General features: G+C 33.0%; 1 pseudogene; it reads right to left on the reverse strand.

Annotated features, from left to right (window-relative positions):
* Positions 1–19,081: 19,081 nt before the first annotated feature.
* LOC120149298 lies at positions 19,082–40,091 on the reverse strand (annotated as a pseudogene).
* Positions 40,092–72,089: the final 31,998 nt, after the last annotated feature.

A 72,089-nucleotide genomic window follows, 5' to 3' on the forward strand; every position in this document is an offset into this window, starting at 1 on the left:
GATCCCATTCAAAAAGTCGTCGTAAGTCTGCTTCTGTTCTGATCTTCTTTTCCAATGCTTGGACGAGTGGATCATTTGGAAGAGTTATTACTTCTTCCTTTGATGTGAGCCTTGTGATGCATGTATCATCCTCCCTTTCTTCAAAAAGATTCGACCTCGAATCTGAAACATTAAAGGGAACATTAGAATCGTTTAATGATTCATTCACATTATACTTACCGAATAGATATGCTTTGAATCTTCGAGACTTTGTTCTTCTAATAGGTTCGAGAAGAAACATTTGTCCAAAGAAGCATGTATTATGGACTCTGGTGCATGTATCAGATAATAAGTTGCTCACTTATTCATGCACACATTCATATATATACACTTTTAAAATATGCTTTCAAAACTAGTATGCATAACTTGCAACACATATTCAATACACATGATATATTCACATTTCATTTCATATCACATTACATAACAATCATATGCATCAATATAAGTTCACTTACACTACAGTTCAAGATAAGGGAGTTACTCTAAACTACACCTTCTTCTAACCTTGAACATGTTCACCATCTAAGAATTAAAGTCACCCACCTTTGTTGTCCACTAAGCAAAATTGCTTCCAAACACTTAGAAAACGTTCAACAAAACATGATGAATCAATTTTCCTCAATTATAAACACATTGGAAAGAAGAAAAACACATCAAGATCCCATTTTAAACAAAGTATAATTTTTTGTTTCCAAAATAGAGCGAAAGAATCGAAATTACCGAAAATCTTATCAAAACAACTCTCTAAACCTCTGATCCAATCGACACTACTTCTCCCCAATAAGAGGTTATCAAGAAAAACTTATAACAACTAAACTCAACTAGAAACCTCAAATGACAGTAATCAACACTAATTCTCAAATTTCCAAAAAAAGGTCGAAATCAAGCTTGTTTTAAAGAATTACATAATGAAATCAATTGTGATTGAATAACTGATTTAATATGATAATAATATCATAATAAAAACCTTGATCCTCATAATAAAACCTTTAAAATTTATCAATAAAAATAGTACATCAAATACCTCTGAAAATCAAGTTTATTTCACAAACTCATCTTTAAAAGAAGTGATCAATTAAGATCAACAAAACATTGGATCGTTAATCATTGAAGCAAAAAAGGAACCAAGTAAAGAGAATTACCTTGTTGGAAAAAGATAGAGAAAGAATATGAAGATATGAAGAAGATCAACAATGATGACACCAATAAACAAGAAAAAATGGATGGCACAAAGAAAGAAAATGATGCAATCTTGATTGAATAGAAAATATCTAGATTAAAGGAGTAAAAATCTGCAACAATTGAATAGAAATGGAAGAAATAAGCTTAATACATTAAAAAGAAGCTTTTAGGAGAATTTTGGAGAGAATTTTAATATTATTTGGATGAGAAAATGAAAATAATGATTAAGGAAATTAGAAATGAAAATGAGAAAGAATTTAGGATAATGAATCTAGCTAGGAAAATAGAAAAAGGGAAATGATAATTACGGTTAGAATTGGAAGAAAGATGATACACCACAAGCCTTGGTAAAACTAGCTTCATAGATTTTGACTTTTGATCCTTTTACAATTTAGTCACCAAAATCCAGATTTTTAATTTATTCAATTTAGTCACTTAATAAACATTTATTTTATTATTATTAAAAATCATATTTAATATTCCAAAAAACATTTAAACACTTAATATTAATATTAATAATTTTAAAATCCAAAAATATTATTTTTTATTAGAAATCCCAAAAATTACCCGAACTACTGACCCAAACTTTGAGACGTTACAAAGTAGATCATACCCCTAGTGACATACCTCAGTTGGACCCGACACAACATTAACTTCAACCATTGTTCCATTATTGGAACATAACTCTGAATCAAACTCATAAATACCTCCAACTTCACGTACTTGCAGAAAAACCTCGCTAGTGTTCTCATCCCAAATCATACACCGACAAGCGTGGAACTCGAAGAAGATCGTATTATCTCTAGAAAGTTTAGAAACTAAGGGTCTGTTTGTTTACCATAAAATGATTTATGAAATTGGTTTTCCCCGAAATCCCGTGTTTGTTTCATATAATTCGTTTTCCGGAAAATGTTTTCATGTGTTCCTTTGTGTTTTCTGGAAAATGACTTACGGTATGATTTTCCGTAAGTCATTTTCCGAACTTTTCACTTCAAAGAATAAATACTCAAAATAATTTTATTTTATGAATTTAATATTAATAAAATATTTTAATATCATTTTCATCAAAATATTAATTATTAAAATATTTAAAATATATTTATTAATATTTATAATAATATAATATTATATTTTTAATATTATAATAAAATAATCAATTATATTAGAATAATATAAGATATTATATTTTTATTTTAATAAATATATAATAAATTATTTATATATTTAATATTAATACAATAATCTAACAATATTTTAATAAAGATATTTAAAATATACTAATTAATATTTTTAAAATATAATATAACACCATTGCTTTAATAAACAATTAATATAATTTATAATATTTTTATTTCACTAAAATATACCAATATTAATATTTTAATTAATAAAATTATAAAAATAATATTTAATAATAAATAAATTATTTTAATATTTTAAAATAATAATATTAAGTTTTATGATAAATAATATTATTTATTGTATTTAATATTTGTAATAAATAATTTTTAAAAAACTCATCAACTAGTGGAAAAAAAGTTTAAATAACATCTTCCAAACATCATAAAACGTTTTTCAGAAAAATGTAATTCATTTTACGGAAAACATTTTCCGGAAAACGTTTTACAGAATTCAAATTCCAGTAATTCATTTTCCATAAAACCAATTACAGTCAAACAAACATACCTTAAAATTAAATTTTTAGTGATATGGGGAACATGCTGCAAGTTACTTAACCTCAAAGAAAGAGAAAGTTTACGTAAAGAAGATTGGCCAATCTTAGATATACACAAGGTATTACAATTATCAACCAAGAGCTTATCAGGACCACTATAGTCTACCTCATACGCCAACTCAGTCACACTTGATTTCACATAATGGGTAGGTCTTGAGTCAACAAACCAAGAACTGGAACTACCTTCAACCACATTAGCATGAGGAGCACCATGCTCACGAGCACTAGAGGTTGGAGAAGACGATATAGAATGACCAAAAAACATACACCCACAACCAATCGAACCTGTAGCATAATGGTACATATGTACTGTCGATGGATGTTCTACAACCGACCCTCTATTACTTGTGGTTGAAATACCGGGAAATAATTGGTCAAAGCTATACTAACACCTGTCAACAAGATGACCTTTCTTTCTACTCAATTGACATTAATGGAGTTTGACACGTCCTCATCCACGACCTCTAGAGTAAGATCAAGCAAGATTAGAACAAGGCGAATTAGAAGACTAAACACCATCGTTAAATCGAACACCACCAGTCTCGATGTCCATGGTCGGCTTAACATGCGCAACATTAGCACTAAGTAGTAAAATATCAACATGTTCATAAATTTTCTACTGATTTTCAGCATTAACGAGAATCGACACCACTCTATCAAGAGTCAATGGATAATGGCTCGCCGTAATAACCGTCACCACGGATTTGTATTTAGTTGACAGCCCGTTTAAAATAGTAACAACTTGCTCGAACTCAGAAATGGGGCTACCAGAAGCTGCAAGAGCATCACATATGCTTTTTACATTACAAATATACGCATGCATCCCCAAATCCCCTTTCTAAATAGACTTTAGCTGGTATCGTAAGATCATAATCCCCAAGATAGATCTGTTCACAAAGAATGCAGTAATCGTGGACCAAACCTAAGCAGCAGTGTCCGCACAAACCAGATGTGGCAACAAAGATGTACTGATCGTAGATAGCAACCACGAAGTCAGCGCGCTATCTTAAGCAGCAAACATCTCGTACGCTTTATTATCAACAACTTCCTTATAGTATCATCTAACTGTCGTGTGTGGTGAAGCAATCGAGCCAGTGAGAAGCTCCTTGCGATGACTTCCAACGGCCAAAAGAACCTGTTGCTTCCATAGCAAAAAGTTTATCTTATCCAAAACAACACTCAGTAGTTTGTTGGTGAACACCTTTTGAGAGATCATAGAAACAGACTCAAGGTCAGCCACCATAGAGCCAGCAAAGGGAAGCATCAGAGAAGATGGCATAAAAGCCTACAAACAAGCCTACAAACCATAAGCAAACTATAAAATCACAGGATCCCAAGCATCTGATATCATGTTAGTTTTCCACGAAGTCACTTCATTCACTAAAGGTTACCCTCGAAGGGTTACAACACAACCATTTATAGAACAATGAATGCACTTATTACAAAGAGGATCTAATAAGAAACCCAATGACGTCATCATAGCAACTCCTAACAAACTCATAACTCCCCATGCAGCTCACACTCACACTCACACTCACACTCACACAGCTATGCTGAGCACTGTTCAAGTTCAAGGTTCATAAGCCACTATCAGAATAAAATGAAGTTTTCAATGAGATGTAAGAATTATTACTGATATTTCCTTTATTTCAAATTAGATATAGAATTCACTCGATGTCCACAACCAAAAATTCCATCTCCCACTACATCTGTTTCATCAAAGCGACAATAAAAGTTGATATCTAGGGGTGAGCAAAACTCGACCCGATTTGAAATGACACACCCTACTTTAGGGGCTAAATTTTATTAGTTTTAAAGTATCAAATTGAAGTTGTAATAAGGTAAATTTTAGTACCAAATTGTAAGTTTGTAAAATGTTTGGGCTAGTTTTAAAAATCTATGAAGTTCAGGGACTTAGCCCTAAATTTTCCCAATTTTTTGGATAATTAATATTTCCCCCTCCCCTCTCGAGAGCAAAATCCCTAATAGATAACTTATCGAAACCCTAAACCCTACCTCATCCGCCTCTTTTTGCCTCGATTCAGTGTCGTCCGACCATCTCTTACCGCCGCCACGCCCCCATTCGACTCCTTTTCGGTCGGCGACGAAAACCCAGTGATCGATCGTTAAGATTACCGCCGATCATCGTGGAGAGCCTCGTGAAATATCGTCGGAAAAATTCCAATACCCGTCATTGTTTTCGTGATTTTCGATCGATCCCGGTGTTTGTTTGTCTCACAACCATCACCTTTGTACTCTATGACATATCGCGACCAAAAATTCAACCGGTGGGTTGCTTCACCGTCGCTATTTTCATCGGTTAAAGTTGGGTAAGTTTTCATGAACTTTTTCGATTGTTTTCACGGTGTTTTGGTTGGGTTTTTTTTTTATATGTTTTTGGTTAATATTGGTGACTCCTTAAACAGAGAATAATTGGCCGACCACCCCGACCTCCGTCACCGCCGCACGTGCCGACAGTGCGCGTGGAGCTTGTTTTCCTGCTCTGGTTTCTTCTAAAACCGGTCCAGCCGATCTGGATCGGTCTGAACCGAGTCAACCCGACCCGAACTGAGTTAACCCGACTCGTTGACTTTGACTGATTTGACCATTAACTTTGACTTTAACCAAAAAAGTAAAATTTTCTGAAAAAATCCCATTTATGTTTTTCGACGTCATGAGTTCAAATCTGATGTCTATTTTTTCAAATTCGCACTCGGCAAGCTTTTTTCAGTGTTTTATCTTCGGATTCAAGTTGGTTTCTAATTTAATTTTAGTTTCTGACATAAATTCATTTTCTATGTATCCAAGAAATTATTGGACGACAGATTAAAGTTTGAGGGCGATCGAATGGAGTTTAAATGGTCGATTGATATGGCACGAAAACTGAGGTAATACTCTACTATCTTTTGTATGCTTTTCGAAACTCGTTGATAAATGGTAAATGCATAAATGGAAACAATTAGCCTATTAGGTGTATTTAACAATCACTGGACTCAGAAGAAAATTGGAATAAATACATAACATTGTATAAGACTCTGACGGCTCAAAAAAGAAATTGGTAGACTGATCGGAAACAAATCTCAATTCAATGATTTAATTAGTAAATCAATCAATCTCAGAACGTGTAAATTCTGATTAATCTCTCCAAAGGTTAAATGTTGGGAATATTTGGATAAGAAATTAAAAAAAATAGCACTCTGAGGTAAAATTATGAAAATGCCCTTGTACTGTAAAAGGACCAAGACTTCCCCTAGTGGTAAAATAACCTCTAGTGATTAAATGAACAAAGTACTCTGAACTCTAAAGGAACTATAATACTTTCAAGCCTAAGTTATCAGAATGTAATGTCAGTGACAGAATTGAATGAAATGACTATATTATATGACAAAGTTCAACTGAATGGAAGTACTGTACGTATTCGAATTGTTAAAACGATATAATTACTCTGGAAACTTCTAAGTGATCGGGATAAACTTGAATACTAATTGATTTAAGTACCCAATGACCTTGAATTAAGCGAATAACTTTGATAAGTCTGGAAACACTGATGATCTTATATGTTGTACCGTCCATAAGGGTTTTGAACCACGAATCAAGTATTTCGACATTTCCTAATATCGTTGCAATGCAAAAATGAAATAAAGACGTTGGAGTACTTGTTCGTCTCCCTAATATCCATTCAACGATGAATCTAAAGATGATCAATTGACAAGAGTTGTCTATATTAAAGAGTGAATACCCTTGAAGTTCAAAGATTTGATCGGTTGACAGGTATTAGTGCTGGGATTTGTTCAATTCGAGTTAACTCGATATCCCGATAGATCGACACAAATTTAAATGCTCTTAGTCTTTGTTTCTCCCTTATTAGATCAAATCACTCCTGTCATATCTGAGAACACGAGTTACTCTGATGCAAAGAATTTTGAATACCTGTCTGATTACATAGTGCCTCCGAAAAATATCCGAATACTATATGATCCTGATGAATCATGTTCTGAATAACTAATGATTTTTTTAGCTATCATACCCTTTTATAGGGTTCATCTCTGAATTTAATCAATTTATATAAGTTTTATGACCATCTATCTGATAAATACTAATCACCCTCGAATAATATCTAGAACCTCTAGTGTCTTCCCTGATCACACGGATGTTTTCTCTGATTTTAAAAGTATGTCTCTGTTATCTGAAATACAATTTGACCTCTGATTTCTGTCCTGAATTTTGATATTTGTTTTGATATCTGATTTTTGTTATGATCTTTGATTTCTGCTCTGATTTTTGATATCTCCATTTACTGACTGAAATTATTTTTATACGGGGTGCTCTAGGACTCTGGTATGACTGAAGACTTTGTCAGGTTCAATCGCTACTGGTAATTCCTTGTATAGGTTCAGAATCGACTGGTAATTTCTTATGGACCTAAGGCGACTCTTGGGTGGGCTCCTAGGCCTAATGGGCCTAGTGGTAAGACCTTATAGACCCTAAGGCACTCCGTTTGGGTGGCTCATTTGCTGTGTGCATTGGGTAATTCTTTATAAACCTGAGGGCACTCCCTTCAGGTGGGCACCTACGCTTCGGCTAGGGTAAGACCTTATGGACCCAAGGTGCTCCCTTAGGTTGGCACCAACCCCTTTGGGCCTAGGGTAAGTCCTTTTGGATGCAATTCTGGGAAACTGCATATTGGCGTTTGGTTGGAGGGTTTTACTATGGCTTTTGAAAAATACGTTTTAAACTGGTACTTTTTAAAAAGATATGTACATTTTCATTTGTTTTGTGGGAACATACAAGACACCCTATTCTGATCTCTTGAACCTAGTCCTCCGAACATTTACTCTGAACTGAAAGCTTCCTGTGTTTTATTATCTGAGATATCAGTGGGACCTTCGCTTAGCATTAAAATCTATAAATGTCAGAACCAATAAGAAAAATTTTACTTACCTATTATCTGCATATCCTTTAGCATCACTTGGTAGTTCTGTATTACTGGGCTTCCCAAAGCTAACTCTGTTACTCACTATTTCATGTTAAATTGATCCAGTTCAGCTATCGACATCAGTATAGAAATTCCACCGATGTTGCTCACAAAGTACGGTGCATGTGATTAGGGGTTTGTATGATGTATTTTGTTTTATAAACGAGTCTGAAATCTATTTTATTTCTAAATATTGGTAAATTTTACTTTTGCATTTATAAATTGTTTTATGATTTTAAGTGTTTTAACAAAAATTTTAATTTTATATGATTTTTACAATGGGTCGCTCTGGTGGCCCTAATGTGACACCTCAGATTGGATCGGGTCACTCGTATCGGTCTGTGGGTGTTACATTTAGTAGAATCATAGCTTAGGTTGAGTCAAGTGTTCTGGGTAGACCGACTGGTCGAATGTCATAGGATGTCTGGTTAGTACATACCCCTAGAGTACAACCGTACTTCTCTAAGATGGAACTATAAAGTCGAGCTCTTCCCTATAGTAAGCTAACCTAAATTTTCTATCCGTCAGGGATCGACCTATGCATAAAGGAATACAGTAACGTTTGTCTAAACTCTGTAAAGTGCCAATCGAGTAGTGTGAGAGTTACTCATCCGAGAAATTCTGATCCGGCTTCATAAATGAAATTGGGATATATTATCACTCTATGAACCTAACCTCGCAACCAATGTTGAATTGATTCCAGAAGGATAATTTTGTTTAGATTCTTTTATTGGGAATAAGGGAGAGTTTGGACGATAATGTACATTCAGCTGGTTAAGGACTAGTAAAGGATTAATACTTATGTAAAAACTACCTGAAGATAATGAAGAATTTATGAAAGCTTCATTTATGCATTTCTGTGACTTTAGTGAATTTCGAGGACGAAATTCTTTTAAGGATGAGAGAATTTTCACACCCTACTTTAGGGGCTAAATGTTATTAGTTTTAAAGTATCGAATTAAAGTTGTAATAAGGGAAACTTTAGGACCAAATTTTAAGTTTCTGAAATTTTTGGGTTAGTTTCAAAAATCTAGAAAGTTCAGGGACTTATCCCTATATTTTCCCCATTTTTGGATAATTAATACTTTCTCCCTCCATCGATTGGGAGTAAAATCCCTAAATCCCTAATTTATCTAAACCTTCAACCCTAGCCCGTCAACCCCTTTTCTCCTCGATTCAGCATCGTCCGGCCATCTATGACTGCCGCCACCACCCCCATTCGACTCTTCATCAACCGACGACCAAAACCCAAGTGATCGATCGTTAAGATTCACCATCGATCGTTATGGAAAGCCTCACGAAATCTCTTCTGAAAAGATCTAAGACCCATCGTCTTTTTTGTGATTTCCGGTCAATCCTGACGTCCATTTGTCTCACCGCCACCGTCTTTGTACTCCCCTGCGTCTCACGACCAAAAATCCAGCCGGTGGGTTGCTTCACTGTCGTTATTTTCACCGGTAGAAATTGGGTAAGTTTTCGAGCACTTTTCCGGTTCTTTTCACACTGTTTTGGTTGGGGTTTTTTATATGTTTTTGGTTGATATTGGTGAGTGCTTCAACAGGGAGTAATCGGTTGACCACCGCAACCTTCATCGCCTCCGCACGCGCCGACAATGCACGTTGGGCTTGTTCCCCCGCTCAGGTTTCTTCTAGAACCAGTTCAGACCAGTCTGAATCGACTCAACCCGACCCGAATCGAGTCAACCCGAACCGACCCGTTGACTGGTATGACTGTTGACTTTGACTTTAACCAAGAAAGTAATTTTTTTTAAAAGTCTTATTTTATGTTTTTCAATGTCCACAGTCCGAATCGGAAGTCTGTTTTGCCAAATTTGTACTCAGTAAGCCATTTTTCAGTGTTTTTATCTTTAGATTCAAGTTGGTTTCTTATTTAAGTCCAGTTTCTGAGGTAAATTCATTTTCTATGTATCCAATAAATTATTGGACGTCGAATTAAAGTTCAAGGGCGATCGAATGGAGTTTAAATGGTATGTCGATATGGCATAAAAACTGAGGTAATACTCTACTATCTTTTGTATGTTTTTTGGAACTCGTTGATAAATGGTAAATGCATAAATGGAAATGATTGGTCCATTAGGTGTATTTAACTATCATTGGACTCAGATGAAAATTGAAATAAAGACAGAACATTGTATAAGACTTTGACGGCTCGAAAAAGAAATTGGTAGATTGATCGGAAACAAATCTCAGTTCAATGATTTAATTAGTAAATCAATCAATCTCAGAACACATAAATTCTGATTAGTCTAGTTAAAGGTTAAATGTTGGGAATATTTGGATAAGAAATTACCAAAAATAGCACTATAGGGTAAAATTATAAAAATGTCCTTGTACTGTAAAAGGACCAAGACTTCCCCTAGTTGTGAGATTAACCCCTAGTGATCAGATGAACAAACTACTATGAACTCTAAAGGAACTAGAATACTTTCAATTCTAAATTATCAGAATGTGATGCCACTGACAGAATTGAATGAAATTACTATATTATATGACAAAGTTGAACAGAAAGAATTACTGTACGTATTCGAATTGTTTAAATTTTTAAATTACTCTGGAAACTCCTAAGTGACGGGGATAAACTTGAATAATATTTGATTTAAGTAGCCCTAATGACCTTGAATTAAGCAAATAACTTTGATAAGTCTGGAAACACTGATGATCTTGTATGTTGTACTGTTTATAAGGGTTTTGAACCATGAATCAAGCACGTCGACATTTCCAGATATCGTTGCAATGCAGAAGTGAAATAAAGACCACTGGAGTACATATTTGTCTCCCTAAGATCCATTCAGTGATGAATCTAAAGATGATCTATTGACAAGAGGTGTTTGTATTGAAGAGTGAATACTCTTGAAGTTCAACGATTTGATCGGTTGACAGGTATCAATGATTGGATTTGTTTAGTTTGAGTAAGACCTTATGGATTCTAAAGAGCTCCCTTAGGGTGGCTTCTCTGCTGTGTGCATTGGGTAAGTTCTTATGGGCCTGAGGGCACTCCCCTCAGGTGGGCACCTACGCTTCGGCTAGGGTAAGACCTTATGGACCCAAGGTGCTCTCTTAGGTTGGCACCTACGCCCTTTGGGACTAAGGTAAGTCCATATGGATGCAGTTCTGAGGAACTGCATATTGGCATTCGGTTGGAGAGTTTTATTATGGCTTTTGAAAAATACATTTTAAACTGCTATTGTTTTAAAAAGATTTGTAAATTTTCACTGGTTTTTTGGGAACACACTAGACACCCTATTCTGATCTCGTGAACCTAGTCCTCTGAACGTTTACTCTGAACTAAAAGCTTCCTATCTTTTACTACCTAAGATATCAGTGGGACCTCCGCTCAACATAAAAATATGTAGATGTCTGAACCAATAAGAAAACTTATGCTTACCTATTATATGCATATCCTTCCGCAGCACTTGGTAGTTATGTATTACTGAGCTTCCCAAAGCTCACTCTGTTACTCACAATTTCAGGTTAAATTGATCCAGTTCATCTATCGACATCAGTATAGAAGTTCCACCAGTGTTGCTTGCGGAGTGTGGTGCATGTGATTAGGGGGCTTGTAGGATGTATTTTGTTTTATATACGAGTTTGAAATCTGTTTTATTTCTGAATATTGGTAAATTTCACTTTTTTTTATTTATAAATAGTTTTATGATTTTAAGTGTTTTACCAAAATTTGTAATTTATGGGATTTTTACGATTGGTCGCTCCGGTGGCCCTAATGTGACACCATAGATCAGATCGGGTCACCCGTATTGGTCTATGGGTGTTACACAAAAAAACCAAATTTTTTGTCTTGATTCGACTTGAATTGACTTCGACTTGTAATTTCATAAACTCGACTCAATAAAATTTCAAATGCAAATCGAGTTGCAACTTGAATAACTAGAATAACTCGAAATTTTTAGCAATTAGTGGATTTATTTTCAAGCTTGAGTCAAGTCCTTGGACTTTATATGATATATGCATATCACAGATGAAAGAAATATGAAGAAATATATTTGTATTGTATATATGGTTATAGAAAGTAACTTAAATTGGAATCAAATAATATTGTAATATTATAAATATTTACAATTAAATTTAAACAAAAACTCGAAAAATCAACTCGACTTGACTTAACAAAAATTCAAATCAAGTCCGAGTTTAAAATAGGACTCGTCAACTCAAATAACTCAAAATTGTTTGACTCGTCTCGACTCGACTCGATCGAATGCTCACCCCTACTGATATCTGCTAAGGAAGAACGCCTTGTTATGAATGAAAAAGCAAATGAGAAAGTTAAGGTTGTTAAAACTGTTGATGCATCTGAGGCTATGCTGGAGTCAACGAGTGTGGAGGAACCTGCTTCACGAGGTAACATAAGGTAGCTTTTATAGAGGTGGGTAATGATTATTTATTTCTTAATTTATTGATTTTTTTGTTATATCAATTTGAAAGAAAAACTATAATAATGTTGGTACTAATCTCCTCTAGAAATTGGCAAGAAAGGACAGTAAAGGAATATACACTTTGGTTAAATAGTGGAAAGAAAATGATTCATTCTATTGACCATTTCCAATTGTATTATAATTTTTATAAAATTTAAAGGGATTAAAAGGTATTTTACATTTTAATATATATATATTAACTATCATTTCCCTAGCTTCCTCAGATTTGGATAAAGCAAGGGATGTTCCACTCCCTTCACTTTTCCTTGCTAATATATATATATATATATCCGAAAAAGGTAAAGGAGTTACTTTCCTTTCCTTAAAACATAGAGTTGGATTCAAAATTGGATTGGAAATGTTTGAAGTTAGGTTATTCTGATCCATGCCTGCCTTAGTACCATTCTTGAAAGGTTATGGCTAAGGCGTCTCTTTTAAAAGAATAGTAGGGGTTCTGGGGAGTTTGGGGGAAAATTGGAAAGTTTTTTATGTTTTAGTGATAAATTTGTACTTTTAAAATTTTAGTAGGAAAAACAAAAATTTACACAAACATTAGTGATTATTTGTGTAATTTACCCTTTTTAATTTTATATATTCACCATGTCACGTCAGTAATCCGTTAAAATTTTAACGGTAGTTAACCCTTAGTGACCGCATCTTAATTAAATAAAAACAAAAGTGATCAAATATTATATTTTTTGAACTTAGTGAGAAAAAATGTACAAAACTTAAACAAAAGTGATCAATCATGTAGTTTGCCCTAATATTTATATAAAACTCAATAATTTTATATCATTATTGATTGGAATTGTCTAACCAATCATGTTAATTAATTAAAATTTTAAGCTCGTGAATTTAGAATTTACAAGAACATGTGATTCAATATCAAACTTGTAAACTTTTGGTTTACTATAATATATGATTCAATTTTATTCAAAAAATTTGTAAACTACTGGATTACAATATACATGCAATACACATAAAATAAGATTAAACAATTTTAAAATACAAAATTTCCTCCAAACTGAAAAAATACATTATCCATCATAAGATTATTCAAAATTCATTTAACTCTTCTGGAGTTTTCAATTCATTTTTTACTAAAAAAAGTTAATATCAATTTACTATGAGAAATATGAAAAATAAATATAAATCATGGTAAGTATACCTGAAGGTTGTTAACAATGTCATCATCATAATTGTTCTCGTATAGACTATTATAAACATTGAAACAACCTTCTTTTCATGATAAAATCATAACCACAAATAAAAATATCTAATCCCATAAATAATAAAAATAAAATTTACTAATTAACCTTTATCATTTGATGATTATTGATCCCAAGATTTTTTGACATACGAGATGTACAAATCGAATGATTTATAATCACATTCATAAACAAAAAAAAAATCTACTTTCATTATTAGATTTTGTCACTTTTATCATTTTATAATCTCACTTCTAGTGGGTGTATGCCTTCTTAAAATGAATACTTTATCTGTGTCCTTGACCATGATCATAACTATGAACACATCCATTACTATAATCACAATGTGACATTTTTTTTTATTAAATCTCATATTCACTTTTAAGAAATGAAATAGAATTAATAGGACGAAATTTATAATTTTTTATTAATAACGAAATCTAAAATAGAAGAACAAACTATAGATTTCACTAAATGTGCACCATTGGCATTATAATACAATACGAGGTTATCGGGTTGCCTTCTAAATCGAGACTTAAGCACACAAAATTCTTTCACTATCATACAGGGCAAATATTTGAGAATTTATATTGTAGTTTCAAAGTGTAAAGATAGAGAACAATAGACAAACTCATATCGATACTATATTATTTTTGTTCATATGGCCCCATAATACATGACAAATGGCCCTAATCATGCATAACAAATTAAAAAGGTAGAATAACTATTATTATTACAAAAGCCTTTGATATACATAGAAAATATATTAATAATAAAATTCAATTACTTCATTTATTTGCTTACAGCAGACAAAGCCTCTATTATGGACATATGTCTTTTTTAATCTTATTCTCGATTAATCTATCTCCTTCTAATAAGAAAATTTTCACCATTAAAAAAATGAATGGGTGAAGATATCAATATTCATGCACTACTTTTTAATTAGATCTCACACATTATAATAAAATATTGAAGAAACTACATGAGTGACCACTTAACTATGGTCAAAAATCATTTTGGTCACCGATGTTATTGATTTAATCAATCAGATAACCCAACTATTTAAATGGTTCAATTAAGCCACTTTTCGTTAAAATTTAACAGAGATAACGATGTGTCAGATAAACATTTTGGTATAATTGGACATTTGGTCCTTATTACTTATACAAAATGATAATTTAATCCTAATTTTAATTAAATTCAATAAATTTAATATTCGAATTAGATTGTGCTATGTTTCAACCTATAATTGGATGATTGAATTTATTTTCTTTTAATCGGATGATGACACATGTCACCTTCTGTTTGCAATAAACAAATTAGACAAGGTGTGGTGTTGAAAGAATTTGAATCATGGGCGCCAAGTTCGACTAGCAAACGAGCAACCACTGAGACAATGGAATTCAATTGTTAATATTATACAACATATAATATATATCTTGTATACTTAATGTTTAAAATTTAATTTAAATTCATATTATTTTATAGATTTTAACTTAGATTTATGTCCTAAGTTTAAAATATATATATTTATTTTTTATTCAACTTATTAAATATATTTTATTTTAATTTTAACTTTAACTTTAAAAATGTATTTTATTCTTTTATTAATTTAAAAATATATATTTTATTAATTTATATTTAAATAATATATTTTATTCTTTTATTAACTTAAAAATATATTTTGTTATATCTTAACTTCAAAATATATATATATATATTATTCTTTTATTAACTTAAAAGATGTATTTGTTATATCTTAACTTCAATATACATTATTCTTTTATTAACTTAAAGATGTATTTTATTATTATCTTAAGTTTAAAAAAAGTAAAATATATTTTTTATATTTTAATTTTTTTTAAATGTTTTAGGTTATGGGGTCCGTCCATCTTATGTAGGCCCAACCCTAAATATGTCCTAGTAAACACTATCACTAAATTAAATAAATAATTGAAAAAAATAGATTTCATGATCGACCGATCCTTTAGATATATATAGATCCACCGCTTGCTGCAGGGGATGGGGCTCGTATTTCACTATGCTTTCGGGGTTCCATAAAGCCAGACTTTATTACAATTCTCCATTTCTTGGTTCCCTAATGACCAACAAAAATTTTCTTACTCTTTTATGTGTCTCTATAGATGCCTAACCAATAATTTAATGCCAAATTATTAATGAATATTATTTAATTTGACGGAAGTTTACCGTTAGTTTACTTATATTCTAACTTTTATTCTTTTAATTTGCGGCATGTTAGTGTCTCTCTCACTCTTCTCTAACATTGATCTCAATTGATGAGTTGGTACTTGATGCCAGATCTGTTGCATCGAAATTTTTGAAGAAGAGGTGGCGTGGACAGTAGTGTAATGGTTCTCTAGCGCCATGTTAATGATTTTGTTTTCCGTGATCCGAACAACGTAAAATTTTTAAATGAAATTGGTACAAATAAAATTTTAGGGTTGACATCGTTCGTAAAATAAGTAATTAATCAAATAAAACTCAAATTTCAGGGTGGACACGAAAAATTTCGGAGTGGACACCATCAATAAATAAGTAACTAATCGAAAAAAATTGAATTTCAGTGCCCACCCTCAACAAGAAGATGTGGCTTCGCCACTGGCAGTGATCCTTCTTCGAATTCTTCTAGTCTAGTGACAACACCAAATTCTTGAGCCTCAAATTCTAATTTGACTGTGTTAAGTGCTAATCTTTCCCTTTTTATTTAAATTTGTGGAAATAAAGCTTATTTTTTTAAGACCCAAAGAGGAATGATGACTGAGTCATAGAGAATCGACGCAGTGCACGAGGGTCATTGTTGACGCTCAGCCTACAAGCCGAAAAAACAGTAAAAAAAATCAAGTTTGAGAATCCCCCACTGACCATGCAAAGATTGCTTTATGCATTTTTTTTAACTTTCAGCTTATAGAAGATCAATTCTAATAGACGATTTCGTTGTTAATAATTACATGCGGGGAAAGAGAAGATAGGGGATAGAATCACAGCATTGCAGTAGATGTTTTCACCTTTTGACAAGATTCGAAAATTTATACACGGTTCAACTTAATATATTACCTGAAAATGAATGCTCCGAGATAATTATGAGAACTTGACGATGTTGCAAACAGATACAACATCAATGTTCCATGAAGCAATGAGTTGTATCAGATTCTTGTATAATCAGATTCAAGTCATTTGTTTTCCTTACCTACAACACTCGCATGTAAGTAACCATAAATAAAAATCCAATTTTTTTAAAGGTTTTGATGAACAAATGGTGGTAAAGAAAGTACTTAAAATGGTTTATTATTTTCATTGTGTTGATAGAATGGATGTGTATTTAACCTATTCTATATGCTATTGTTTGTTGTCAAAATCACTAAAATTTTTGAATCTCTAGATGAGGATGAAGGAAACTATTAGATGGCTGCAAAAAAATATCAAGTTAGAATATAAATAACATAACGACAAACTTCTGTTCAGTTAAATGATATTTATTAATACTCATAACATTAAAGTATTGGTGGAAAATATATAGGGCATATAAGAGGGGCAAATGATTTTTGTTCTCCAATGACAGCCCGATATTATTTTACCAATGGTCTCAACATATACTACAAAGCAATGTCAGAATACATGGTCCCACCCAAGAGCAAGTCTGAATAAGTTTGTATTCAACAAAACCAAAGAAATTTATACCATTAACTACGAGATTATATTATACAATGTGGAAAACGAAGCCAAAACCAAAATATAAAACAACATGGGACTACATGTTTTACGCCATCCAACATATTTTACAGCGTACCCAAGAAACCCTCGAAGGCCGCACACCACTAGTGGCGGTGGTGCTCACACTCGACCGGCATTACGGGGAACCTAGCAGTGTCCGTACAATAGTCATAGACCAAGTGGTTGGCCCTAACCCACACCCACAGTACTAAATTGCGGCCGCAACGAGCGTAACGCCCACATCGTAATATTTTTTAAGGTTACTGCGACATAATATTGACTTAACGCAATAAGGGAACCGCATCACGATTGTTGCGGTCAACAATTATTACGTAACACTGCAACACACTATAAATTGCGCCGCAACGCTGCAAAAAACTTTAAATTATCTGAAATATAAAATTACATAGATGAATTGATCTAATTTAATTATTAAAACTGGATTATAAATATATATCATTAATAATATCGTAATAGTTATGTTTAAAATTAGTTACTTAAATTTGAATTAATTAAATTAATTATTAACGTTATTTTAAAATTAATTTAATTTAAAATTAAATTATTTTTTCTCATATCTAAAATTGACGTGATTAATTTTAAATTAAAATTTTAAATTAACATTAAGTATCATATTTATATGTTTATTTATTATTATATAAATTTTGTATAAGAGAGAAATTCACTTTATAATATTATAATAGTATATGTATTTTATCTATTTACTATGAACAGTTCACCTACTCCATCTAATGAGGAAAATATTCAACTATTAACGTCAAGTTATAATGATGATGAGGACGACAACAATTGTGGTGGTGGTTGTGATGATCATGGTGGTGATAATAAAGATAGGTACCAAACAGAATATGAACACATTTATTCCACTGCTTTTCATGGAGATCAAGGTACGTCCAGATATCCTTTATATGATTATTCAGGTTTGTATATAACAAATGCACTACAAAATAAACGAGATGGTGATGATAGAACTCATAGGAGGATGAGATAACACTTTTATGATTCATTTGCAGGTTCATCATCATATAGTTCAACTACAAATGATAATGAAATTAGTGAATCATCTAATGGTTCTCATTCTTACCAACCAAATTCATGTTATCAACCTTACCTTGAACAAAATCCAAAGTATGGATTTTGTGGTCATCATTTATCATACAACATGTTTCCTACCAATGATGCACATAATGTGATGTCTTCTTCACATGGAATAGGAATGAATCAAAACTAAGACAATGACGAAGATGGAAATGCTTTAGATCCACCACGCCATTCATTTTGGTGGTGAACTGTAAGATATATAATTTTTATATTTGTTGTTATGTATTTTTTTATTTCTAAGTTATGTAAAATGAACATTTTTATGTTAAAATATAAAAAATTTGATATAATTTTAGTGATATTGTTTATATGTTATTCATTAACATTATAATTGTTATTATCCTTTATCCAGTATGATAGCACTTCTATGATTTATATTTGTTTTTAATAAATTTTTATCTATGAAATTAAATTTTTATTTTCAAAATACAATATTAAAAGAGTATATTAATATTAGTATATTAAAAGATAACTGTAAAATGTATAAATATAATATTTTGGACCTATTGTGATTTTTGATGAAGAGATCCCATCCGCGACAATCGCAACACCTTATATAACGTCTGCAGCATCTGCATCCACAACTGTGACACCGTAACCGCATCCGTAACAAAATCCACAACCGCGATTTGATACTATGCCCACACCACCTGATGGCTCTGGTTCATACTTAGCTCCGACATTGGTGGCTCATCCCACCAGAACCTTTTCTCACCACTGCTTTTGCATTTGCCGGTAATCTCATCGGCTGAGACCGACACCGGACACTCGCATGCGTCAATCTCGAAGCCTTTGTAGGAAGCAATAAATGGTGCATGGTTCCAATCAGTCTTCATTAGGCCACCCCGTGTGGCCCAGTCATCGGCATTCCAGATCAAGCTATGCACACCATGACTTGGTCCTTAGGAAAAGGAATTTTTTTTTGTTCCATATTGGTGTGCACTCTTATCGGGGTCTCATCCACTAGAAACCTGATAACGAAAATGACAAATACATACGTCAAAATCATTCTAAATGCCAAGAAAAAACAATACAAATATAAAAAAAATGCACAGAAATCAATATATACCGGCACCCACCTACATGCCACAAAGTAATTTCATGTTTTAAACTAGAAAATTCATCTATGCCTTTTCCTAAAAGAATGTTGATAGAATTAGGAGATTAAGATTATAAATGAGAAAAGACATATTATAAGTTATTTAAATTTGATTTAAATAAAATTCAGTTAATATTTAAATTAAATAGACTTAATTCAAAATTTGAACTTGACACAATGATGTAAGGCTAACCAGGCTTTTTCAATAATGAAGAAGTTGGGAACCTTGTTGTTTCCCGATCTAGGAGAGACACCAAAATGCTACACTTTGAATTGATAAGTAATCTGCAAAAATTAAAGAAAGAAATTATTAAGATGGAAACATGAATAAGAAATGGAAGAAGAAATGAAATGATAAGAATTGTAATGAATAGAAATGTTATCAAAGATGGGCTGCAGAAGTGTTGTTGAATTGTCCTTCAAATGTTGATGGATTCGGCCACCATTGGTGATGATGCACGTGATTCTTGATGAATGTTGATGGATAATTCAATGGTTAAGGAATGGTGATGAATATGGTAATGGGATTGTGATAGAGTTAGCGTGAAAGTGATGGATAATGGTGAAGGAAATAGTATCTTATAAAACTAATAAGGAACCAATGTTATAAAGAACAAAGACTCGTTTCTTATAAGTTTTATAAGGGATGGTAGCAAGGACTTTGACCCACTAGTTATATGAACTAGGAACCAGAATTATCCATGACAGGGGTTTGACGCCACAAACTATGAAAGCTTGCTTAATCGATACAGTTCTAAAAAGAACTTGAAGAGAGAATAATCTCACAAGGATTTTAAATTATCAAAGGGTTCAGTTACAAATGAAATGCAATAGCCTATTTATAGTTTTCAAAGGGTTTAGGCCGAATAGATACTTGATGGTTCGGCCAAGGGTGAAACCCCTTTGAAAATACATGATTTTTGATGAAAATACATGATTTAAATGAATATACATGCTCTTGGCCGAATGGTTATGTGTTGGTTCGGCCCTAAGGATTATTTGAATGTATTTGGAAGTTATTTGGGTGCCAAAATGAAGAGGAAAGAGTCTTTGGCAGGATAGGAAGCATCTCTTGGTGTTTTGGCGCCAATTTGATGTCACATGGAGTGAACATGCTTGAATGATGCACATGGAAGCCTACTTGAACGTACATGGGTCTTCTTGCAATGCTTTGGTGAGGTTGCAACCATAGGATGATGTCTTGAAGTCCATGGAATGAAGATAGGTAGCAACTAGGCGTGACTTAGCTTCTAACGTGCATCTAGGTGTCATGGTCTTCAATGGGCAGCAACTTGTCATGAAAAGTCACATTTGTGGAAGGTAACCTTTCATTATTTGAGTTACTTTCCATGTGTTTGAGCTGAAGATGAGCTGGCCAAAGATGAATTACATGTATGTGAGTCTTAGGACAACTATTTGTGAAAAGGCACTTCTCGGAATGGCAACTCTTCGCGAAAAGGTACGAATCCACAAAATTTGACCTAGACCATATTTGTAGTGTTCTGTATGGTGATGATGATGGTGCAACTCTTTAGCTGAAATGAGGTCTCTAGCTAGCTCAAAAGTCCATCTCAAGTAAGCTATGAGCTCGGGGGTCAGCTGGCAACTTTGTCCCAAAATGTACTTGAGCTGTCATAGAGTTGTCCTAGTCAAGTTTCCATAGCTCTTGGACTCCAATGCTAGCTTTAAGTCATCTCCTATCATGTGGTCGAATATGCACCTACAAAAGAAAGTATAATATAAGCTAAATATTTAAATTAAATAACTTATAATATAAAGATGTGGACTATAGGTTATAATAATAACTCATACATAATATGTTAATGAATGAATATTATTATTATAACTATAGATTATATGCTTGATATCAATCAATGATGCAAACCATATAATGAATGAATGCACATGTTATGATAATTCAAGTATAGTCTAATATGCAAATGTATGCTCATAATAATATATAGTGTATAAATAAGTAAATATAAAATAAAGTAAGGTAGAACTCCCTTAGAACCAGATTTGAATAACATCCATGGTGTGATCAAGTCATGGAGAAAATTGGAGCTAGACAGGATCACATCATCCTCCCCTTCTTTTGGGCGATTTGTCCTCAAATCGAAAGGTGACTTCTCCTTAGTGTCCTCCCATCAGAGAGATGTAACAGGGATCTTTATGAAAAGATTCTTTTCATAAGTCATGATGTCCTTTGAATAAGTGTTTTGAATGTGCATGACCTAAAAAGAAATATAACTCTCATAAGTAAAGACATGATTAATCAAATAAAGGAAAATTGTACTTCATGTTGGTGTTTGATGGTTGGTTAAAAATCATGTCTGTTGAAGACATGTTGCTTTGAATGATCATGTCCCTTGGCATCCCAAAAGTCATGTCCATTGGATCATGAAAATTCACAATTTTATGATCTTGAAGGGTCACGTCCGTTAAGCCTTTATGATTCATGTCTCTTGGCTCTTTCCTTTGACAAATTGTGTCTTTTGAATCATCCTTGTCATCACAAATTGATAAGATAATGCCACAGACATGAATTGAATTGCTGCAAAATGAATCAAAATAAGTAAATGAAAAACTATTGACAAGATGAATGGACATATCAAACCAGGGTGGATGTTTAATTGGAGTTGGTTGTTGAATTCTTTTCAAAATTAGCAATGTACTTGGAATGTCAACGGACACAACTCTTGGCACTTCAAGTGACGTTTCTCTTGGAACTTGAAACGACATTATCTTTGAAATATCAAGAGATATGTTTTGTTGATCACCAAAAGTAACAACTATTTTTTCTTTAAAAGTCACATCTTTTAGTTCTCCAAAAGCCATGATTCTTGAATCATCACCTTGAAAAAATACGTCTCTGAAATTGCCCTGCAAAACATAAGGAATGATAGGAGAAGAAAGGTTAGATAAAATTTGTTCTTCACTCTCCTCTTTTTCTCCAAATTCATCTTTCTCTTTTTCAACGCCAACGTTTTCTTCATCTACTCTTTGATTCTCATTATTTTCAACGTTTTTGAATGATTCCATTCTTTTCTTCAAATGGTGCTGGTCTTCATTCACTTGACTAGGAGAAAGTGGCGTCAAAGTGAATTTCTTGCCATTATGGGTTATAGAAAATCTATTTGTAAACCCATCATAGATTGCTCGTCTGTCGAATTGCCACGGTCTTCCCAAAAGTATATGTCCAACATCCATTGGTACAACATCACAAAGAACTTCATCTTGATATTTTCCAATTGAAAACGGTATGACAACTTGCTTTGTGACTTCTAACTCTTCATCTTCATTTAATCCTTGCAAAACATATGGGTTGGGATGTTTGAAAGTTGTAAGTCCCAACTTCATGACCATGTATGTGCTTGCAAGATTTACACAACTTCCTCTGTCAATAGCTACAAGATACACTTTACCATCTACATGGCAACGAGTGTGAAATACATTCATTCTTTGCTGTTCATATTCCATTGAAAAATGAAAAATTGTTAGTGAAATAAAGAATGGAAATGTGTAAAAGGACCTTACCAAGAACACTCTCACAAAACCTCACAGTAACACTCCAAAGAAATTAAAATGTCACTCCACTCACACTCGTGTTTGCACTCGGGGATATGTTATTGGCTTTTTTTCTGATCCCCCTTCTAAACTCACCCTCTCATTTGCCTTTTTCCGCTCGATTCTCTTGTGGGTTCTTTTTAAGAACTAACTCAAGATTGAGCAAGTCTCTTTAGTTTGTGCGTCGGTTTAGAATGGTTAGAAATAGAAATGGTTATGATATAGGGTAGGAAAGAAGAAGGGTAAGAAAAGGATATGGTAATGAAATAAGAAATGATGAAAGAAAAGGAAATGAAATAGTAAGAAAGTGAAGATAACTTACAACTCAAGTTACAACACTTACTATCTTCCTTCACAAGAAACAACAAGAATACCTCCTTCAAGTTTGATGTTGGGCAGATTGTAATATTCTTCTCTTTGAGTGTACTTTGCAACTTTGCTTCACTTTTTCTTTTTCTTTGAATTTTCTTTTTTTTTTTTTTGCACTCCAAATTTGATGTAGGAGTCTCTTTCTTTTCTTTTTGTTTTTCTTCTTTCTTTTTCTCTTTTTGTTGCTTTTGTTCTAGCACTTGATTGTCAATCCACCAAAGCTCTGATTACCGCTTGATGTAAGGCTAACCAGGCTTCTTCAATAATGGAGAAGTTGGCAACCTTTTTGTTTCCCGATCTAGGAGAGACACCAAAATGCTACACTTTGAATTGATAAGTAATCTGCAAAAATTAAAGAAAGAAATTAGTAAGATGGAAACATGAATAAGAAATGGAAGAAGAAAGGAAATGATAAGAATTGAAATGGATAGAAATGTTATCAAAGATGTGTTGCAGAAGTGTTGTTGAATTGTCCTTTAAATGTTGATGAATTCGGCCACCATTGGTGATGATGCACGTGATTCTTGATGAATGTTGATGGATAATTCAATGGTTAAGGAATGGTGACGAATATGGTAATGGGTGGTGATAGAGTTGGCGTGAAAGTGATGAATAATGGTGAAGGAAATAGTATCTTATAAAACTAAGAAGAAACCAATGTTATAAAGAACAAAGACCCGTTTCTTATAAGTTTTATAAGGGATGGTAGCAAGGACTTTGACCCACTAGTTATATGAACTATGAACTAGAATTATCCATGAAAGGGGTTTGACGCCACAAACTATGAAAGCTTGCTTAATCGATATAGTTCTAAAAAGAACTTAAAAAAAGAATAATCTCACAAGGATTTTAAATTATCAAAGGGTTCAGTTACAAATGAAATGCAATAGCCTATTTATAGTTTTCAAAGGGTTTAGGCCGAATAGATATTTGATAGTTCGGCCAAGGTTGAAACCCCTTTGAAAATACATGATTTTTGATGAAAATACATTATTTAAATGAATATACATGCTCTTGGCTGAATGGTTATGTGTTGGTTCGGCCCTAAGGATGATTTGAATGTATTTGGAAGTTATTTGGGCGCCGAAATGAAGAGGAAAGAGTCTTTGACAGAATAGGAAGCATCTCTTGGTGTTTTGGTGCCAATTTGATGTCACATGGAGTGCACATTCTTGAATGATGCACATGGAAGCCTACTTGAACGCACATGGGTATTCTTGCAAGGCTTTGGTGAGGTTGCAACCATAGGATGATGTCTTGAAGTCCATGGAATGAAGATAGGTAGCAACTAGGCGTGACATAGCTTCCAACATGCATCTAGGTGTCATGGTCTTCATTGGGCAGTAACTTGTCATGAAAAGCCACATTTGTGGAAGGCAACCTTTCATCATTTGAGCTACTTTCCATGTGTTTGAGCTGAAGATGAGCTGGCCAAATATGAATTACATGTATGTGAGTCTTAGGACAGCTCCTTGTGTAAAAGCACTTCTCGGAATGACAACTTTTCGCGAAAAGGTACGAATCCACAAAATTTAACCTAGACCTTATTTGTAGTGTTCTATTTGGTGATGATGATAGTGCAACTCTCTAGCTAAAATGAGGTCTCTAGCTAGCTCAAAAGTCCAGCTCAAGTGAGCTATGAGCTCGGGGGTCAGCTGGCAACTTTGTCCCAAAATGTACTTGAGCTGTCCCGGACTTGTCCTAGTCAAGTTTCCATAGCTCTTGGACTCCAATGCTAGCTTTAAGTCAGCTCCCATCATGTGGCCGAATATGCACCTACAAAAGAAAGCATAATATAAGCTAAATATATAAATTAAATAACTTATAGTATAAAGATGTGGACTATAGGTTATAATAATAACTCATACATCATATGTTAATGAATGAATATTATTATTATAACTATAGATTATATGCTTGAATATCAATCAATGATGCAAACCATATAATGAATGAATGCACATGATATGATAATTCAAGTATAGTCTAATCTGCAAATGTATGCTCATAATAATATATAGTGTATAAATAAGTATATATAAAATAAAGTAAGGTAGAACTCCCTTAGAACCAGATTTGAATAACATCCATGGTGTGATCAAGTCATGAAGAAAATTGGAGCTAGACAGGATCACATCACACAATTTCTTAATGAATCTAAACGAACTATTTGATTTTTGACTCAAAAAGCTCAAGAATAATTGAGAATAATATTTTAGTTTTTTTAAATTTAATTATAATAATAATATTTATATCTTATCTTTTAATGTAATATAGGTTTTTCATATATTTAAAATTTAGGTTTAGGAGCACCATTTTATTTACACCTTAAAACCATTTACAAATTACCCAAGCCCAATTACAAACCAAAAAACTGAGTCCATTTCCCATACCCGGATTCAAACCAAACCCAAATCCCACAAGAGGAGGCCCAGTAAAATTAGGGATTTATGCTTTTCTCCCTAGCCGCTATTAGCTATAGTCGTCAGATCATATATGATATGATGGTTCATATCAACTGTAGCTTTAGCGTTTCATTATTAACCCTAAATGGCTGGTAGTTGCCAACGCCATAACCAAGCCTACGCCGCCGCCGTTTCTAACATCTTCCCACCATCACAGTTTCGCCGATCAGCCGCCATCAAGCCTAGCCGAACAAAGTTGTCAGACATTTCAACAAACCCAAAAAATTTGGGGCATTAAAAACACACAATCATCACAATAGTAACACAACAATATATTAGATTTCCCTTTTGTATATTTTATTTAGATCTATAAAATGGGGGTTATAAAACCTAAACTGATTGTAAATAAAATGACAGTTTTCCCCGTTTTCATAATGAATAAAAAAAATTTGAGGTAATTTTTTCTCTTTTCTTAGTTTCGAACCCATGCAAGTAAAAAAAAGAAAGTTTCTTTTTAGTTTTCGGATAAAACATTTTACTCTATGTTTCATTTCAAAGAATATATTGATATTTTGAGTAAAAACTCTTGCACGTTTCAAATGGAAAAAATAGTTTTTTTATTTCTAATTGAATAATAACCAATAACCAGCCATTTTTACAGTAAAATAATACTAAAAATAAAATAAACCAGATCGGGTTACCTTGGGTAATCGGAGGAGCCACAAGAGTCTACAAAGCTGAACGGTCTCGGCCATTTTCATGATGAGGGAGGTCGTTTTGTGTGAAACCAAGCCTAGATCCTTGATGAGGAGCCCGAGTCTCCCCATGAAGTTTGGTGTCCAACGACCACCAGAGGCGGCGGCGACCGACGAGGACCCGATGACGGTCGAAACGACGGCCGACGGCAGTCGATTTTCTAGAGAGAGGGGAAAGCCTCTCTCTCTAACTTTTTTTTAAAAACATGAAAAATTAAAAATGAAAAAATAATAAAAAAGAGAAAAAAGGTTTTTATTTATAGGAAAGTTTCGGGGAAAATCACACAGATGTTCCCTGAGTTTTCTCGTGATTTTACAAAATGGTCACTAAAGGGAGTGTATTTATAATATTCCATTTTCTTTTTGTGCTTCAAATTTTTGGTATAATTTCAGTTTAATCCCCCCACTTTTAGCATGTTTTACACTTTAGTCATGAGTAATGACCTTTTATTTTTTTTGAAACTTCGTGGGCTGATTTTGCAATTTTGCCTTTTCTATGCATATGTTGCTACTTTTTGGGTTAGTATCATTTTTAGTCCCCCAAACTTTGACTTTTTTTACATTTTGGTCACTAGACCTTTCGTTCCTAATTTATTGTAATTTAATCATTTTGTTTTGTTTTATTTTAATGTAGTCACTATTAGTTTCTGATTTAGCTATTGTTATTTTAATTTTTTTAATTTTGGTCACTATTTATTTCCTTTTTAGCTACTTACTTTTATTTTTCTTCCATTTTATTCATTATTATCTTTTATTTATGCATTTAGGTCCTTATTTTAAGTTTATTTTATTTTCATTCTATGTTTTACTATTTTTTATTATTTGTTACTTTATATTTTATTCAGTTTATTAATTGCTTTGTTTCACGGTTTAATTTCTTAGATTTAGTTTTAAATTACATTAACATTCGAATCAAGCATAGAAATTAGGACAACACTCTAGTTTAATTAGGGAGCAATTCGAGTCAAGTTTTCACATAAGATGCCCTATTACTCGAATCGATTGTTCAATTTTAAAATTTATCAATAACTAATATTTTATAAAAAAAATTAGGTTTAATAATTTAGATAAAAATTAGGTTTTAAATTAGTCCTGAACTTTAGAAATTGTTGATTTAGGTCTTTAAACCTTTAGTCTTTTAGAAATCGATATTTTTAGATCTTACCCTTTTAGTCCCCGAACTTCGATTAGTTTTTTAATTTTGACATAATTAAATAGGTTAAATAGAGCCTCTACTTTATGTTATATTTCAATCTAGTCCTTTAAATTTAGGGAATAATTCGAGTTGCCCTCGCCTAAAGGCTCGAGGGACTATCTCGATTATTCGATTCGATAATTGATTAAAATAAAATAGGATTAATATTAGAGCATACATTTTTAGGTTTGAGCTTCTAGGTTCCCTTAATTTCATAATTTGACACTTTAAGCTCGAAAATTCCTTAATTTACTCTTAGTTTAATTAGATTAAATAAAAATTTGTTTGATTGCATTATTTTTTTAAACCTAAGACAATGTTCAGTTATTAGGGAATTAACGGTACATCTCCCTCAAGTATGCTCAAGGGGTGACTACTAGTGATTCCTGCAATAGGTCGACATCCTTTTCAAAGACCGCATCATGATTTTCTAAAAACGATGCAATATTCGATTATTAGGCACAATAGTTGATCTCCCGCATTTACGCTTGGGAGCGAATACTATCGGTCTCAATAAATGAATAACCTTTTCAACTTTGCATCCGTAATGATTTTCAAACTCAAAATTTATGATTTTAAATATAGGGTAATCAACTAGGTACCAATTTTTGGGTGCTTGTGGGGGTGTTAATCCTTCCCCATGCATAACTAACTCCCGAACCTGATTTCTGGATTTTCACAGACCTTAAAACTCAGTATTTCGATAAAAATAAAACATTTTATTTAAATCACCCTATTTCACGGTGTCCCAATAGCACCTTAAATGATTGGTGGCTACTCTTCACATTTTGAAACACTTTCCAAAGAGTAAACCCTAAATCGACATTGATATTTTCCCCGCCCGGGTGAAAAACGGTGTCGACAGCTTGGTGACTCCGTTGGGGACTTTTATTTTTAAAAAACCAACTTGAGAGTCAAGCCACGAGTTGGTTACCCTATATTTAGGATTTTGGGAAATTATGAGTTCAATCTTGTTTTAATTTACAGTTCATTATGTTATTTCGAAAGAAAAAAAGATTTTCTCTCTAATTAATGCTTATACTTCTGTGAATATTTAGGATTGTTGCATATCATAGCTCTAAACCCGAGCTCTAACCCGGTTTACCTAAGTAGGGAGAAACATCACACCTCATGTGGAGCATTGGGCTTCCTTGTCTGGGTCTGATAAAGTATCTCTAGAAAGCACCCTAAGTTGCCTATCTGGATATGAGATCCAAGGTATACTTTTAGTAGTGTAATCCCCTGAGCCCAATCTGATTCGCAAGTCTGTAATGGGCCAGAATCGGAGTCAACCTTAGTAGGTTGTAAAGATGGCTCGGGAACCTTTGCTAAACCCAGCCTCATATAGAATTTAGTAAACCTACCCAACTAGAGCCATGTGAAAAGCCGAAGAGAACTATAACGCATGCGGTTAGGATTATTAATTTCCTTTGTATGTTTTATTTTTCAGTCTCAATTTTGAGTCATATTTAATTAATTTTTCTAAGATTACATTTCTTTGACTAATCATTTCAACTAATTCGATTCTTTTGGTCTTGTTTCTACTAACAATGATTCTCTTTTGTCTAGTCTTGTTGCATTTTTGGATGAACATGACATATCATTCAAAGGTATTGATACATTAAATAACTGATCATTTAGAAGGTTCTTGAAAAACAATGGCACAACAATGCCTTTCGATCGGATCGGTAGAAATTTGAAGATGCTCTACGTAGATTGAGTAGCATCAAGGGAGAGTCTACCTACTGAGAAGTCGGGCATATACCTGCTGAGGTAACAAGTTGGATTCAAGATGATTCAACGTTGAAGCGAACAGTTGAATATCACGAATCAGCTCAAAATATTTCTGAAAGTAGGAGATGAAGTAGAAGCTTTGAAGACGATGAAGTACCCGGATGCTCGCAGGACCTAGACAACTTACAGATGGACCAGATATTCACTTCCTCAGTGTACCGAGACATTGTCGGTTTTTCAATAATTGTTCAAGGAACAGTTACTTTTGGGATCAATTCCTTGTTGCATTTACATTTTGCATTCGCACTTTTGCATCTTTATTTTTGTATTTGCATTACACATCCATATTTTGTTTGTTTTAAACCTCTTCTACATGTATTTAATCATGAAAATTTGGTAATCATTTGTGGAGCATTCCATGACAGAAATTCTAAAAAAGCAAAGTGGAGCCAACTTGGACTTCCTAGAGAAAGATAAAAGACATGAATGATATTTTAGTACGAGTTGGTAAAATCGAGAAACTCCAAGAGCATCTTATTAAGACTCAGCAAGAGATGATTGATTAGGCAAAGAGGTTTCAGGACGAATCAAGAGAGAATATGTCTAAATTGATTCACATGGTGAATGTTTTGATTCATGGAGAGAAACCATTAGAGGATCCCGTTCTAAAAACTTTGAATGAGACTTTAAACGTTAATGGTGGGGACAATGTGACACCAACACATGATCAAGTACTTGTTAAAGAGCCTGGGTAACTCAAGTCAGCTTCAAGATTTGGATGTGGTCGTAGGGGGCATTGCTGAATTGATGGTGAATGAAGAATTAGTGAAATGTGAAAGTTTCCTTTTAAGAAATGAGCACCACTCAAAGAAGAGGGGCATGGAAGGAGATCAAATTTTGGCCAAAAAAGAAAAGAAGAGACAAAATCCCATGATTCAATGCTTTAGCCTCTTATAACTATCAAATCAAGGTTACCAGACTCTATCTCTAAATAAAATACAAGTTAGTATTATATTAGGAGATTGGATTATAGTAAAGGGAAAACACAAAGTTTTCAGTTCCCTCCTTTCCATTTTTCGTGCGAAAAATCACATTCTGAAATTTTATAGTCGGGCTGATTGCACTGCATTATACCCAGCCACAGTGGCCTCCGAACGAGAAATGGTCTTATAAGGAAGTTCCTTAGGTAAACCATATTGAAACCTCAGGATGTTCAACTAATGTTTCTAGCAACCTTGAAGGAAAATTACAGGATCCTTTAGAGCAAGCAATTCAGAGATCCAATGTAGAGAAGCAAAAAGCCAGAATTCAAAGCCCAAACATTTCTTTCCCAAAAAAAAAAAATTAATGCAGTCAAGTCCCGTAAGTATTACATAGCACGAGAAGGAGCAAAGAAATCCAAACAAGAATGTTTCAATGGATGTAATCTGAGACTGGCTCATAGGATTGGGAACGAATTGGTCATATACAAGCCTTAAAGCATCTCAGATGCCTATATCAGATTTTCTGATGACAAGTGGGGCATTAGACTTTTCAAAGAGCTTGATAGATACTCCACCAATCATTGCAGCAACTATTGCTCAAAACCCAACCAAAAATATCATCCTGAAAGAAAATCGTTCTGGATCAAAATTTGGGCCCAATTTCCAACCAGGGAAGAAAAATATAAATAAGCAAAAAGAGAAAGAGGTTAACATGAACGAAGGTGACAATATTTGGGGGCATATGAAGAATACTTTCCAGTTTGGGAAAGTCTATGTTGAACCACATTAGGTGGAAGCAACTGATGAAGAAGATAAGAAGAAAGATCAAAAGTTGCATGTCAGCGAAATGCCCGAAGATGTTGAGGATGGAAAATTCGTACTAAAATCCGATCATGTTTCCCTGAAGGAGAACTGAACAAGTGGACTACAGAGGATCTCCTGGTAGTTTTTAGATGAAATTTAGAGTAATACTCATAATTAACACTTATGTTTTTGCCCGCGATCATTAAGGAATCTTTTGTGAATGGCTGCTATGTTAATCTTACTTTGTTTGCAATTAAAGACGTTTTCCTTCATTTCTCAAGTTACAATCATTTTATATATTTTCATATTCTTTATCATTGTTTACATTCTTTTATTTTTTTCGTTCACTCCATATAAATACCCTATCACTCTTGGAATGTATATATTCGTTCTAAATTTTCTTTATAGGTGCCCTAATCATTCATAGAGTGAATGTCTCTGAATTTTACTCATGAGATAAATTTCAAGCGACCTCTGTTTAGTAGAACTCTATGAGTGCAAAAATGAGGAAGAAAGGGATATTTATGATAAATTATTAAGTTGGGGAAAGATGATGATGAACATATCTTATCTCACCATGAAGAAATCGAGATTTTGAATGAAGAGACAGTAGAGATTATTTTGTTAACCATTGTAACATGCAGTTGCGTTATTCTCATGACTTCTCATGCATTAATGTTGGCAGCCAAAGCGTCCCATTTATATTCCCATGCTTTGCTCTTTGGTGTACTTGCAACGCTATACAAAATCTCCGAACACCACTTTCCAGGGAGCTTCGCTGGTTGAAAAAATCAAGATAGAAGCCTCAGGAAAGAATAATTGTCTTGTTTAGTGCTTTACAAAGGAGTAATTATGGTTCTGAGCCAATGCTACATTCATGTGGTGCTTCTATCAATACTAATTTCACCCAATTAAAAGGCCATGTTTTTCTTGCACCAAGGTTAAAAGTGAGGAATTATGAGGATTTCTTTCCACGAAATGGTAAATGGAATTTTAACAACAAAAAACTAGTGAACCCAATTGAGATTCAACGATAGGATGCTATTAATTTCTTGGCACGAGGTGATACAAATAGCCTTGTTTGAGTTATGATTAGATGTGGAGATATGAAAGGAATTTGGATAGAATATCCCTTCGATGTGTTTTAAGAGACAAATCAGAACAGATGTTGCTCTCCCATTGTTAGAGTGGATAAATTTTTTAAGGATATCCAATCTAAACTTCCTGAAGCTTGATAGCTCAGCTTTTGTATTTTACCTAGACATCTGTATGAACAGAGTCACCTAAGCTTGAAATGATAGATTCTCTATTCAAAAGAGTATCTAACAAGGATGATGAGGGTATCATTAGGAAGGTTCTCTTGGACTTCTATACAAGTTCAAGAAGAGGAATCCTGAACATGTAATCATATTCAGGGGTAATGTCAACGGGTCTCAGTTCAATTAGGCTTTGAAAAAAAACTGGATCAAGTTATTGAGGCTTGCAAATTTCTTGATGAGAGTTGGAACCATGAGTTTGTGGTCATCATTTCATAGAAAACCCATCCTGGTAAGTTTTTCCAACAGGAATCTAATGACAATGTCTCACATGGAGCTGTTATAGACAACAAAATTTGTCATCCACAGAAAAATGACTTCTATCTTTTTGCTCATGCGGGAATTATTAGATCCATGAGTCCTACCCGTTATCATGTTTTGTTAGATCAAATTGGGTTTTCGGCTGATGATCTTTAGAAACCAGTTCATTCTCTATCGTATGTGTACCAAAGGAGCACCACTTCCATCCCTATCATTGCTTTTATTTTCTATGCCCACTTGGGAACTTCGCAGTGGGGGTAATTTATGAAGCTTGAGGATGCCTCTGAGACATCGTCGAGTGTTGGTTGTGTTACTGTTCCCGAAACCCCTGTTGTCCCTTAGCTTTCCAGATTGAAGGAAAATATCAGCTGCTCTATGTTCTTCTATTGAAAAAGAGACACTTTTGAACCATCAGTTTGTGTAGCCTTTTTCAACTCAATACTTATTTAATTAATCTACGAAGTAGGCATGTGTTCGGATCTTTTTAGGGTTTTGACAACATTATTGATAGACATGAATGGTTGTTGATTAGCCTAGCCTTCTTCTCCAGTGGATTGCTTTCGGCTTCATCATGTGAAATGACTATTATTTATTCTTTTGTTTTGAAGAGGAAAAGAAAAAAAAGAGAAAAAAGAAAAAAAAGAGGAAAAATAGAAAAAAGGAAAAAATAGAAAAAATGAGAAGAAAAAAACAAAAAGAAAAAAGTGAAGAAAATAAATTTTTTTGAAAGGGGGTTCAAGATGAGAATCCACAAAAATCGTCTTGAAACCAAAGGAATGATTTGAGTTGAAAACCCGAAAGGGCGGCTCAAATACATTTTGATATTAGATACCTAGCAAATAAAACCCTCTAAAGTATCTGGTACTTCGGGATGAGTTTCAAGACTACAAAAATTTTGGCTATTTTCGAAAGTCCTAAAGATACAAGCTCACCTCTACACTACGGGGTTGTATTAAGTTGATTGATTTAGAAGAGCCTGATATTTTGAAAGGAGCTTCACATCTACAAACATTTTGACAACATTCAAGATCTTCTAAACATAAGCTTACCTAATTGCTCCAAATTATATCAAGTCGATTGGTTTAGGAACATTCATGCTAATGATGTTTGAGGCATTTGACTTTATTTCTTGATTTTTATCCTTTCCATGATTCCATGACTTTGTAAAAAATTCAATTTTCTCATGTCAAGCCCGAATATCGTTTACAGCATCTTATAAGTAGATTAACATAGTTCAAAAGAAAGCAAAAGATTTCTTGGTGTTACTTTGAACTAATCTTTAAATGCAAGGAGTCCAAAGTAGCCCAAAACATTGACACTCGTGAAAGAGTGTATGTATAACCTGAATTCATAAGGATAACTATTCAATCCCTCATCAAAGACATTTTTAAGTTTTTTTTATCAGGGGCAAATAAACAAGATGATTGCTCAAGAAGCTGATGAGGCTTATAAAATGCAAGGGCAAGGGAGACATTCTCCAATCCTTGGAACAATAAAATCTAATAGATCAAGACACTCAAGAATGAATCTTTTCACACTTCTTTGTGACATCATCAATAATTGATCACGAAAAAAACAATTGCCTTAATAAGAAAGGGGCATGGTTATTTTGAGATTTTTCTGATTGTAACAAAGATTCAAGGCACTCATATATCATGCATACGGATCAATCTTCTGAATGACCCTGAAAATAAGAAATCTTTTCCACAATTAATGCTGGCATAGACGTACAAAAGCTTCATAAGAAGCCAAGGACAATATTTATCTGGCTGACAAGATGTAATTTTTGATGGATGATGCGAGAGTAAGACCATTTAGAGTTAAAATTTTGGCATTCAAACAAAAAGAGCCATGAGTACCCAGATCGGGGCATTATCTAAACCAAATTTCATTAAGATCACAAGATTCAAACTAAACAGATATGGTGAATGACCCCCGTCGCTTGGAGTGCCAGGGTCGAAAGATGAACACAAAAAAGAACTCACCTTGAATTGAACCATTCATGCTTCAATTAACAGAAAAGTCTTGAAAACATATGCTCTGATAGAACAAATGGGTCTGAGAAAAAAGGCGTCAAGATCATATATCTGACCACAACAAGAATTAGTGTGAGCATTCTTTCTATAATTTTCATGAAGAAAAAAAACAAGAGGAGATAAAAGACAAGTTGGCACGAGCTGATTAGATTGCTCTTCTAAAAAAGATAACGTTTGCTTGAATTGGACAAGTTTCTGCTCTAATGTTGGAGTAGGCTCTAGCCGAAATTGGCTAAGTGAAGGAAGATCGAGTTCTCCACTTTAAAGCCAAAAATAAAATAAAACAAAATTTCTGCACCAATGAAAACATTATTTGCATAGGAAAAATGCATTATGTTTAGACACATTTAATTGCATTCATATCTTCATAAATAAATGCATGATCCTTTACAGATCTCCCAAAGAAAGAAAAGGATTTGTGACCTCGAGAAGAGAAAATCACAATCCAAATCTCAAATAGAGGAAATAAAGTTTGGAGTGGCAAAGTCTCAAGAGCAGAGGAGCCCATTCCACAGAAAAATCATCACTTGGAAGAATTCCAAAGTTAACAAAGATTTCACAATTCCACGTTGAAGAAGAAGATTTCAGCAAAGAAATAATTCCCACGTTCATTTTGAAAGAAGTGGATCTTAATAAAATTCGAAAACCTTTGAATCAATACCTTCGGGTACTTCAAACACCAAATCACTAACATATGATAATCTTTTGTAGGTTTAAAACTCTTCAAACTGAGGATAAACCAATCGACATTTTCAATGGAAGGGTTCATAATGAGAAGAACTTGTCCGACGAGGGAGTATAAGTTAATAATGAGAAGAACTTGTTCAACCTTGGATCATCATTTCCAGTGGGGAGTTCATAATGAGAAGAACTCATCCAACGAGGGAGAAGAAGTTCATAATGAGAAGAGCTTGTTCAACCTTGGATCAACATTTCAAATGGAGAGTTCATAATGAGAAGAACTCATCCGAAAGAGGGAGAGGAAGTTCATAATGAGAAGAACTTGTTCGACCTATTGCTCGATTCGCGACATTTCGAATCAGCAATGCCTTGCTTGAGAGTTCAACATTTCCAATGGAGAGTTCATAATGAGAAGAACTCATCCAACAGAAGGAGAAGATGTTCATAATGAGAAGAGCTTGTTCGACCTATCGCTTGATTCATGACATTTCAAATCAACGATACCTAACTTTAGGGATTAATATTTCAATAGAGAGTTCATAATGAGAATAACTCATCCGACAGAGAAAGAATAAGTTCATAATGAGAAGAACTTGTTCGACCTATTACTCGATTCACAACACTACGAATCAATGACACCTCACTTAAGGGATCAATATTTCCAGAAGAAACATAATGATTAGAAGAACCTGTAACTTGAAGAGAAAAGATTGAGTCAAAAAATAGAGCTCTATTATCTTTGCTTCATTCCCATTTCACAGCAATGAGCAAAGAGGGGCAGATGTGAGCACCATTTTATTTACACCCTAAAACCATTTACTAAATACCAAAGCCCAATTACAAACCAAAAATTGAGACCATTTCCCATACCCAATTCCACAAGATGAGGCCCAGTCTAATTAGGGATTTATGTTTTTCTCCCTAGTGCTATTAGCCACAGCCGTCTGATATTAACCCTAAATGGCTGGTAGCTACCGACGCCATGACCAAGCCTACGCCTCCTTCGTTTCCAGCAGCTTCCCACCATCACAGCCGCGCCAAGTCTAGCCAAACAAAGTTGTCAGAGATTTCAACAAACCCAAAAAAATCTAGGGCATTAAAAACTCACAATCATCACAACAGTAACCCATCATTATATTAGGTTTCCCCTTTGTTTATTTTATTTAGATCCATAAAATGGGGGTTATAAAACCTGAACTGGTTGTAAAAAAATGGGAGTTTTCCCCATTTTTAAAATGAATAAAAAACAAAACTTTTAAGGTAATTATTTTTTCTCTTTTCTTAGTTTTGAACCCATGCAAGTAAAAAAAAGTTTATTTTCAGTTTTTGGATAAACATTTTACTCTTGTTTCGTTTCAAAAAAATACATTGATATTTTGAGTAAAAACTCTTGCACGTTTCGAATGAAAAAAATAGTTTTTTTCTTTGTAATTGAATAATAATTAATAACCAACCATTTTTACAGTAAAATAATACTAAAAATAAAAGAAAGTAGATCGGTTACCTTGGGTCGTCGGAGGAGTCACCGGAGCCTGGAAAGCCAAACGATCTCGCCGTTTTCACGGCGATGGAGGTCGTTTCATGCGAAACCGAGCTAGATCCGTGACGAGGAGCCCGTGAAGAGTCTCCCCGTGAAATTTGGTAGCCAACGGCCAGCAGAGGCGGCGACCATCGACAGTCGATTTTCTAGAGAGAGGGGAGAGCCTCTCTCTCTAACTTTTTTTAAAAAATGAAAAATGAAAAAATTAATAAAAAAGAGAAAAAAGATTATTATTTATAGGAAAGTTGCAGGGAAAATCACACAGAGGTCCCCCGAGTTTTCTCATGTTTTTACAAAATGGTCACTGAAAGGGACTATTTTTATAATTTTCTATTTTTTGTCTGTGCTTTAAAATTTTTGGTATAATTTCAGTTTAATCCCCCACTTTTAGCGTATTTTATACTTTAGTCATGTGTAGTGACCTTTTATTTTTTTGGAAACTTCGTGGACTGATTTTACAATTCTGCCTTTTCTGTGCATATGTTGCTACTTTTTGGGTTATTATCATTTTTAGTCCCCCAAATTTTGTCGTGTTTTTACATTTTGGTTACTGGACCTTTCGTTTCTAAATTATTGTCATTTTATCATTCTGTTTTGTTTTATTTTAATTTAGTCACTGTTAATTTTTTATTTAACTACTATTATTTTATTTTTTTCATTTTAGTCATTATTATCTTTTTTTATGCATTTAGGTCCTTATTTTATGTTTATTTTATTTTAATTCTATGTTTTACTTTACTTTTATTTTTTTATTATTTGTTAGTTTATTTTTTTATTCAGTTTATTAATTGCTTTGTTTCGTGGTTTAATTTCTTAGATTTAGTTTTAAATTACATTAACATTCAAATCAAGCCTAGAAATTAGGACGACGCTCTAGTTTAATTAGGGAGCAATTCGAGTCGAGTTTTCGCATAAGATGATCAATTACTCGAATCGATTGCTCGATTTTAAAATTTATCAATAATTAATATTTTCTAAAAAATATAGGTTTAATAATTTAGATAAAAAATTAGTTTAAATTAGTCATCAACCTTAGAAATTGTTGATTTAGGTCCTTAAACCTTTAATCTTTTAAAAATCAATATTTTTAGATCTTACCCTTTTAGTCCGCGAACTTCGATTAGTATTTTAATTTTGACATAATTAAATAGGTTAAATAGAGCCTCTACATTATGTTAGATTTCAATCTAGTCCTTTAAATTTAGGGAATAATTCAGCTGGCCTCGCCTAAAGGCTCGAGGGACCATCTCGATTATTCGATTCGATAATTGATTAAAATCAAATAGGATTAATATTAGAGCCTACATTTTTAGGCTTGAGCCTCTAGGTTCCCTTAATTTCATAATTTGACACTTTAAGCTAGAAAATGTCTTAATTGACTCTTAGTTTAATTAGATTAATTAAAATTTTGTTTGATTGCATTGTTTTTTAAACCTAAGCCAAAGTTCACTTATTAGGGAATTAACGGTATATCTCCCGCAAGTATGCTCAAATGGTGACTACTAGTGATTCCTGGAATAGGTCGACATCCTTTTCAAAGACCGCATCATGATTTTCTAAAAACGAGGCAATATTTGGTTATTAGGCACAATAGTTGATCTCCCGCATTTACGCTTGGGAACGAATGCTATCGGTCTCAATAAACGAATACCCTTTTTCAACTTTGCATCCGTAATGATTTTCAAATTAAATAAATATCGAACTCAATTTTTTGATTTTAAATATAGGGTAATCAACTAGGTACCAATTTTTGGGCTCTTATCGGGGTGTTAATCCTTTCGTACACGTAAGTGACTCCTAAACCCAATTTCTAGATTTTCGCAGACCATAAAACTCGGTATTTTGAAAAAAAAAAACGTTTTATTTAAATCACCCGTTTTCACTGTGTCCAATCACACCTTAAATGATTGATGACGACTCCTGACATTTCGAAACAGTTTTCAAAGAGTAAACCCCCGATTATGTATCGGTCTTTTATCCACCCGGGTGAAAAAACGGCGTCGACAAGATTCGAGCTTGAATTTCAATCAAATCAAAGTATGAGAATGTATCACATCAAGTTTTTTTTAAATTAATTTGAGCTTTAACTTTTGATTTCGAATTCAAGTCAAGTTTAACAATTTTAAACTCATAATATTTCGATTCAAATTAAAATCGATTTTAAACATTTCAAATCGAGTCAAACCGAGCAATACTCTGAAAAAAATCATTGACATGTTTACAACCCTAGATATGATAGAAACAAATACTCACACAACTTGGCGTTGGTTCCAAAAGATGGAGTACGAGTGAAAGTCCTTGGTGGGATCAAGCCAAAGGTTCATTCTCTGCTCCCTATTTCCCGCACCATTCACATACACATTGGTTTGAACAAGGTATGGTTCACCAGTGGTGTTGCCTAGGAACTCGAAATCGAACTCGTTGTGATACGGACCCTCCGATGATATCTATGTCAAAGAAAACATCAAAGTAAATACTAAATACGTCAAATAATACATTATTATCAACACCCAGAATCGGTTTTAGTTATGTTTTTTATTTTTGTTCTGATACTGTTAGTCTTCAAATAGTGATCAAAAGCAGTGACAGTCCCAGCAGAGTCTCCCTCTACAAGCATAATCTGCATGCTTGCTTTGCCAAATAAATACTTGCTTTTTGACGAAAACCCAGCACCTGATACATCATCAACCCAGCATCTCATTAGTCAATAAGTTGATAGCTTTAAAAGAACTAAACTTCAAGTAGAATGAAGAATAGACGAGGATGGCACATTGATAGCTCAATGTACAGAAGAAAAGAAAAAGTATATGCGATATATAGTAATGAAAAACAGGGACCTAAAAATCTGGGAAAGTGACCAGAATAGTTGTCAAGCTTGAGCTCAAGGAGATCTCCTTCATAGAGAACCAGTGATATTCAAAGCACATTTTGGTGAATGAATGAACATGTTTCATACGACGAATTAATAATTAGCTAGCGTTAAATAAATTTTGAGAAGGCTCTCCTTTATGGATTAAATGTAACTACACTACTACACTTTACTATCAAATTTAAGCAAATATTTAACTTCAAAACTAGTTACTTAGAGTAATATATAGCTTGGTTGCTATAGTAGTATTAATACTTTAAATACTTAGTCGGAATGTTTCAAAATTTATGAAATAAATTTATGAAAAATTGACCAATAATTCCACCAACGAGCAATATGAAATAAAAAAAAATGGCAGCAGAGATGGATTGGATGAGAAAGATTAGGAGTGGATAAGTAAATGTTGGCAGATATTTGGGAATGGAGGGTCCAATATTTCTCAACTTATGTTTTTAACAAAATTATGATTTTATTTATTTTGACTTTATCTTTATCATATCAGAAGAGTTGGTATCTGGTTTAACTGCTTTGTTATTTTCTTTTTGAACCAATAATTGAATTGTTTTGGTGTATACCATTATGGTCATCTTTATATGTTTTATTAGTATGTATCATCTTAAAAATTGAATTATTTTGAGTCAACTCAATTCAACTCATATATTATATATCTTTATGATTTTTAATAAAAATGACTAGTTTTATTAAAAAGATAAAATAATTATAATTAGGCAAAAGGATAAATTTTACCCTTGAAGTAGACCTAATTTATCACTTTCGCCCTATCGTATTTTCGCATCAATTTTACACTGGAAGTTGCTCAATTGCATTATTCTATACCCTACCCCTAACTTAAAGTCCTAAATTATAAACCCTAAATCATAACCCATAACTCCATAAACTATAAACTATAAACACTAAATCTAAACCCTAACTCAGAGTTTATAATTAGGTTTTAAAATAGGGGTAGGGTATAGAATGATGTAATTAAATAAATTTGAGGGCTAAACTAATACGAAAATACGATAGGGGCAAAAATGATAAATTTGGCCTACTACAAGGGTAAAAGTGACCCTTAAGCCTTATAATTACAATGAAGATATATAACCATAAACGTAAAATAAATATATAATTAAAAAATTTACCAATTAACATTAAAATTAACCACTTAAAATCATACAAGGACCATAGAAGGAAAATGTTAAAAACTTAATTAAAAAATCGACTAAAAGGTAGATACAAACATATTTGATTATATCTATAAATGAACCACAAAATGAGATTAAACTACCGAAAGACCACCAACAATATCCATAAATCGTAGTTGAGTGAGTGAAAAAGCTATTCACGAACTCAAATTGCGTATTTAAATCCAAATTGAGGGTTCAAAACAAGGAAGATCGACATGATAACAAATAAGCATCATCTTGATTAGTCATAACAATATCAAATCCAACTTTGAGAAAAGAAAATATAAGCTAAAACAATGATCAAACGACTGAAAATATGTTATAGAGACATAGGAAAACTTTTCATGAATGTAAAGAAAACATATCATAAATATAGAATTATTAAAAACTAAAAAATAAAGAAAATATAAAGATTTGAAATAAAAACATAAAAAAATAATAAAATAATAATAATGATGACAATCAACACAGATTAATACCGTCGCCTATTAATCAAGAATAAAGAAGAGATATAAAGTTTTAAAGTTTTTAAGAGGTAAAACTTTAACTTAATTTAAATGTCATTTTAGATATAATTGAGATTAGTGTAACCCATTCACCTCAAAATATTACATTGATAAATAAAACAATTGATGATTTCTATATTTAATGATGATGTGATTTATCAATAGCGTATCTAAATATACTTTTAAGGATTAATATATATTAATAACATAATTTTTTTATATAAAATTAATACAAATTTCAAAATATATATCATTAATAAAATATATAATTAAATTATTTTTTTATAAAAGCAACCAATTTTATTCAAAATAATAAATATCCCAAAATACAATCAATATTTATAATTGTAATCGTAAATTAAGTACATAATTAGAAAAAAAAGTTCTATAATCATTGAAACAAAACTAGCAACATAAGATCATATTAAGACTAACCAAGGAAAGATTAAAAATATAACCAAGAAACTCGAATAAAGATAGATACAAATAGATCTGATCGCATTGGCAAAAAAATCACAAAATGAGATCATGCTATTGAAATACCACCGACAAACGTAAATCAGACTCGAGCGATGTGAAAAGCTATCAACAAACGCAAATCGAGTATCTACATCCAATACAAGGGTCAAAAGCAGGGAAAATCAACAAAATATTAAATCATGATCAATCATGGCGATGTCAAATCAACCCTTAGAAAAAGAAAAATGAAAAAATAACCAAATAACCGAAAAATATGTCAAAAAACATAAGAAAATGTGTCATAAATACAAATAAAAACCTATACCAACATACTTATTAAAAATAAAAAACCAAATAAAACATAGATACGGTATAAAAAAACAATAAATAATACTAATGGTTGACAACCAATATTAAAATTAATGTCACTGATGATTAACAAAGATAAAAAAAAAGAGATGAAGACACACCAATAAACAAATCTAGGGTTTTTAACGCAAAAATGTTGAACATAAAAATATTTAAATGTCCGGATATACATCTGCTGATATAGATAATTACATTCGTCGTTACGGTTTGAGGATGAGATATTTGGAGAGGGACAGAAATGATAGCTCGTACGTAAAGTCCTTTTTATGTATATAACCACGTTATCGTAAAAGCACCAATGCTGTTTTATTCAAATTAAATTTACCACCAATTCCATGAACACATAAAACAAGTAAATAAATATTCATTGAATGTAATTAGCTGTTTCATTTAATTTTAAAACTATATAATAAAAATAAAATACTTGAAGTGTGGCAGAGAAGTTTTGCTTACAGAAGTAAAGTAGTAATTATTGTGGGATCTATTTGGTCATAGGAGAAAAAATAGGCTTCCAATTTGTCAGATAATCAATGAAAAAGGAGAAATAATAAATTATTTACTGTGGCTCCAGTTCACAGACAGTAGTAACAAGGTGGTAGAGTGCACGCCTGATCAAGTGAACATATAAAATTTATGATGAATCTTTTTAATATATGTGGGTTTTTATAATATAGTTCTCAAATGTGTAAAAAAAACATTACTTATTATCGTTCGGGTTGTCTCAGGAAAGGCGGATTAACATACGACTAATATACGGCGTTACCGTAAACATAATAAGATACTTAATAAAGTCGGTTTAGCGCTATAGGAAATGTTGAGTAATAATAATGTTGTAGGAGGAAATCATGAAGAAATATTAAAAAATTTGGCAACCGACAAACTTAGCTTGTCGGTAGGTATCGATACCTTGCAAAGAAATATCGATACATAACAATATAAAAGGTTGAAGTTTGAAAAAACCGGTTTCAATTTGACAAAACCGGTAGAAATACCTGAATTATTGAAATTTGTATCGATACTTTTCCAAGTATATGCATCAAATTATCTATACTTTAGAAATTTAAAAAAAGTACAATAATAGCACTATAAAGTATCGATACTTTATAAACATGTATCGATACATAACAATATAACAGGTAAAAATATGACAAAACCTGTTTCAATATGAAAAACCGGTAAAGAACTACCAGATATGTTGAAGGTATCGATACTTTTATATGTATCATATTATCAAAACTTTAGGAATTTTAAAAGAATTACAATAATAGCGCCTATAAAGTATCGATACTTTATAAACATGTACCAATACATGACAATATAACAAGTTAAAAATGACAAAACTGGTTTCAGTATGACAAAATCGGTAAAGCGCTACCGGATATGTTTAAGGTATCAATACTTTAATAAGTATATGTATCATATTATCGATACTTTTAAAAGAAAAAAATGAAAACGTATCGAAAGTATCGACTCCTGACATAAAAGTATCGAGACTTGGGTAATTGTATTGATTAAATATAAATAACATATCCGGTTAAATTATAAAAGGCATAGCTACATTTCCTCTGAAAATAGATAGAACACAACTATAGTTTTCGAAATTGAAGTGTAATCGTTGATGTGAAATAGAATGATGACGTTTTTAAAAGCGAAGTTGTTTGTTTGTTGTTGCAATCGAATCAAGAAGTACGTTGTCGAAACCCTAGTTTTTTATTATTACAGTAGTCAAAAATAGGGGTTTTATGGGTTTGGGGTTTTCGAAGTAAAGAAGCATTTAAGACCGATTACAGTTAGAAAGTGATATTCAAGGTAAATAATAAATATTGATACTTTTATAAAATATTATAGGTAGAAAATGATATTGTATGTTGTATAAATGTACGGATACTTGTAGTAGAGAGTATTCACATTCGTTTGGAGGAAACCCTAGTTTTTTTTAGTATTAGTAATTGAAAATAGGGATTAGGGTTTTTGGGTTTGGGGATTTTGAAGCAAATAAGTATTTGAGACCGATTAGAGTTGGAAAGTGATATTATAGGTAGAAAATAAATATCGATACTTGTATACAATATTATAGGTAGAAAATGATATTGTAGGTTGTATAAATGTACTGATACTTGTAGTAGAGAGTATTCTGATTCTTTTGAAGGAAACCGTTTTACTATAAGATTAGTTACCAATACTTGTATATTGAATAAACTGTATGTAACCAGTATTTGATTTGATTTGTGTAAACTGATATATGAGGGAAAATGAAGTCAACGGATCTCGTAATTGTTGTTCGCAAAGATAACATTGAAATGAAGTCTGAGAGTATCAACAATGAAGTAAATCGAAAGCAATCACTGGGTGAATATATGTACTTCTAGTAAGTATCAATGTATTTTTGTTATTATTGTTTAAATGGTAATTGGATTAAAGTATTTAAGAACTTTAAATTGATTAAAAATTATAAATGTTGAGAGTATGACTAAATGCATGAGGATGAAGGAAGCTAGTAATCACAACATCGGTTCGGTATGCAAAATGAAATTGACATTGAGTATTATTTAACATTAATGTATTGATTAAGAAACATTTATGCTTAATTTTATGTGAAACATGAGGTGTTGGAGAAACGGAAGTCGATGAGTGATGCTGAGAAGGAACCGTACGTGACACGGTAAAAAAAGGATAGATACCAATACAAAGCTTGGAGGAAAGCACATGAAAAGAAGGTATTCATTAAACTTGTAAATATTGTGATAAAAGATATATAAGAATAATAACATTATATATTTTTTAAAAATGTAGGAAGTGTCGACAAGGTGTAACATCAAAAGAATGAACTCCATAATTGAACACCTGAAGGAGAAGAATAAAGTTCATGTGCTAGAAAAATGGGGTTTGGATCTTAGATCGGAGTAAGGATCAACCAATTCGGAGGAAATTATGTCGATTCTTGGTGGAGCAATTCGATGTAGAACAATGTAGAGTTAAATATGGTGATTATTGGTTTCCTCTGGGGCTCCCATGTGTTGTAGCCGTCTTGGGGCTAGAAGATAAAGGAATAAGTGTTGAAGAAGTCATTAAGACGAAGAACTGGAAAGAACTTGCGATGAAATAAGATTTAAAGCACAAGGTAACATATGCTCGACTTGAAGAGGAAATTAAGAGCGGAGCTTACGAGGGGGATAACCTGAAGGCCCGAGTACTATTGTACTTTGTAGGAATCTTTCTTTGTCCAACGGGTGATATACCCCCGAGCAAGGACAATATGAAGTTGATTTGCGATGAAGGCTTGCAAGGTGAATTGAATTGGGCTGAATATGTCCATTCCAGATTGATTGAATCAATACTCAGCTTTCAGAATGGCCGAAGCCAGAGATACCTCAAAGGGTGCATAACAATCTTATAGGTAAATGCGTTGAAGGACGTGTTGGGTTTTTATACAAAATGATAGTATAGTTTTATATAAAATTATAAATTTAATTATAAATACAGGTTGTACTGTTCGATTTTTTGTCTGACTGTAATAGTGTGTCGGCATTCCAAAAAACCGGAGTGGCACGCATCCATGCATGGGGGAAAGAAGAAGTAGTTAGAGTTATGGCAAAGTTGAAGTTGGAAAGACCGAGCAAGCAAGAAATGGTAATAAAAGTAATTATATAATATTAAGAATATAATCCAATCTATTAATATGGTAATTAAATTTTGAAGGTTATTGGCAAGGAGGAAGAGGAGGAAGAGGAGGAAGAGAAGGAGAAGAGAAGGAAGAAGAGAAGGAAGAGAAGCTAGTTCAAGTAAATTTGACATTTTGATGTTTAATTTGGCGGAGGTAAAAAAAGTCATTTATGATTGTTTGCAAAGATAATCCAGAACCGAAGAGGCAATTGAGAGCCTTAAGGGGGAAGTGGGTGAAAGAATTGACGGAGTGGTGAAAAAAGTGGTGGAATTGAGGGGGTGATGGGAGTGGTTGAGAAAACTTTGGATGAAGAGGAAAAAATAAAGGCTGAAATAAAAGATATGGAGAGTTATGTGGAGCAAAAATACGATGAATTTAAAAAATGAAAAAGAAAAGATGGATAAAGTGATGAGGAAGGATGTGGATGTGATGCGGCACCGGAGAGTGTAATAGATCCTGAGTTGGATTCAAAATGTCATGTACCTAAGAAGAAGAAGCAGAAGGTAAGCCTTGCATCTGGTTCTTGTGATTGTCTTATGTGAACATTGACAATCAACAATATTGACTTTGGATACTCGAAACGCTTCTCTTGAACAACAAAATTCTTGTGTCTTCACATTCTATTCCCTATCAAGGCTTGTTGTTCCCTGACGTGAACTAAAACCATGTTTTCGTGCAAATTCCTTGTAAAAGTCCCAAGCTTCCTCACGTGAAGAGAAGAGCTGACCAACCAATCTTTCAGATTCATCAACAATAAGTACTTTATGGCATTCCTCGGTTGGCTTAACGTTGTCTGATGCAGTGTGATCCATAATTAATGGTTAAAAAAAAGGACAAAAAATTTGCTTATGTTTCAGAAAGTTCAGTGGTCCTAACAGGAGTTGATGGAGATGTAAGCAAGTAGAGGTTCATAAAACAACATGCTTTAGTGGTGCTTTTAATTATATTAGGATGTGGTAGTTGAAGGGTGGGTACAACATTAATTTCTTAGGACATATTTAGGTTTGTACAATTAATAAGTACCAAATTCAACATTTATTACTTAGGTAAATTTACAATGTAAGAGGTAAAAATATACACGTTTAATGACAAAATGCGTAAACATAAAGTTTTGATCCTTTTTGTCCAGTATGCTTCCTAAACTGGAAGTAAAAAGAAAGTATCGATACATGTATGAAAAGTGTCGATTCTTAAAAATTTGAAACCGGTTAACTTAAAGTAATAGGTAAATTTACAATGTTAGCGGTAAAAAGATATTGATTTATGATAAAATAGGTTAACTTAAAGTATCGATACTTTTTGAATGTATATCGATACTTCTTTCCAGTATGCTTCCCAAACTTAAGTAAGTAGAAAGAAAGTATCGATACTAGTATGAAAAGTATCGATTCTTAAAACTTTAAAACCGATTTGTATAAAATAATATGTAAATTTACAATGTAAGCGGTAAAAATATAATGGTTTAATGAGAAAATAAGTAAACATAAAGTGTCGATACTTTTTTAAAGTGTATCGATACTTTTTTTCCAATATGCATCCCAAACGAGATGTACGTAGAAAGTATCGATACGTGTATGAGAAGTATCGATTATTAAAACTTCAAAACCGATTATTATAAAGTAATAGGTAAATTTACAATGTAAGCGGTAAAAATATATCGGTTTAAAGACAAATTATGTAAACATAAAGTATCGATACATAGTATCGATACTTTTTGTCTATTATGAAAACACCGATACTATCAACACAATTATCGATATTAGGATATTAACCGGTTAAGTTAACATTTTTTACCGATTGTATTACTATTAACCTATAAACAAACTGGTCAGGCGTGTTTTTTGTCTTCATTATTTAAAAGATAAATTTAGAATCGATCCTTCCCTCCATATTAAAAACCCTAAACCCAAAAGGCAGAAGAAAACTTTTCAACTCCGACAAATACCAACGTTCAGAAATACTGCACATTCAACTTCCTAAATTCTCCCTTGTAACTATTACGATAAGATCTACATGTAAATTTATTGATATTTTGCCATAAATTAGGATTTGATTGATTTAGGGATTTGACACTTTTTTTCCTTAACGTGCTTGTGTTCCAATGTAATAGCATCCACACCTAAAAATGGCTCTAAAACATCAGAGGCGAGGGTCTTTTCAACGAAAACCTTTTTCTCAACCAAGCTCTTCTTCTCAACTAAGGGATTCTGACCAAACTAGGTTCTTTGATACAAAAAACTTTAGAACTGATGAGGAAAAAGAAAAATGGAATCGGTGTTTCAAAGTAAGGAAGATTCATCCCGAACGTGTTATTGACATGGATTTCATGTTCGATGAAAAATATAATTTTAATTTTAAATCGATATTTACATCTTGGGGTTGGCTTGAATAAAGGGGATTGATAATAAAGGGGATTTAGATCCTACAATAAAACATGTTGACAAAAATAACCCCATTCACCTAGATATGAGGCCAGAGTGTTTCACAAAATGTTCACTTGGTTTATTCAACCTTCTGGGGGGGAATTTTTGTACTTCCATATTACTATTATTGGTGGTTAGCAATGTATAGCTCCAAAACCGCTCCAAACATTGCTCAACTGATATTTCAGACAATTATTAATATAATCATAAAGGGAGAATCTATCATAACTTCACTACCATATGGATGTGCCATCACCCATATGTTGAAGAAGCATGAAGTTGATTTTTTGCTTGACTCCCCTGTTCGATTAACCCGCAAGATTAACATGTTATCCATGACTAGAGCGGGATACAAATTTATTGAAAATGTTGGTTGGAGTAAAAAAGATGGCATTGGAGTAGAACCAGAGAAGGAGCAATTGGATCCTCTTGGCCATGAAGACCACCAACCGATGAAAGACGCAACGATGGAAGACGCTACAACTGGAGAGGATATTACAATGAAGACAATGATGGAATACATGGTCAATTTCCGAGACTATTTTGATTCTCGTGTGGGCCACATCAATGACAAACCAGGGGAAATGCGAGCTGATATTTCATCATTGAGCGAAGAAGTCTCTAGCTTGTGTAACGAATTTCATCAACGAGATCAAACGAGTTACGTAATTCATTATTTATGTTCTAAACATTGATATGTTTTAAAATGTATTTGATTTTCTTATAATAGCAGTGGACAACCAAGTGCTGAACGAAGATGACGACATTACATATGATGATGATAACGATGAATATCCAAACAAGTATATCATGTCTGCAACACCGCCGGCAAGAAAACTTTTATTTTTATGTCAATGGAGTCCTTTCCCACTTCTCAAGAAATCCAAAAGGTTTTAATTTTGTTCATTTTATCCATTATTTTAACCTATAAGTGTACAACTTTAATGTCATTTTCTTCATGTTGTAGATGTTATACTGAGACCAGGAGTATATAAATTTCTGCATTTTTGTTTAGAATTTTTTTGTTGACATTTGGTCTTCCAAGATGAGATAAGCACTGTTAAGAAATTGAATTACTATAGAAAATGGATAATCAACAATTAGATGTTAATCTGCGAAATTTTTAACAATCTCAGGCATAACATTGATCGTGTACTTCAGAAACCTTTGTTGTGTGACCAGTTTATATTCATTAGGGTAAGATGAATGTCATTAAACTTTGCTTACTTTTATTTATTTATGACTCCTGTATATTTATGTTTGACTATCTGTATAAACATGATCAAGGAAAGTGCAAAAAAAAAAAGATAGAGTTACCTACGGGAAAGATCTCCATGATGTTTGAAATGCGTTTTCTCAATTTAACACCCTAAATACTGTTGGTCAATGATTCACTGGGAAAATGATATATAATCTGGTAAGTTACATTTTTTTCCATATGTTTTTCCTGTTAAACAGGGGTTCATACATTGGTTGATTAACAATTTATGTATTTATATAGCAATACAATTACATATGTCCACATCCCTTTGACACTTCATATTCGGAGGACAATGCTTTAGGTCTGGTACAAATTTATTCAAGCTTATACGAAATTGGTTTATTGTTAGTAAAATTGAACCTGATTAGTTTGATAATTGCAATTATTTATATATTTCCTCAGTAAAAGGCAGAAAAATACGCGAGTATTTGGAAAATTTGTGGAAGACGCCTAATGCTCCGGACTTTGTCAGAAATAACCCTTTTTCTTCGAATTAATTTCGTTGTGGGTAGACTATTTGATCATTTTTATGTATAAAATTGTTTTGTATGTATGTTTGGTTTACTTATATTGTGTGTATATTTTTATTAGATACACTTAATACACATAATGCACTATTTTCAATTTAAATGTACTCAAACATATAAGACAAAAACTGTGTAACAACATACCTGATGTAGAAATAGATGCAGATTTAAAATCTCAATGGTGATGCATTTGGTTCTCAAACAGTTAAAGCGTTAGAAACGTTTCGAACGTATGATTTGGGTGGTATATGAGAAATACAACAAAGGGCAACTAAAAATCTCGAAGAGGGCTACAACTAGTAATAATAATAAAAAGAATTGAAGGATACACATGTATAAAGTATCGATACTTAGCTAAATTAACAATGTAAACGATAAAATTCTACCGGTGTAATGATAATAGGAATACATGACAAGCGTCGCAACTTGTCATTTACGACTATTTTCATTATACCAAAACTTTATCCATTAACATTGTTAATTTACCTATCACTTTAAAGTAAAAGGTTTTGAAATTCCAAATATCGGTACTTATGATTTACATGTGTATCTTCCATTATTTATTATTATTAAAAGATGTAGCGTTCAATTCTCGAGAATTTTTTGTTGCATTTGTTGCATATCCGTGCACGATAAGGATTGTTGAAATATCAATACTAGTTATTAAAGTATTGTACACCCACTCCAAATTTCAATATGCTTGTACAATAATCTATGTGTAAATGTATCGATACACATTATTAAAGTATCATTTTTATAATCTCGACAACAAAAGTTTCGATACTTAGAATTTCTAAACGTTTAAAATTTGACAAAACAGTTAAAATTTGACAAAATCTATTAAATATGACATATTGAAAATGGACAAAACCAGTTTCAATAATTGTGCCTATAAAGTATCGGTACCTAAGAAACACGTATCGATACATGAAAATATAACATGTTCAAAATTGACAAAATCGGTTTCAATATAAATAACTTCATAGGTAAAAAATTGATAAAACCGGTTTCCATAATTGCGCTATAAAGTAGCGATACACGTTTTAAATTATCGATTCTTAAAACTTCAAAACGGATTACTTTAAGTAATAGGTAAATTTACAATGTCAATGGTAAAAATATATTAGTTTAATGACAAAATACATTAAAATAAAGTATCGATACTTTTTTATGTGTATCGATACTTTTTTTCAGTATGCTTTCCAAGCTAGATGCATGCATAATGTATCGATACCTATGAAACATGTATCGATACAAGACAATATAATAGGTTCAAAATTGATAAAAACCAGTTTTAAAATGACAAAACCGGTAAAGAGCTACCGTTTACAAAAAAAATGAAACGTCTCAAAAGTATCGATATCTTACAAAAAAATATTGATACTTCAGTAAGGGTAATGGTATTGATTGAATATAAATAACATAACATAACAAGTTCAATAAAATTGAAAAACTGGTTTCCATAATTGTGCCTATAAAGTATCAATACACGTACGAAAACTATCGATTCTTAAAACTTCGAAACCGATTACTTTAAAATAATAGGTAAATTTACAATGTAAGCTGTAAAAATATACCGATTTAATGACAAAATATGTTTACATAAAGTATCAACACTTTTTGTATATGTGTCGATACTTTTTTTCCAGTATGCTTCCCAAACTAGATTCACGTACGAAGTATCGATACCTAATAAAATATATCGATACATGACAATATAACAGGTTGAAAATTGACAAAACCGGTTTCAATATGACAAAACAGATAAAAAGATATCGGTTTAAACAAAAATGAAACGTCTCGAAAGTATCGATATCATATACAAAAGTATAGACACTTCAGTAAGTGTATTCAATATAAATAACATATCATGTTATAATGAAAACCCTAAACTAGAAAATAGATAGAAGACGGTCGTAGTTTTAGAGATCGAGGGAAATTAGTTGTTGTGAAATACTAGTAGCACATTTTTGGAAGCGTAGTTGTTTCTTTTTTGATGCAATCGAATCGAAAGGTATGTTGTTGAAACCCTACTTTTTTAGTATTAAAGTATTTGGAAATGGGGGTTAGGTTTTTGAGTTTAGGGTTTTCGAAGTAAAGAAGCATTTGTTCGTGAAGATGATTACCTTGAAATGGACCTATTATAGGTTGAAAGTTCAATCTTTGTTCGTGAAAATAATGACCTTTAAATGGAGCCCGAGAGTATCAACATTGAAGAAAATCTTTGTTTGAGGGTTTGGGGACTCAACCACTCTGAGGTAAGGACTGCATGATTGAACATTAAATACAATAGTTGTATTCAGTTCTTTAATTGTTCTTCATTGTATATAAGGATATCTCAAATGATATCGGTTCATGTTTCGAAACCAATAAGTTAGATGAAGACCGAACCTAGAATAAACTTTGCCATTATGACTATAATGCTTAAGAGAACCTGTTGAATGATAGGATTTACACACAACTGCGATTGAAATTATTGGAAACCCTAACTGCTCCACTAAAATATGGGTAACAGAGATGTCCAGGGTAACCCATACTTGGGGTTTCCCATAAAATACTCGTGGTTGTGTGCAAATCCCTTTATTCAGCAGGTTCTCTTGAGCAGTATAGGAATAATGGTGAAGTTGATTCTAGGTTCAGTCTTCATGTAGAGTAGAAGCTACATTTCTTGGTAAATCTTTAAGTGTCATATTTCTTGTCCTATGTCTCGAGGATATAGGGTATTGCATGCATCTAACTAATTGGTTGAGAAACCTGAACGGATATCATTACAACTATCCTTATATACAATGAAGAACAATTCTTCAAGAACTGAATACAACTATTATATGTATTGTTCAATCATACACTCCTTACGTGGGAGGGGTTCAGTCCCTAAACTAATTCCTAGTTTACCATTTGGACCTTGCAAGGGGGTTTTATTGGTTATACAGTCAACATGATTAACCTGGATAATCCTAACTACAGAAATGATTCTGACCACGACTTGCGGGAGACTATATTCAAGAGACTATTTGGCAAGGTTCAAGTACACGATACAAGGGAACATATGGAAAGGTCCAAGTATCGATACTCCAAGTACCGATTAAAAGTAAGCAATTAAAGCATTGACCAGTGCATTGACATCCCATTGACCATTTCATTTACCTCTTTCAAGTGCATTGTACATGTCTTTATGGGTAAATCCAACATTCTGATAACCCATAAAGAGCTTTGTAGAAGTAATAGTTAAATTTACAAGGTACACGGTAAAATTATACCGGTATAATGATAATAGCGTAAACTTTTATATATGTCAATACTTTGTTATATCAATACTTTAATTCCACATAAAGGCTCAAACAATATGCACGTAAAATGTATCGATACATACATATATACATATATATATATATTCCATACTTATAATTCCAAAACCTATTACTTTTAAGTAATAGGTTAATTGACAATGAAAATGGTTAAAGTCAATCGATATCTTGATAATATGCGTAAACAATGTACATGGTAATATGTTGATAAAGCTTGATAACAAATCAAGTAATTAACCGGTTATGTTATCATCGGTTCTAAGGCTCCATCCGCTTTAACTTTGGTTAATTCCGCTTAAAGGCCCAAACAATCTGCACGTAAAATGTACCGACACACACACACAGATATATATATATATATATATATATCATACTTATAATTTCGAAACCTATTACTTTAAAGTAATAGATTAATTTCCAATGAAAACGGTTAAAGTCAATCGATATCATAATAATATGTGTAAACAATGTACATGGTAATATGTTGATAAAGCTTGATAACAAATCAAATAATTAACCGATTATGTTATCGTTGGATTCCTAAGGCTCCATCAGCTGAAATTTTGTTTAACATTTTAGGCGTTACCTAATATGTTGATAATACTGATAACAAATTAAGTAATTAACCTATTTTGTTATTGTCAGATTTCCAAAGCCCTATCAACTTTAAAAATGCACTACCTATTACGTTATATAAGCGCTACCTAAAATGTTTTTATGCTTGATAATGTTTCCAGTAATTAATCGGTTATGTTATCGTCAGATTTGTAAGGCTCTATCAGCTTAAACTTTGGTAACATTTTAGGCGTTACCTAATATGTTGATAATACTAATAACAAATTAAGTAATTAACCTATTTTGTTATCGTCAGATTTGCAAAAGCCCCGTCAGCTTTAAAAAGGCGCTACCTATTACGTTATATAAGCGCTACCTAATATGTTATTATGCTTGATAATGTTTCTAGTAATTAACCAGTTATGTTATCGTCAGATTTCCAAAGCCCCATCAGCTTTAAAAAGGCGATACCTATTATTTTATATAAGCGCTACCTAGTATGTTATTATGCTTGATAATGTTTCCAGTAATTAATCGGTTATGTTATCGTCGAATTTCCAAAGCCCCATCAACTTTAAAAAGGAGCTACCTATTACGTTATATAAACGCTACCTAATATGTTATTAATCTTGATAATGTTCTAGTAATTAACCGAATATGTTATCGTGTGTATTTTTTGGCACATTTTACATAAGACGATAACATAACCGGTTATTACAGTTTTTATTACCAACTCAAATAATATTTCTGGTTAAATCATATAACATTTCCGGTATCGATTTTAACCGGACACTTGTTTAACCAGTCACACCGATTATTAGCCATATTTTAATCGCCTCACAGCAGAACTCCCCATTATCGTTATTATCAAGAAAAACAAATCAAATATTCCAATTTCCAAGAGATGACCTTTGCGTACGAAACTATGCACTTGTTATTTGTAGGTGTTGGTGGTGAAGCTGCCTTGTTAAACTAAAAGTATGACTGGGTTTGGGGTTGGCGCAATGTGCACACGTGAAATGTGTTGGAGAAGCTGCGAGATTAGGTTAGGTGACGGCTATAATACTTTGAAGCAATTGCACAAGTGCGAAATGGAAAGTTTTGACGATCGCCCGTGATTCATTTCTGGTTTTCAGTTACCATTTTCTCACTCTCATCCGATTTTATCATATTTGAATGAATAGGATTATATTTATATTCATTTTCAAAATTAATTATATTTTCAGTGTGTTTATCTAAATTTTCACAAAAGTATATCCGAAGTCTCTGTACTTTTTTTAAATATCAATGTGGTCATCGATTTTTTGAACATTTGATTCTTTTTTAAGTTTGAGGTCGACATTGAGTATAAAAAAGGGTCATATTATTTTTTTCGAAAAAGTACAGGCTTTAAGTACCATTTTGCCTTAAATTTTAAATTTTATGTTTTTGTTTATTTTTAATGTATTCATGTTCAGTTCGGTTGCATTTGCGAGCATGTTTATATGCTCACCAACATGTTCTTTTAATATTCTTGAATGTGTTCATTTATATATTCATCAACATGTTTGTTTAGGATTCATCAATCTATCTGCTTATATGTTTAGAAATGATAAAATTATACCACTAGTTCTTAAGCTCCTTAAGATTCATGTTATGAGTTCCAAAGTTTATAATGTGTTCAATTTAGTCAAACCATCACCAATATTTAAAATTTTAAAAAAAGAAAAGAAAACCAAGTAAACAAGCTTATAAATGAGTCAATAAATAAACTCATAAATGAGCTTTCAAACAAACTTGTTCGTAAGTAAAAACAAACTGAACACATCTTTATTTATATTTGTTTATTTATTAAATTAACATAAAATTTTGATTATAATTATTTATATAATTTAATAAAAAAATATTATACGAACAATTCACAAATGAATCACTAGGTACTCTATTAATTTTAAACACCCAATACCAAGACCAAAAACTTCCGTCACCATACGTAAAATGAGGTTCCAATTATAAAACTTTGTGGATGGAATTGATTTTCAGCTTCATAGTTAAATTTTCTTCTTGGCCTGATTTTAGTTTACTCCAAATTTTAAGTTTTATTGTTTTTTAATCATTTGCCGTTCCTAAATTTATTATAGTTTTACTTGAATTGATCATGCTAGAGAAAATAAAAATAGAAGAAAATAAATTTTATTTGAATCATTTTACGATAAAATTACCTAATAGGGTAAGCAGGCAAAACAATTTGGCCCAAAACGGTAATCCCAAAATTATTTTGAGACTACAATAAATATTATAGTGCATGAGAACTTTTTCACACCCACACGATGAGTTTTTCAAAAATTATATACGTGAGTCCCGTGGGGTATAGTATTTTAATATATTTCTTTTAACTTGTCATGTTCACGCGACGATTTTTTTTTAATTTATTTTTTTAATTATATAATTATTATCTAAAAACCCTAGAACATGTCAGGTGGACGTGATGAGTTCTGTTTGATTTAAATCTACTAACCATTTATATTCATTGGGCAACGGACAAAAGCAATGATTACTTTGGAACTCGTCATGTCGAATTGATGAGTTTTAAAAAAAATAGTCGTTTATAGTCGTTGAGTTTAGGATTATAAATATGGGTTTGGGGTTTAAGGTTTGCTTTGTGATTTGTTAAGAAAAGTATTTTTGAGAGAAGTTTTATTTTTTAAAGAATTTATGTTAAATGTCTACCGAGAAAAAATACTACACCTTAATGTTGTCCATATTCCCTTGCTTGAACTCACCGTGGTAAATTTTTTTCTTATATTTTTAATACAAGTAAATGTATATTGTAGGACGAAGAACGAGTCATTCGTCAATGAGGAATGAAAACTGATGATCCACATGACTAGACTATTATATATCTATAACAATCGGGGTTGTATCCTACGACATTTCTTTATGGTTTTAAGGTGAACTCTGCACTAATTTGACGCTGATTGAACGTTGGAGGTTCGAAACGCATACATTTCATTTTTGAGTGTTAAAGCGACGATTACGTTGGAATATGTCGCTTACTAACTCGGTGTTCCGATAAAGGGTACGACACTGGTGAGACATAATAATTATGACCGATTCGATATTTGTGAGGAAGTTTTAGGAAAGTGGCCACATCAGATGTCGTAGAAGGGATGCATATACGAATTACTTGGTTAGAGAGTGAATTTAAAGTGAATGGACACATTTGATTTGCAGTCGATTATATCTTCTCCAATTGATCAGATGAATATTATTAGCGGATAAATTCGAGAATTTAGTGCACACTCAATATCTTCGATATTGAAAAATTTGACTGAGTGTCGTAAATATAGTTGGAGTTCAACAATTTTGATATTTTTATACTGGGAACTTTGTAAGACTGCAATTGTTATAAGGAGAACATTGCAGGTTATCTACTCTTACTACAATCGTGGGCATGGTATCAGTTTCCCTTTTTACACCAATTACACAAGCTCTAGTTGAGTTTCAAGGTAATTTTTAAAATTATATTTTAATAATTTTTAAAAAAATTATTATATTGTTTAGATGGAGACATAGAATATTTTTTTTGCTCAGAAAACAGAAAATTTTATTCCAATTTCAAGGTAACCAAATCCCAACTTAGAGCTCATTAAAAAACCCCTAAACCTAAATGGGGGAAAAGAGTACTCCAAAGTTGAGTAAAACAGGACTTGATGCAAAATTGAGGCACACCTTGAACTAAAAGACTCCCCCAACCTAGCAAGATGAAATGCAGACACCACAAAGAACCATCCCAAGAGACTCTTTAAAGAAAACAACCTCATGTACCTACTTGTCAATCTAAGAACATACAATCTGATAAAAGAACACTGGAAAATTAACCTCCAAAACTAAAAATCACCAGCTTGCCTTGAACATAATTTTCCTCGACAATCCCATGTTTGCCAAGTAATCTGCCATATTGTTGGAAGTCCTAGGTGAGAACACAAACTTACTCTTAGGTATCTTCAATACATTGGCATCAATTTCTTGAAAAACTGCTCCCCACCTCCACGGACGAACATAGAAATTCTGAACCCAATTCAAGACTACTTTAGAATCAGATTCTATGATCAGAATAGCCTTACCGCACCAGCAAGATTCAACGAACACCTCTAGTGCAATTTTAATTGCTACCAACTCCGCATAATCTGAATTCACCTCTGTTATCGGCCCCGAAAACATTACTACTACATATCCATCTGCTATCCTCAAAACTCCCCCACAACCTGCTGATTTATTTGTTGCAGAACCATCCACGTTGAACTTCATCTGTCCCAATACTGGCGGCTTCCAGATGATCTTAGAAGATTGATACACAACAGCTGACTTTGCAGGCCGATCCCACCAACATTTCTCGTCTAAATCAGTAAATTCCTTCAATGCCTTACACCAAGCAAACGCTCTCATCTTCACATATACAAGCAAGTCTTTAAGTTTAATGCCTTTATTTCGAAAAACAAAATCGTTCCTCGCCAGCCATAGACTCCATAATGCCCGCATCAAAACTTACAAACCAAGCCAAAGCTATAGATCCTGACCACCTACACTGATAACCAAACTCAAAGACTTCATCCACTGTCTGAATATTTAAACCTGAAATATTCCACCACATGCAAAAAGAATTCTAAAAGCAGTGCATAAAAATACATGACACAAACAAATGGTTCGCATCCTCTTCAACATCCCCACACCAAGGGCATAAAGTTTGAGCATCTGGCAGCGTAATCCCTTTGGATTTAAGGAATAACTTTGTTGGTATTCTATTCAATTTAAGTATCCATAAAAAATATTTCACCTTCGGAGGAACTTTTAGATTCCATATTTTGTCAAAATTAAACGAACCTACAACTTCGAAATTCCCATCACTAAGCAATAACTCAGACAATTTTTTGACCTTGAACAACTCATCATTTTCATGCACCCATACAATCCGATCTGCCAATTACGGATTTAAAATCACCTTGTCCACTTCTCGTTTTATAATCTCTACCATGGCTAGTTCCCTATCCAATAATTGTCTCTCAAACAATCATATCATAGCTAAACTCTGCCAATCATTTGCATTGAGCATTTCCCACACCGACATATATTTCCTTGACACTAACTTGTATAAACGAGGATATCTTGATCTTAAAGTCATTTCTCCAAACCGTACATCCTCCCTGAACAATGTTGTTTTCCCATCACCCACTATCCATCGAAATGATTCTCCACTCATCCATTTACTTGTTCCATCCCCATATAAATTACTAACGATCCCTCTCCAAGTTATAGAAGCATTTTTTATTCCTCCTTTACTAACCAACCAGGACAGATCACCTGAGTCGTATTTGTGACATATTACTGACCTCCATAATGCCCCTCTTTCAACAGCAAATCTCCATCCCCACTTCACTAATAACGCCTTATTCTTTACCTTTAAATAAATTATTCCAGTTCCACCTCTCTTTCTCGGATTACACAATCTACCCCAGTTCACCCTCGGTAATCTCTTTTTATTGCCATCATAGCCCCACAAAAAACCTCTTCTAATTTTATCAATTTTTGATACTACTGATTTCGGAACTAGAAATATTGACATATAATACAAAGGCAGCAATGACAGCACTGAATTAATAAGAACCACTCTTCCAGCAAACGATAACATCCTGCTTTTCCAGCCCACCAATTTGACTCTGAATTTTTCAATTACTGGATCCCACGTCGATATTTTTCTCGGATCCGCCCCTAATGAGATTCCTAAGTACTTGAACGGCAAGGTGCTCACAGTACAACCACATAATAGTGCTAGCTGATTCAAATTGTTTTCTTCAACCTTCACCCCTGCTAAACATGACTTCCTTAAGTTAATACTTAACCCCGAGCCCATTTCAAAGCATCTCAGAATTTGCTTAACATTGGAAAGACCTCTTTGATCTGGGTGAAGAAACAGAATCGTATCATCCGCAAATTGCAAATATGAAATACTTGAATTTGGTGCCACTTATCAATGCCATCAATGTATCCTTTTCGAACAGCTTCTTTTAACAATAAATGGAGAGCCTCTGTTATCATTATAAACAAAAATGGGGACAATGGATCTCCCTGTCTTAAACCCCTGTGCATCTTGAATTCTTTTATGGGAGACCTATTCAATAAGACAAACTCTAACAGTTGAAATGCATTCCCAAATCCACAGTCTCCATTTGCATCCAAAACCCATACAATTCTACACCGAGTCTAAAAATTCCCAATCAACACAATCGTATTCCTTTACAAAATCTAATTTTAATATCAAACCACCTCTCCCTCCCCTCTCTTTATTCAAAGAGTAAATAACTTCATTTGCCACTAAGATTCCATCAAAAATCTGTCTTCCAGCTACAACTGCACATTGGGTCTCACTTATCACCGTTCCAGTCACTCTTCTTAATCTCCTTGCTAACACTTTAGCAATTATTTTATACACGCTGCTCACCAACGATATTGGTCTATAATCTGAAATTTCAGTTGGATTTTCCACTTTCGGAATCAATGCTAAAAATGATGAGTTAACACTGTTCCCCAACTTTCCACTCGTGTTGAAACTGTCCATAGTCTTCATCTAATCTCCTTTTATATACTCCCATGACTTCTTGAAAAATTCTATATTAAAGCCATTCGGTCCCGGTGCTTTTGCCTCACCACAACTCCACAGCTTCTTTAACTTCTTCAATCGAAAAATTCGCTTCCAGCTCTTCAACTTTAGCCCTTGAAAGTTGTTTGAACGAAAGATTGATCACCATTTCCCACTCCTTCTTCTTTCATCTAAAATGATTGCTAAAGAAATTAAAAACTTTAGCTCTAAGTTTTTCCAGCTCCAATTCAGTGTCCTCTCCCAAATTAGCTCCCAATATCAAACGTTTTTTATTGCAAATCTTTACTACTTTATGGAAAAAAACAGAATTTTCATCTCCCAATTTCAACCAGTTTAATCTAGATTTCTGAAGCAAAATATCCTCTTCTCCCTCAAAAGGTCCCATAGCCTTCGTGTACAATTCAATACCTCCTCTCTTTCTCCATCATCTAATCCTATATTATCTCCTTTCCTATCCAACTCATTGATCCTCTTCTCCAATTTCTTTGCTTCACTGTCAACATTCCAGTAACATTGAGTGTTCCATCTCTTAAGTTCTCCTTTCACTCTCCTAACTTTACACTTAATTCTTCATCTCTTGCTTCTTCTTGCTGAAATGACTTCTTGATAACTTCAGTGCAACTCTCCTGTTTTAACCAACTGTTTACTAATTTAAACGGTCTAGGCCCCCAATCTATCATCTCCTTCCCCAATAAAATAAGAATATGATCCGAGACCGTTCTCGGCAACCCCAGTAGGGATACATCAATGTTTACTTGGAACCATTCATCCTCAACAAGAATCCTATCCAAGCGACTTTTTCTATTTGCCGGCCCAAACAAGTGAATTTCCTCCTGATAAAGGCATGTCAACAAGATTACAGTCTTCTATGAACTCATTGAAAGCTGCAATCTGTGTTTGTCTGTAGGAACACTCACTTCTCTCACTATGATTTCTAATTGCATTAAAATCACCAGCCATGAACCATTTATTATTGTTTTTCCTCCTAACTTCCACAATTGCATTCCATAATGAAATTTGTTCATAAACTTCACAAGGTGCATAAACGTTCAAGACAGAACATATTGAATCATCTAAGGCATACTTCCCTTCAATCAAAATGAACATTTCTATAATTAAGCTATCAAGAATCTGAAAACTATTCTTATCCCAAACAGTCAGTATACCCCCAGATCTTCCCATTGCTTTCAAAAATTTAAAATCAAATTCATCATCACACCATAATCTACTTATTTCTGCATCCTTAATATCCTCCTTCGAAAGACTCTCCATATACGAGTTGTGGAAATCCATCGAATTTTTAAATTAAGAGAATTTATTTATCATTTATACTAATTTTTACAATTTAACTGATGTTTACAATTTCATTGGATTCCGTATATGGAGTCGGAGATCCAACGGTTACTACCACCATCATTTTTTAAAGGGTCGGAGATGTGGTGTACAATAACGTCTTTTCTTCATCTTACGATTGTTGAGATCCATATTGTAGATAGAGTGTTGTGCCAGTTTGCATCACATCAGCCGATCTCAATGTAAATATTTGAAATCGACAAACTCTATAGAATCGATGCACGTGGGAAGCAAATAGAGAATTGACCGAGGAAACATGTTGGATACATACATCAATGGAATAAACGATATCTATCTGTGCTAATGCATTCGGAGATTACAACTGATTATCTTGATTTCACAATATCTCCATACGTCAAAAATTATATCTATACTTTCTAACTCTTTTAACTTTCTCTATTTATATCATTTGGAACGGAATGATCTCTATTGACGTTAGTCGTTTGGCCCCCATGACCATGAACACTTCGTCTAATAGATGGCATAGAAACAATGCTCGACCTCCACGACCCCGAGCATTATGTTCCCCATGAGCTAGTGCAGGAGTACCTCTAGCTCTACGATGAGGCATATTATTGACCTAAGGATCTACATCAAAATTATCCAAACGCCATGAAACTCGAACTAGACTAAAATATCAACAGTTCTCAATAAATTATAAAATATATAAATAAACATAATAGTATAATAGAGAACCTATAAATTTATAAACCAATGCATAAACATAATTCATAATCTCCATAAAGATTATGTCCCAAAAGTAAAAATATGAAACAAACCTCAAATCCAAGAAAAAGGTATAAAATATGAAAGTTGTCTGAAAATAGTCTTACTGTATAAAATGGTAAAATATCGCTAGTAGATCCTCCTAGTACCGAACCATCCTATAAATCTCGGGAATCAATAAAATGAATAAAATTAAAGAAGAGCTACAAAGGCTAGTGTGTCCTTTAAGTGCATGTCATACGACAAGGAATTCATACATATTGTTTAAACCTCACATAATGTTCAATGTAGGAAACATGTCATAAATAAATCTCCATAATGGTATGCATGTAAATAAAATGTAATCCATTTTACTCTACAACATCCCTATGTAATTGTTTGGTTTACCATCCCAAAGGATGAACCATTCGGTATTTGAATTTATCACCCCCAAGAATAAACCAGTCGGTTGTTGGGTTTATCATCCAATGGATGAACCATTTGGTAATTCGATCATTTCTATAAAATTTTCCCATTCCAATGCATTATAGAAAACAATATGAATAATATATATGTTCCAATTAAAGATAGATTATTATAACATTTCAGTTCATCATACTTTACTCACTGATATAAACATAACTTAATTATTCGATATAAATACACATCATTAAATATAAATCATGGTCATACATACATTATCAAAGCTCAAGCATATCACATACATAGCACTAGATCCAGGAGTGTTACAACGCGTAACTCTAGTCGAATGGTCAAGATTTATATGAACAAGATGAAACAAATCTGGGTCTACTGGCAAGCGCTCAGGAGATATTGGTAGAGAGTAGTAACGATGCAAGGTAAACAACAAATACTTGTTTACAAGGAATTGAGTATTGCTCGTTGAGATTTCTTACACGATGATTAGTGAAGCAATGACGTGAAATGGATTTTGATCTTACGGGAGTAAGGAACTCTACTTATGTGACTATGCAAGTCGCGACTATGATGGTTGCTCTATGAGGAGACTATAACCAAGAGAAAAAGCAAAAGAGAAAGAGGAAGGGAAAAAGAAAACTCCAGGAAACGGTTGAAACAAACGTGAGGGAAAGTATTCTAGGGTTTAATGATTTTTAAAATATGAATGGTTTAATTCTCAAATAGGTCCCAGGCTTTATAACTTTTAAAAATAGGACTCTAAATTATCCAAAAACTCTATTTGGTCCTTAAAATAATAAAGTAAAATTTAACCTCAAATTTGGGTTATGACATTAACCAAAAAATATCAAAAATACTTATAAAGCACTTCAAAAGTCTAAATTCAAAACTAACAACCCATAAATACACCAAAGTAGCATATTAAAACTAAAGTAACAATCCACAAATTCACCAAACTAACATATTAAAACTAAAGTAACAATCCACAAATACACCAAACTAACATATTAAAAGCATTCTCGAAAAAAAAAAGTTCAACGGTACATAACCGATCTTGAAAATAAGGAGATCAACATCTCTTCACTCAGTTCATTGTTGCTTATAATCACCAAACTACAAAATTGTGAGAAAAAATATTTTTGCTTGATCAACATAGTTATCATGTCAATAAAAAATTATTATAATATCTTACAATAAGATACTAAAATAAATATTCTTACTTTGTAATGAATAATATATAACTAAATCAATTAATATGTTTGATCTTAAATAGTCTTACTTTATTCTTTCTCTTCACTCCATAGAGATATTGATACCAATCTATATTACAAATCAAAATTTGCACGGTATCGTAGAAGTAAAGCTCTATAAGAACTAATCAGACGTCTCTTAGCACTAAATGTAGCCTTAGAAGCTACAATTGTTATCGCAATTGCTAACACATCAATAGCCAACCTTGACAAAATACAAAACTTCAAAGATTGATCTTTCCACCAACTTCTGGGTTTAAAGTGGTCACCTTTATCCATTACAAATCCATCCTCAAGATACAAATCAACTTCATTCTTTTCAACATTAGCAACAACTTCATTGTTGGCCACTTTATTTATTATATCAAATAAAACAGGAGTGTTTTTTCCTCTACTAAGATGTGAAGTACTTTCAATCCATTTTCTCCACTTTTTCCATTGTGAGAGGATAATACAAACTAGCATACTCAAATCTTTCTTTCATATTATTAACCATACCACTAACAAATTTATCGGGAGAATTCAATTTATCATCCAACAACATTTTAATCTTATAAACTTCACTAAGAAATAAATTAGAGGTTGGATATTTCAATCCCGAGATACTATTAGTAGCGTTAAAAATCATAACTAAAATATCAAGCAATTTCTCAAATTTTCCCAATCACTAGAACTAGGATAATAAACATAATCTTTATCCTCCAAAGAAAGTCTAGAAAATACATTTTTAAATTTGATTACACATGCTAGCATGTCATAAGTTAAGTTCCACCTAGTTTTGCATTCAAGAACCAACCTTCTATGCTTTATGTTGAATTGTCCAACAAGTTCAGCAAACTTTTTCAATCGATGCTCACTACCATTGATGTAATCAATGGTATCATGAACATTATTATGATTGTTTTCACTTTCTTTAACTCATGTTGAACCATAATGTTCAAAATGTGAGCACAATAACGAATATGGAACAACTTTTCACCACAAATCAATCTAATAGTTAATGAGAATGTATCCCTCAAAATTTCTATGCAAATATCATTTACGATCGCATTGTCCACCGAAATTATGAAAACCTAACAAAAAGAATGAATATAACAAGTGAATAAAATTTTATATTTTATTAGAAAAAATATGCAAACATAACTTAAAAGATTAAACTACTTACTTTTTTTTTGCTAGGCAAAATAAATTTACTAATAATTTAACAAACCTAAGTTAAGAGCCTCATTAAAAATCTCCCTAACCTAAATGGAGGAAAAGAGTACTCGAAACTAGGTGCAAAGAACAAAACCAAACAAATGTTAACAAAACCATTACAACGATGTCCCACCATGAAACACACCCAACTGCTAACCCTTATTGCACTAAAGTGAACCTAACAAGAACACTACAACACTAAAAAAAATACTCAAAATGTGAGCCTCTGCAAACCATCTTACCAAAAAAGAACAGTCCAACTTAAAAACAAACGTAACAATAAGTTAATTGCAGCAACAAAACACAACAACCAACAACGTTTTCTGATCCCCAAGACACAAGAATCCACTCACCTGAGTGCATAGACTATTTGTAACCAACTCAGCTAACCACCACTTCCCCAAGGTTCCTACAACCAAGCTGGAAGGAAGATAATAATCTGCCGCACCAGCACAATAACCAAGAGCGCAGCAATCGTTACGGACATCACGAAACAACCAAGCCTAGGATGGAACCTGATTGCGGATACTCCTTGAAAACAACTCGGTTACCCCCCATTTCCCCAATGATCCTACAACCAATTTGTGAAGAAGACTGTAACCAACTCCAATAACTCAAAAACGGGATACCAACCATGTCAACGCCACCTGAGAATCTACACGCTAATTTGACTTCAAAAGAAAATCATCATCTATCTCTCAAAACAAGAAACATCAAAAACTACTTGATCCACAAATCCCTATAAACCACCCGCTTCAACTTAACTTCATTCAAAGCAACTAACTATCCAAAACCAACTTCATCAAAGGCTACAAGGTCTACTAAACCCCACCACATCAACGCACCTTAACTTCGCTTACTCAAATTATGAGAATTTCCTTGCGCTTCCGAAAAAACTTGATTACTGAAATAAGAAGCGATATCCCAAAAAATCGACAAAAATCAGACTCGTCTAAATTCTCATCATCACATTCATGCGCAACAATATCTCAGCTCTAAAACTCCTACAAAAACAAGCACCAAAATAACAAACTTTGAACCCTCCTAATACGTCGAACAAACCTATAAGGAATAAACAACACAAAAACTACTAACTGCCAGCGGACCCTAAACACGATTCAACGTAGCTTTAATTCATTTCTAACAATGCTAATTCCTTCACTGCCTCCGACTCATCGCCGGATATTTTGATACCTAGGCTTTTCCCCAACGCCAAGGTTTTTTCAGCTTCTTTATACGCAGCCAACCATCTATCTTTTAAATCTGAATCCGATAAAGACTTCCTGATAACTCTGAGCACTCCAAATCTTTTTTCTTAAAATTGAGTTTCGTAAAAGCTAGATCCCTTTTTCTTCTACATGTAACCGATAGAACTTGATTTTGTATTTTCAAAAGAGAACCATACCTTTTCGCTTTTTTCTTTGTTATCAACTGCTCTACTTCTGGACAGAAAATGTCAATATCTTTCGGCTCAACTAAACCAGCAGCTGAAAGAGAATTCGCACCTGCCAGTTCTTTTAGATACCGCAGGTGATTCAAGGTGTAAACACCATTTTTATCATTATTTTATTTTAAAAAAACAATATTATATTGTAGTGGTTGAGGTTATTAATACCCCAACCACCATTTGTAAAATGACTCAACCTTTGTCCCTTAAAATGTTGGAATAAAAAGAAAGTAGTTGGGACGTTTTTTTCCTCTACTTTTTGCTTTCTTTATTTTCTTTTTTCCTTGGCTGTTTTAGGGGTTCAGGGTTACATAAGGGTTGGCCACAGTTAAGCGGTGGCCAGCGTACGAGAGAGTCCGGTTCATGGCCTACTAGAGCCGTCTGTGGGTGGCCGGAGGTGAGCGTGGGGGTCTTTGTTAGGGCCTTGGTTGAAAGCAAAGAGAGAGGAGAAGCTCACTTTGACCTTGTTTTAGCATCCCTTGGCGGGCTCGATCTCCGTTAAGAGCATGGGGTGGTCACCAAGGTGTTTTCTTCGTCGTTTAGGGTCGGTTTTAAGCTTCATCGACATGGGGTGAGTGAAAGAATGAGAGAGTGCGATAGGAAGAATGTGAGATTTTTTACCGTTCAAGGGGTCGGTCGATCCTCCTCCGTCGTGCTTGAGGTCGACGGTGGGTGTAGGTCGGTCCCTGGCCGGTGGACGGCTTGTGGGGGCCGGTGAGCGACGGTTGAAGAATCGTTTGAAGCTTTGATAAGCTTCTCTTCAATTTACGTAAATGGAGGGGGAGAATATGGTTGTTGTATGAAAAAAGGGTAAAGCGCGTAGCAGGTCCCTGGCTCCTAGGTGCTTTTTGCTTTGTTCATCTATTTTAGGGTCAAATCGCATTCTAGGACCTCCTAGTTTCAGCCTCTTGCAGTTTGGTCACTATCAAGGTAAAATCATCTTTAAGCTCCCTGTATTTTAGATTCTTTTGCATTCTGGTTACGTACTTTGTTATTTATTTCGAATATGTATATTAATTTATTAGCTTTCGAATTTAGTCACTATTTTTATTCATTTAAGTCACTGTTTTGATTCTGCTTCTTATATATTATGATTTGGATGTGATATTTGTAATTTATTTATTTTAGTCTTTTTTTATTTCTCATTTGGCATATAATTTGTATATTCTATTTTAGTCCGAGTTGTGGTGTAATGTATTATACATTATATTTGACATGTAAAATTTGTAGTATGTATTTTAAGTGATGCATATGTTTTATATTTTATTATTTATAATTTAGGTGAATGTACAATTTTATGTTTTTTTAACTTAAGTACTTAATTTTATTTACATTTATAATGTGCATTTTTGTATTTATTATTTAATCTTTATTATTTGAACTTTAATTTTTGTGTTCATTTTAGTAATTTATTTTTTTTGCTTATTTAACGTAAATTATGCTTTAAAGTATGCACTTGTTAATTTAGTCCAATTTATTTCCATCATTGAATAGCATTTAATTTTTATCTTTGCTTTAATTTTCATTTATTTGTTCATAATTAGTATTTTTAATTTATAACTTTTTCCATGAAATTTTTTTTTGCACATAGATCTAGATATTTGGAATATGTATGAAAGCTTCATAAGCATAACTTAATCGATTTTATAATTGGATTAAGGGTAGTATTTATTTATTTTAAAATATTAAGAAGGGACGGTCTTAAAGTAACTAGATGTCCTATTCTGATATTTTTAAATAAATAAATACTCTATTTAGAAAAACCTAAAACTTTTTAATATGCCTATTTAGTTTATTCATTTTGGTTGAATCACATTATTTTAATATGAGTTCTTGGGAGAATTATTATATTCTTTTTTATTTCAGTTAGAAAGAGAAATATTCGTCATAGTATTTTAGGGATTATTTCTCTTTAATTGGAAATATTAGAATATTTTCTATTTCTTCTTAGAATTTTTCATTAAATAAAAATTGTATGGTTGAATCTGGAATAATAGGATCGTAACTTAAATTTATATTCAAATTCTTAGATTTCCACTATTAGAGACAATTTATAATCGATGGGGTACCAATTATGGGCGTTGTGGGGTGCTTATCCTTCCCCACACGTAATCGACCCCCGAACCCTTATTATTGCTTAAAAATGAATTTCTGGTTACAAGTGGATCAGTGTATCTTTTAAAATGACGTTTTTCTTAAAAAACTCTTTTAAAATAAAATTTTTAGGTATTCGACCTACCTAACTCAAAAGGTCGATGGCGACTCTAAAACATTTCAAAATCTTTTCAAAACCTTTTCAAAAGAAATCCCCAAGTCGTACTAAGTTTTTCCCTCGGGCGAAAAACAGTGTCTACAGCTTGGCGACTCCGCTGGGGACCATTAGAGGGTCAAGCCTTAAATCGATTTTATATTGTCTCTATAGTTGGAAATTGAGAATTCAATTTTATTTAATTTATGATTCTTTTGATTTCTTTCAATTCTTTTATTATTTTTTATTATTTTATTTTATTTTATATCGTTGTATATTAATGTTTGCATTTGATTAATTTTCAGATATTAAAGTTTTGGATTCGTTTTAGTTCGCTTTTGAGTGGTTGTTTGTCCAAGGTTTGATAATTTCTCCTCACACACAACACGTGCATTACATAACATAAGCTCTATACCCGAGTTTTCCCCTTTAAGTGGGAGTGAAAGCGACGTCTTCGTGAGAATTTATTCTCCGTGTCAGACCTAGCAAGTAACTTCCGGGGTTCATATGCCCTATGTCTTTGTGAGAATTTATTCTCCGTGTCAGGCATAGGGAAAAGTGCCCTCTCGAATTAAACTTGATCCGCTTAAGCCTATAATGGGTAAGGATTGAGGGTCTGGCTCGCCCAAGGGGGCACCAACAAGGACAATTCGAGTACCTTTACTCCTAGAACCAAAGCTCTGCATATAGTAATCGTAGAAACCCACCCGATCTAAGATCATGCCGAAAGTTTGTCCATAAGTGCCCAAATAGGTGTACAAAAAGGAGAAATGAGCTCTAACCTTTGTGTTTTAATTTTTTTCGATAGATTATTTTTGAATAAATGCATGTGAACTAGAAATTATACGGTTAGGGTTTTAATTTCCTCTGTGTGTTTTATTCTCTGTATTTTATGGTTCATTTACCAGTTAAATTTAATCTTTTCATATTTCACTAACATACATTTCCTCTCTTTTATTATTATTTTTTGCTAACGTCTTTTCTTTGCCATGTTGCTTTATTTTGGGCATAAACATATTGTTAATTCCCGAGTTATTTATCAAAATTAGAAGTCTTTTAAAACAACAATGTCATACGAAGGGGTAGATATTTTTATCTACTTTGACATATTAGGATATTGTGAGTTCTTTGAAAGTTGTTCTAGGATAATTACCTTGGAATTAACACATGTTCATACATGTCATGTCATATAAGGTATTGATTCCCAAGTTAATAGTTGCATTAGAAGGCTTTCAATACGACAATGTCACTCAAAGAGGTAGAATAGAAATACAAAAATGCATCAATGATTCAGAAGGGTACTACAAGAAAATGCTGAAGAGGTACATCAAGCTGGAATACTCAAGGTGATACGATGATGTTGATACAACTAGCCGAGAAAAAATAATATGTTTGAAGTCATCAAGCAACAACAATAACCAACACGAGACAATGAATGATGACAGTTGCATATGGTCACTCAACAAATGCATTTATGGGAAAGAAGTCGAAGCGTTGGAGTTTTCCATCATGCCAATGATAAAAGAAGATTTTTTCCTTGCACGTTCGATTAAAATTGAAGAAGTCGAGTAGTAAGACGAGATTTGTAGTTTCCATATGCCTCAGTGTATTGAGACATTGTGTGTTCTTTGGAAGTTGTTTTATGACAATTACTTTGGGGATCAATTCCTTTGTTGCATTTACATTTTGCATTTTGCATTCCCATTTTTGCATCTTTGCATTTGCATAAGCATCTTTGCATTAACATCCATACATAATGCATTGTGTGATATACATTGAATATCAATGTGAATTAATCACGGATCCTGGAAGAACTCGCGAAATCTTTTGAGGTAAATTGAAATCACCCTTTCATACTTAGAAAAGAATTAAGAGTTAAAAACGTGATGTTAGCACGGTCTGAAGTTCAAGGCACATCATTGAGATTTGTTGGGCACCGAAGAGCAATGTCTAGAATTTGTTTGACCCAGGGGTATTGACCTTTAACGTTTCATGAGACATTTTGGTGCCGATCAGAAAAAAGTTATTTCGTTCACAATGAAGCCTTTTAGCACTTGCTTTGTCCTTTTTGAACGTGTTTCTATTCTTTCTTTATTTTCTCAATAAATATTTTGTTAATTGAACTTACGTCATTTTCTAAGGTTATGAGTAATAAATCAAGTTTTAATAACATTCCATACCCCATCCAAAGATGAAATAACCATTGATGGGTTCCTTACCCGAAATAACACACATTTACTCCCAAAAGACCGAACTTTGATATCACTTCCCTTCGAAACAATAAAGTCATGCCTTTATCCCCCGAGACACCAAAATTTGTATTTTTACCTTCCCAGACAGAAATAACCTTTCCATAACATTACATTTTTCAGAATTACAACTTTAAAGTCACACATTTCCCTTTCTATACACAGAACCACCATTCATTTCTCAATCTCAATAAAACTTGGAAGCACAAAGTACAAGATGTTTGTGTGTATGAGAACCATTCCTGC

Source organism: Hibiscus syriacus, unplaced genomic scaffold (genome assembly GCF_006381635.1).
Source record: "Hibiscus syriacus cultivar Baekdansim isolate YM2019G1 unplaced genomic scaffold, ASM638163v2 tig00111000_pilon, whole genome shotgun sequence".
Lineage (NCBI taxonomy): Eukaryota > Viridiplantae > Streptophyta > Magnoliopsida > Malvales > Malvaceae > Hibiscus > Hibiscus syriacus.